Source organism: Adiantum capillus-veneris, chromosome 22, assembly GCF_014529385.1.
Source record: "Adiantum capillus-veneris isolate H3 chromosome 22, ASM1452938v2, whole genome shotgun sequence".
Classification (NCBI taxonomy): domain Eukaryota; kingdom Viridiplantae; phylum Streptophyta; class Polypodiopsida; order Polypodiales; family Pteridaceae; genus Adiantum; species Adiantum capillus-veneris.
Window position 1 is genome coordinate 117313654 of NC_140952.1, and position 72089 is coordinate 117385742.

A 72089-nucleotide genomic window follows, 5' to 3' on the forward strand; every position below is an offset into this window, starting at 1 on the left:
TTTTTCCCAAGAAACTCTTTCTAGCCATCCACGTCGGCGTGGATGGCTATAGACAGTTCTTAGAGAAGCTATGAAACTCTGCAAATATCAAGAGAGAGCGTATCTATAGCTAAATTCACACATTCAAAAATTCATTCTAGCCACCAACGCCGGCATGGATGGCTACAGGCAGTTCTAACAGAATTTATGAGACACGATCAATCACAAAAGCAATAGAGGGTATGCAATAGTTTTGTTTATCCAAGAGATTAGGCTAAGTATGCATCCCTCCTGTACTTTAGTTTAGCCTCCTGTAATGTGTAGAAAGCTTTACGACAGGTTTCTGTATTCTTTAAAACTGTCAATAATTTAAATTAAAACTAGTAGCCTTACAAAACCTTACAAAACTTCATCTTAAAGATTGGAAAAAAAAACTAGTTGTAGCCATCCACGCCGGCGTGGATGGCTACAGGTAGTTTACAAAGGTACCTGGCAGGAGGCTTTTGGGCCGAGGAAGACTCCCTTCTCCCCATGACGATTTCTATGCGAACTCCGAGCTTGACGATTTTTAGTCCTTAAGGCCGCGCATATGCTTTAGAGATTGAAGGTTGAAGACTCTTAAGGATTGCAAGATTGCTTTCTACAGAGAAGATTGCTTGAAGGTTGAAGATTGCTTGCTATAGAGAAGGATTGCATGGAGTATATGGCCTCAGAGGGCGTATGAGTAAGTAACTTGAGAGCAAGAGATAAGCGCATGAGATAGCTGAGGTTAGCGCAAGAGATGAGCCTGAGGTTAGCGCATGAGACCATGGGCAAGAGGTTAGTGGCAGGAGGTTTGAAGGCAAGACTAATTTGCAGGTCTACAAAGCAGAGAAAGGCTACTTTAAGATAAACTAATAATAAATACGAGCCAATGCATCTTGTACCCATTTTTGGAGAAGACTTCAGTAGGGTTGTACCCATTTTTTGGAATCGAACTAGATACCGTAAGGAGGCTAGGTGACCGGCATACAAGGAGAGTGCAAGCAGGTGTGTTTTTCTTCGAGAGAGGTGGCTTCAAGAGGTGTGGATGGCCATTGGCCTTACACAAGATGCTAACGCAGGGCTTGAATAACATTTTTTAATGTAAGAAAGCAATTGAAAAATCGCATTATATATAAAAAATCAAATCTTTCTGAAACACTTTCAATGCATTGTTCGGGGAAAGTGTCCGCTTAAAATAACTATTGTAAAATTTGGACAAATGCAACAAATAGACATAGCCTTGGTTTTACCTTGTTAATCCTCTAAGGCAATGTACTTTGTCCCATATATTATCTCAAATGAGTCCTGCTTTGTAGTATGCCTGATCCAAGAGTGGGGGAGACCCTTAGCTAGAGCTTTCCTTCGATTACACATACAGCTAATCTGGCCTTGTTTCATGGAACTTTAAACTAACCTGTGTTGTCGAAGGCACATGTACAACTATTTGCATCCCTCACCATATTACCTGTTTGGGGCATAGTCCCAATGCTGGTAGATTAGCTTAGTGCTCACATATCCAGGACTGTAGTGTAAATTGGGCTTGCAAATAAAATATTCCCAATCATAATACCATGGGACCTTGATTTTCAAGCTTAAAAATCTCAGGCTTAGTTTTCAGTTATTTTTGTCGACCATATCTGACGCTTGCCAGCTTTTCATCTGTGCATCGATCTTCATCTCTCTACCTGCTGTCGAAGGTGGAAGTTATGAGCTCTTTTCGGAGACTGCCAGGGCTTGGTTCTAACTAAGCCTCACGTGACCATGCCCGTAGCTCAGCAGTGTGCAAACACTCTAAAATTCGGTTGGAGAGGGTATTTGGGATTTGTGCATGGGATATTGAAGAGGGTAGGTGAAATTCGCTTGTCATTACTATGCTCAATTCATTGAAAATCTTAAAACTCAAAGTGAATTATTTTTATTATAATATATTTTATAAAGCTATGATTGTTGTTCTTGGGAACACGAACATGCAATTCTCTTGGCAGCTTGCGGTTATGAATAGGATTTTAAGCATATCAATCTATTATATTTACACCCGTTGTATCATTCAAAACCATGCCAATGCTTTCTAATATTTCTTACCTTGTGCTCTGCACACTATTAACCCATGGGGAGATGTATTACAGTTTTTGGTCCAAGGCGTGGACAGAAGCTAGTGCTTATGTTTCATACCAGAATTTATTCGTTGACAGTTGATTCTTTGCAATAACATTTTGAGCTTCGTGATGTTGATTTCTCGCTTCGTCCATTAACATTATCTGGACCGCAAGTCAAGGTAGAAGCTACTATATCATCAGATGGTGAACAAACTTTTATGCTTGATCATGAGCAGCACCAGTTCTACAAGGTGGATATGAGAAGTGAGGATCAGATTGATGCTGGCATTGGCAGAGTTTCTCAAGACAAGAAAGACAAGAAAATACCTCTCTCAGAGATCAATGCAAGTGTGATTGACATGATTAAGTGCATGCCATTGCAAAGCAATTTGTATATTGTGCTCCATCAAGCCAAGAAAGTGGTCTCTACTGATGAGCTCCCAGCTCATTATGATGGGTATATTGCTTTTGAATTATCGCCAGCTGATCATTGTTCAGGTATGAGTGGTATGGAGCAAAGACATGATAGTCACATGTGCACAGAGTATGTTACTTGTAGTAGTGATAGTTTCGATGGTGTTGTCAAATTTAGTAGATGCTCTAGGCATTTGCGTTGCATCAACATTGATTGTCCATTTTATTTCCGTTCAAATATGTCCAATGAGTCTCAATGGCGAGGTCGGCTTGTTAAATCTAGTCTTAAAGGATTGATCTCTTCTCAGTATGGCACACTGGTATGCACTCATTGTGGACAAATTCCCGAATGTGTTTCTACATGTCCTGTAGTTATTTACTATTATTTGCCTAGAGATAAGGATAATTGTACTAGGTGTGCTTTGCATCTTGGAGAACATATATAATCATCCATGTTCAGAAGGGAGGAGTCGGATGGTTGAAAGTCACATTGATGAAATGTTGCTTGATCGTGCGAGTCGAGATCCTTTGGTGACTGCAAAACAATTGGAACGGGCCACCACCCATGATCTTATCATGGAAAAGCTTATTGGAGCAGGTTCAATAGCAACTGCTATGATTGAAGATTTGGAATTTGTTGAATTCCTTGACAGTGTGACTCCCCTTTCAAATAAAAGAAGAGTGGAACGAAGCTTGGAGTCTGCAAAAAGATCAAAGAATATCACTTCAAAGGGTCTTGAGGCAGTGCTTGACTTGAAAAGCAAGTGCAGATATCCTTTCATCCATAGTATCCTTTTCCCAGGTCAATTGGGTGAAAAGGTACAACCTCATGTATTTAAAATGTCAATTAAGGGACCAGGCAGTGGAGTTGATTTGGTGAATCGGATGCGCCCTGGAGGTAATTTAGAGCAAATGTGGGTGCACTTTGATCATGTTCACCGTGTACGATGGCCGACTATGTCAGCGCATGTATATGACCCTTACGTGCGAGAGCTGCTCACCATTGCAACTGTTGAGTTTAGCGTGGAAAATAAATATGCTCAGATTGAATTTTGGAAGATGTTGAACAATGTGGTTAAGGAATAGGGTTTTGATAAGCCAGAGTTCAGGGGATTTATGGCACATGAATCCAGTGCCAATTGGATTGTTGTGCGTACTGTTTATTTTGGAGGAGCAAAAAGGTCTATTCCAAACAAAGAGAGATCATGTTTGTTTCATTGGGAGAAAAGTATGGTTCGACATACTGGCAAGTGCATCCGTCCCGCATTTCAAGAGGAGCACAAGATTTTGTGCCGCAAGTGAAGAACTGCACCTACCGAGAATGCGGCTGAGCATTGTAAGGGAGAGCTTAGAAGATTTTGGAAAACAGGAATGGCCATTGAAGGGGAGATTGCTTCGTTGGAGACATGGCTGGCTTGGTGGGATGTACGAGTGCCTCATTGGGGGGAAAGATTTGTATCACAAGATGCTGCAGGAATATTTGTCCCTAACACAAACTTGTCTAAGTCAAAACATGCTAGTATGCGTGTCTCTGTTGGTTATAAGGATCACATAAGTTTGTATGAGGCAGCATGTGCAGATATGGCTTTAGGTGTGCTTCAAAGTGTGAAATATAATGCCTATTTCAAAGGTGTTGGGAGCTCCACCGGTCCCGGCATTAAAGATTTGGTAGATCGCTTCATGAACCAACCTTCATCTGCTTCACTGGCAGGAGCAGCAGCAGGAAAGAAACTAGTTGACCTCACACATTCTTCAATGCATGAAATGGGTGTCAATAGTCCTGAAATGAATAGAAATATACTCCAAGAAAAGAGTATTAGAAAAAAGAGGCGAATTTTTGTTGATATGAATATTGTCTTGGAGGAGGATAGCCACAGGCCAGAGTATGTTACAATGAAAACTTCAATTGGTGGGCTTCAGCCCAAAAAAAAAATTCAAAGGGATGTCCCATATCCTGAAGTAAATATAAGCAAAGTCAGTTTGGGCAATAAGGAGAACAGAACCTGGGCAAAAGATGACTTGTTTTGGTGTGGTGTCAAAAGATGGAGATCGATGTGGGCGGTTCATTAATGATTGTTCAATGGATGCCAAAATAGGGGTGCCAGCTCCTTGTTTTTGGGGTCGCAGAAAATATCCTCCATCTGGTTCACAACAGGGAGGCCTTGTGGAAGGGTACATTTGGTTTTGTAACTCCAATAACATGCACACGTGGAAGGTTCACAGCATAGTTGAAGGGCCACCAGGTCCAGCTCCCAGTGTTTGGGTGGTTGTAGAGGGCACAAATTTGCAACCTCAAGAGGTAACGCAATTGCAAGCCAATGGTTTTTTTTGCAAGCAGGAGTGACATCAGCAACAAGAATGCATGAAACAATTCCATTGAACCAAAGAGTTGCTAGCAACATCCGTCCCAAATTTAGAGATGGAAAGATTGTGAAATGGAGATCACGATTAACAAAGGAGTTTCATGAAGTGGGTAGAACCATGGCAGCAGAGTTGGTGCGAGAGGTCATTGTGGTTTGCAATGAAACACATGTTTTCTATGTTAAGACTGTGGGGTCAAGTGCGAAGGGAGTGACATACTCTGTGACAATGTCCGATTTTCCTAGATGTACTTGCGAGGATTTTCAAAACCGAGAAAGCAAGCACCTTGTGTATATGCCATGTAAGCACATTTACTTCATATTTCTGCAAGTACTTGGCCTTGACCCTCATGCTCATGAGTTCATGCATCAGGCTGCTCTAACGAAATTGGAGTTAGTCCAAGCACTTGGAGGTTCATGGGTGCTGATGCAGCCTTAAAGGCTTGTGGACCTTGCAATGGTTTTGAGAAGTATTTTTTTGGGTGATATGTGCTTATCAGTATTAACTTTTGCCTCAAATATTCTCGTGCGGCAGTATTTTACTTGTTGCGCTCTCCATTTTGATTTGTAGATGCGATACACCTTTTTGCTTAATTTCAATGTTGATGGAAGGTTTTTGGCATGTGTTAGCGATAGAACAATTTAAAAATTATTTTTATATGTAAAGAAACTATGTAGGGAGTGTCTCTAACCAATAAAAGTCCAAGATATATGCAACTAATATATTGCACAAGGATATAAAAAAACATTGTAAGTTTTGCAAAGTTTATGGTTTGCTCAATTTTGTGTCAAAAAAATTATAAGTTTTGCTCGGTTTCCCCCTTGCTCGATTATATTTGCTTGGATTTTGGGATTCCCCGGCCCATATCTTGCCTCGTACCATGCCAACTTTCTTTTGAATTGATCTCTAGTTTGAGGGGTGAGATTTGGCAGCTTGGGAAATGTTGCCAAAGTGTTTGGTGGTGTACTTTGTCCCCAGTCCGCGATTCCAGTATACACTCCTCACTCGCCCAAATTTAGTAGAATATTTCTAGTGTGTAGATCATTGTGAATGCCAAGTTGTGACTATGCACAAATTTCATCATTTGCAGAAGAGTTTGTAGATCGGTAAAATGTTGTCTATGAACTATTGTACAGTTCCAGATGTGTGTTTAAACTCTTTGATTGCAGTCTTGCTTCCATCATCATGACATGAGTGAATTCACTGCTCAAGGTGACCTCCATTCCAAAGCTTGAAGATCCACATAGGCCTTTTGCTATAACAAACATGTGCACGGGGAAATATCATGCCACGATGTTGACAGTATTGCGGTTGCTTCCTCTAGCACAATTCTTAATGTCGGCTTGCTTCCTATCTGGTCCCTGGATATCTTTGCCACATAGATAGGATCTTTGAAGAGAGGATGGGCCACTAAAACTTGTTTCACATTTGAAAAACGTCCTTCCACCTAATTGGAGTGCTTTTGCAAGTGAAAGATAGAATGTTCCCCAAGTAAGTGCAGGACAAGAGGACATGTAGTATCATCTAGGTGTACAGCTAATGGATTAGCACTTGAAGGTGGAGGCACATCCTCTTCTGTCCTAGGATGTTTTGAAGAGCCTTTGACTTATCCTTGCTCTTCAATTTTGAATGTAGTTGTGACAAAGCTGCATTCTTTCGTTGATTCTAGGTTTGGCTTTGAATTTTGGATGAACCATAATCTCAAAGCTTCTAGTGACCTGGCGTAACAATTGCTTTACTGTGTTATGCATTACTCCATTAGTGCATAGAGCGCGGTCAAATGAAATAGGGAATGCACTGCATAGTTTCAGCCAACACTGTTCCACAAGTTCAATCACGAAATCATCGAACTTGTCATAGAGTGACATGGAAGTCAGCAGTTGTCACGGAGAAAGGATTAATAAAACATAACCCTCTATATAGTAGTTCGACACGATGGTCGCAATAGCTAGAGACGATGTCGTGCTGCTCCGATTCCACAATGGAAAAAAGAGTAAAGAGAAGCATAAAAAGTCTATTTGAAGCTCACACATTTATTGAGCAGTGACCAAGGCTCGAAAACAAGCAAGGAGATCCATAAAGTGTATACTTTATGTGGTTATGAAGGCCGAAGCGTAGAGATTTTATTCTTGAAGAAAAGGTTTTACATGTGAAAGGGCTATTAGAACATATTAGGCAACTTGGGTAGAGGAAGACATGTGGTCAGTGGTAAAAAGAAAAGTGTGTGAGAGACTTCACTTCTCTGCATGAGGGAGGCCAAAAAGTCCTATTCTGGAAATTTTTTGTAAAACAGGTTTTTGGACAAAACAAGCCGCTTAGAGAGAAGGAAAAGGGTGTTTTGCTTAGAGAGAAGAAAAAGGGTGTTTTGAACATTTTTGCATCTCATGCACAAAGGTTAATTCTTCACCGATTAGGAGATATTCAAGTTTCCGTACTTTGCTGTATTAGCAGGGAGGAATCCATAAGCTTTGAGCACTCTAATCCTAAGCCAAGCTTCCATAGCCACTCTAATCCAAGCTTCCCTAGCCCACTCTAATCCAAGCTTCCATAGCCAATCTAATCAAAGCCACCATAGCCCACTCTAATCCTACCATCTCTCTCTCTCTTGAAGCAGCACGAGAAGAACGAAGGAGAGGAATATTATCAAGGCAAGCTTGGCAGGCCAATTAAGGTAAAGGGGAAAGCATAACAACAATGCATCTTTTCAAGCTTTCCAAGCTGGGTAAAAAGCCAAGCGAACATTGGAAAACCAATGAAAAAACTATCCAACACCTAAAATGAAAGCAGTTAAATTAGAAGCTTACTGAAACCTGGTGCCAATCATGCAAACCCTGATGGAAAAAAGAATCCTCAGCAGGTAATTATTGGAGAACCAACATACATTGAGACCAAAACCTTGAGAGAGAAAAAAAACTTGGAAAATGATGGAACACAACCACCTAAACTCAAAGCTCCTGATAGTGAAGAAGGATGGAATGAGGTGCCAATAGTTGAGGCCGATTGGCCAAACTATTTGTGCAAATGAGTTAGGGTAGCAAAATATGGGATCTTGACTCTGAAATAAGCACCAATCAAAGAAGTTTTGTTTGATAGACCATCCATGAAACTAGATGGACATTCGTTGTTGGAGGTTGAGGATCGAAACAGTCAGACTCTACAAAACCTGAAACCTTGACAAAATTACCATCTTACTTAGGCAAGAATGAAGACAAATCAATGGTCTTCAAAACAACAAAATTAGAAAGGCCAAATAGACTTAGGATGTGGCTATTTACAATCCATTATGTCGCCACCAATTCAATGCACAATCACTTTGGGTGAGCTCTTGGAATTGAGGCCACATCAATGGAGAGATATACAAACCACCATGGGAAGGATGGGATTAAAAGAAGCATATCAAATGAACCTTGAAAAATTTGCAAAAGGAGAAGATACAGAATAGGTTTGTCAAAGTACCTATATGAATAAGGTCTAGGACTATTTTGAAAGGAATGAGGGAAACACAAGCCTTCCAATGCAATACAATGATGTAACGACTATGGCTATTTTAGACAGTGGAGCAAGCATAGCCATAGCAACCAAAGCTATCTGGGAAGCTTGGGAAAATCCAGCAATTAGGCAAACAAGAAAGAAACTCCAATTGGCAGATGGACACATAGAGAAAGCAATGGGCCTACTAGAGAATGTATAAGTCGCCTCTCGTGGGATTAAAAACTAGCACACTTTTGCCATTGTAGACATTGGGAAGAAACTCAATTATGAAATCATCTTGGGAAGACCGTTCATGAGACATATACAATTAATCCAAGATTGGGGCAATGATTATCTCTACCTAAAACAAGTAGGGGTAGTCACTGAAGTGAACTTGAAATACCATTCTTACAAGGATGTCCTAAGGACACCAATACAAGAATTGGAGTCTAAAACATGTGCAAAAATTGAACTGCCGTCATGGGTACATAAAAACACTCCAATTTGGATGTGTGGGGCTTCTCAATCGGGTAGTTTACAAAAAGGAGACTGCATTTTGGACAGAGACGTAAATGATGCAGATTACATACCAAAACCATTCCTTGAACATTTGTTCAACCCCTTTGAATGGACTCAGATCTTGGCCACCATGAATGTATGTGTTAATGAATCTACACCTACACACTTTTGTGACGAAGAGGGTTATGGTATAGTCCCAATGCAAATGGTATCTATTGAGATGCTCAAGAAGAAACAGGTCTTATCTGATCACTATTATGATGCTATGGACAAGTGGGAAGAAGAACCAATTACAACAGAGGGACCGGATTCTAAAAAGCAGGTAAGGGAAAACCTTCTACTCAGAGGAGGGGAAGAACGGTTTTTCAATAGCTTGTATATTGGGCCAAAAGGGGGTTGAGTTCCCTTTTGAAGCTCTATAGCACAATCACAGGGTCAATGCTAGTAAGAGGTCTGCATTCTTCTTCTCAAAAACATCATTGTAATCTTGATATTGATGTGGCAATGCCTCCATGATGTTTGTTGTTGACGTGCCGGCGGTCGGTGTTGCAAATATCAGGAAAGTTGAATACTTTTTTGCTGCATGCATGAAGACCTTGGCTCCAAGATATATAGGCCTATTATGTCTTTCCTTCTTCTTTTGGACTTTCTGTGGTTCAATTCTCCGAGCCCTCCAATCGATGTTAGGATTATGTAATTCAAGCCATGCTAGCCCAATAACAATTGGATTGCTTGGGCTTTGTATGATATTGAACGCTATTCTTGAAACATGCTCCTTCAATGTTACTTCTATGGGGCGAGTTTCATACCTGACATCCCCTGAAGCGAGGGGACGACCATCAATGACTTCTACAGTTGTTTGTTGGATTAGACGTCTCCATAAGTGGTATGACTTGCTCTTTTGCAAATTCTTTGTCCATGAAGCATGTTGTTGTGCTTGAATCTAGTAATGCTTCACAATCCGTGTGCCTACCCGGCATATGGATCTTGATTAGTAGCATAAAACTTGAAGTGGACTCGGCGGGAAGAAAGAGACCTTATTTTGCTTGACTTTTGTCCAAGCGGTTAGTCTCTATTGAGTTTGGACGTCCACATTTTCCAAACACGTTGAGGCCATTTCACCCTGATCCTTCATCCTTCTCTTCCTTGGACACTGTTGAACAACGTGCCCCGGCTCTCCACAATACATACATAAGCCATTATTGGATCGCCTTTGCTTCTCTTAGGCTGAGAGAGGTTGAAACCGTGCTCAATCAATTTGCATGGGCTCAATGCTTGATTCATGGCCCTGTTGAGGTGTGTAGTCATCATGTGTCACTTTTGTTTGGGATCGCAATGGTGACCTAAGATGCCTCTCTTGTCGTCTCTCAAATAGTCTATTATCACATTCTATTGCTTGAGAGATGAACTCACTTAGTGTATGAACCTTTGGCATAGTCAATAAAAGATCTTTTATGTCATCCTTTAATCCCCACCAAAATTGGCTAAGGAAATGTTCCTCATGCCAAGTTAAATCACAAGTGAGCTGTCAAAATTTGGATGCATAGATGAATGCAGGTCTTGATCCTTGGTGGAGATTTCTAAGTTTGGTTTCAACAACCCTTGCTCTATCAGTATCCCCAAAGATTGCAGAGAACTCCCACACAAAAGCTTCAAAGCCATGAAGGAGAGGAGATTCTTTTTCAAGTAAGGGAGCAAACCAAGAGAGAGACGTACCCAAGAGGAGGGTCCCAATAAGGCCTACTTGAGAGGAATCATCTGGATAACTCTCTTGTTGTATTCAAATGAAGAGACACACTTGTTGGAGAAAAGCTCTAAAATTTGATCTAGTCCCATCAAATTTTTCAAGCATGTTGACCTTCGGCTCCTTCTTATGTTGTTGAGAATAGTTGGATCTTGAAGCTTGTGCTTGATGTGTGCTTGTCTTTTGAAGCTCTTGAATTTGACATTGAAGATCTTGCAACGCCAATCCCAAGATTAGGGGTTGCCCTGCTTGAAGTTGAGTGTTACTTTCCCGAAGTTCTTGTAACTGAGCTTGGATGCTTTGCAATTCGTTGATGACACCTTCCATCGTCGGCTCCATGATGGCTTAGAATTCCATCAATAGCATCCATGGAAGCCCCAGTCAAGGAACATCACCACTCCTCGTGGAACTCGTCGCTAGAGGAGGGGGTAATGCAATGGATGCTTGAGAGTCATCCATCACTGATGTCATCGCCTGTGTCATCGCCTGCATCATCACCAAAGTCATCACCTGCATAATCACTGATTTCATCACCTATGTCATTGCCTGCATCATCAACTGCATCATTTGCTGATGTCATCAACTATGCCATTGCCTGCATCATCACCTATGTCATCACCCCACCCACATCATCACTAGAAGATTCTAAAATCTTGGAGGAGATTCTGGAAGAATCTAGAAGCTCTAGAAAGTGGAAGAAGGATCTAGAAGGTTCTAGAATAACTAGAAGGAACAAGAAGGTTCTAGAAAATTCTAACCTCCTCAAGAAGAACCTAGAAAGTTCTAACCTCCTCAAGCACTAGTATAAATAGGGGTCTTGGGCCACAAGCCCCTCAGTCTTGCCAACATTAGTTGTAAGGCTCCGAAGAGGAAATCCCTCTTCTCGTTCTTATGTTCAAGTCTTGTCCTTGCAATCAAACCTTGTCTTGTACTCAAGTCATGTAATCAAAGCCTTGTATCTAGCTCTCTTAATAAAGTATTAAGTCTTGTAATCAATACTAAGCCTATCATCAAGTCCAAGTTCTTGTACATTGTGAGCATCTCCTCTTGCTCTCTTCTAGCTCTATACTCGCTCACATTAGGAAAAATATGAACCCTCTAGGGGCCCTTTGGGATTAAGGTTAATTAGAGGCCAGCCAATGAGAAGAGGGTGGTGGACACACTCTATGCCCTCAAAAATGTAGGGGGACAAAGTAGTCTTACACTTTTTAAATGGGCTCTTACCTAGTGAGAAGGGGGGGGGGGGGTAGGCCATATGGAACCTCCAACTTCCCTCCTTTTTGATCCGGTTCTGAAAAAATCCCAAAAATTTGAAATTTTTCAAAAATTTCAAAACTCAAATTTCATCTTCTGAAAACCCCCCTAAACCTATTTTATGGTCAAAAAAGCATTTTTTGATCTCAAAAAGTCAAAACGTGCATCCAAAAACCCTAAAATTCAAAATTTTTAAAAAACTTTTAAAAAATCTTTTTTTGCTATCCAGAGCTCCCCCAAAAATTAGTTATTAGGCAAAAAGGGATTTTCTCTCTCTAGAACCCCTTTTCCAACCCCTCCTTGGTTGCAACCATCACACTCCCTCTACTCCAACACTCTCTCTCTTTACACCATCTCCATTGCTGCAGCAAGGAAGCTCCTCTCTCCTCCCCTACCACCTTCCATTGCCACACCAAGCAAGGCTTATCCACCTTCTCCTCCCAGTGCCACACCAAGCAAGGGTTGTCCACCTTCTCCTCCCATTGCCACAAGGGTTGACCATTTTCTCATATCACTTTATCACACCTACTGTAGCAACAAACAAGGTTCTTCTCCTCCTCCTAGTTTGCTTTGCTCAACCATGGCCAACTCTACTTCGCAAAGGCGACCAAAGGATGAGGTCACAGCACTTGCATGCCACAACACTAGAGGTGTAGATGATGAGTGGATGCCACAAGAGTTCACCAAAGGTGGTTGGGTATACATGCAACCATTTGCTGTTGGCCCTCATCGTGTGTGGAATCGTGCAAACTTGGATCTTCATTGGAAAGGAAAGCTCCTTGGCTTCAAGAACCGCAAAGACAAGGGGACCATAGCCATTGTGCAACATGTTTTCTCAATGTCAACCATGCACTTGCAACAACCACCTCGATTTCCAACACATTGTAAGTACATGTTTTGAGAATACAAAGGTAGGTGTGAAATCACAGTGTAATGTTATTATGGATTCATACTTAACATTTGTCATGTATTTATAATCATATTTCCATCCACGTTGGTGGAGGAGCAGCCACTACATAGTCTCTCCGGCACATTCAATGCTATACATGCGGATATTGGAGCAATAATGTTCCCGTATCTTTGCCCAACCAAACTGGTTCAAAGAAGGATTTTCTTCTATTCTCACTCCTATATTGTCCCTACTTCGACACAAGCATTTGGAACGCTTGAACCCATCAAAGTAACTTCCTTATTAAGTATGGAGTGGCCGGTCCCAGATTTGTGGTCGGTAGCATCTTTCAAGCAAAAGATGATAATGGATGTCCAAAACTCTTTGAAATACTCTAAAGCTTCTAGGTCTGTGGGCTTGAGCTGGTGTTTGCCTATTCATTGTTTTGTGCACATTTTTAAAGAGTTTGGATTTGTGGAGACTACCACAATGCAGCTTGTATGTAAAGATGCGCATTACGAGGAATTAGGAAGGCTTTTAAAAGAGGACTGGGGTTTTGTGGAGGGCATGCACAACGAGGACCGGTACCGTTGTAAGGTTGGAGCTTCAGGTATTGGAATGCGCTATTTGAAATCCCGCACCTCCTTGTACATACGATTTCACTATGATCGTTGGATGTGCAAGCTTGGAGTGTGGACTCCCTTACAGAGTGTAGACGGCGCTATTGCAAGCTTTGACATTGCAGTGAAGATGCCCAACGATGCTTTGGAGGAAGTCCAAGTGAACAAGCATTGGACTCTCAGTAATGTTCCAGAACATTTGGTTATTATGGGTTTTGAGGCCCTTCAACAAGCACAATTTCGTTTACAAGGTCACAAGGTGAGAATCCTTCCACCACATTTTCAATACATCATGGTTTGTCGATCATTAGATGCTTATTGTAATGAATGTCCGCAGATTGGGAAGAGAATGGAAGACAAATTGAAGGTCGAGGAGGACTGGGGGATAGATGGAACTATGCTATCGATCTTATAACTTTGTAACTCTTGCAATTTTCATATTGATCCACGTTGTAATCAACATGATTTGCTTCGGCAAATCATGCCTTTGAATATAATTTTTTGCATTGGGATGAGAAATCATTTTTTGGTGAAAGTGCCTTTTTTTTTTTAATGTCTTAAAAAAAGGGTACATTATAAAAGGGGGGCCACCTAACTCATTCACTATTTTCACTTTTGCAACTCCTGAGCTCCTCCACTCTCTATCCACACCCCAGGCTAAACATGGATGCTGCCACAGCCTCTGCATCTGTACCCACATCCACCCCTTTGTCACGCTTCATCCTCTTCCTCGAGGACACCAAATACAAAGGGAAGTTGGACCTCCACACCTTTTTTACTCGTCTCCCTGACCTTGACGCCACAGTTGCCCTTCACATGGATGCATTTGAGGAGATTTCTGCGTTCATGGAGGAGCACATCATAAAATATTATGTATCTATCCCCCCACATGCAAGGATCTGGGTGCCTTGCTATCTTTTGCGCTATATACACAAAGGTGATCGCCCATTCGCCAAGCGGTTGCAACGATTCCAAGAAATTGCAACCAATGCAGGCCATTACTTGGACGAGCAAGCCCCTGGGGTGTCAGCGCTCAAGAAGCGCAAGTTGGGGGTGGAGTACCTTTCTCGGCTCGCAACATTTATCTTCTTGGTGAGCGAGGAACCTGATTTGGAGGAGCTCCGCTTACCACACCTTCAAGTTGGGTCCTTTATCAAGGACACCAAGGAGCAGCAGGTTATCCCCATGAACCCTGCAGCGGAAGGAAAAGCACACCAGCTCGAGTACCCTAGGGGTCTTGAGGAAGTGGTTGAGAAATCCATAGTTGCGGCTGGCCCTAGTGACACTCCAGTGCCACTACCACTGACGGATGAGGCTATCCCAGAGGTAGAAATTAGCCGCTTCTCCTCAATGTTAGTGGATAAGGAGGAGTTTGTGTTCCTGCATGATTTGGAAAAAGCATTTGGCCTGCGCATGGATGAATGCTTGAGCGTGCTATGCAACAGCAGCAAATGTCCCTTAGACAATACGCCAGATGCCCTAGAAAGCAAGCTCTTGCCAGATGGGGACTCTGTTGCTGACACTATTGCAGTTGTATGTGCGGAGGTCCTGGCAGCAGAGCAGTTGCACGTGGCTGATAAAGATTTCCAAGCCACGCAAGCCAAGGTTGAGGCTGCTAGGATGCCTATGCCATTATGCAACCTCCCATCTGATGATCCAAAGCTTGTATCTGTGGTGCATGGGACCATTGACTTGGATGCAAAGGGCAACAGGGAGGAGGATGACAAGGAGCAGGAGGTAAACTGTGTCCTAATTTTCATGTTACTATTTTATCCTTCGTTGTCTTTTTTCTCAACCTTCATCGGTTTATGACAGGATGTTGTGGAGGTTGATGATTTTGCTGCAAGGACGGGTGGCAAGCGGACGGGCTTTGGACCTCAAGCTTCCCTTGCGCATTACCTCGAACAACTCCCCCCTGGCGATGTGGCCATTATCCATAATGAATTTACTCCCCAAGCCCATTTTATGACTTGGTCGTTAAAAGCTTTGAGCAAGTTTTTGTGTTTGAGGACCATTGCTCAAACTGTGCATCAAGTGTTCGTAGATCCCTTGTATGCACAGCGTTTGGCACTGGCTTTCGTGGTAAAGTGCTTGCCCAGATAGGGATACATGCTTCCATTGGCTCAACTGACCCAAATGCCATAGCGCAGTCCCTCTTGACTGGGGAGTTGCCTTACGCGCAAAATAAAAGCCAGGAAATGGTCAAAAAAATTCTGAACTCCTCAGATACATGATGTAAAATCACCGTGCTAGAAGGAATAAAAAATATTTGAAATTGTCTCTATATTGCAAATTCTTTTCAATCTGATTTGTCAATCTTGAAAATTGTTTCAATTGGTGATATGAATTGTTTTTTGACTTTGTTATTTCAAGGTATGTAATTGCAGTCAATTTGAGTATAATTGTGATTTTTAAGTACCCTAGGGGGTTAGATTAGCCTATAAGGGGCAAAAAATGCCTGGCCACAAGGGCGCGCAAATGGCCCATCCATCAGTTTTGGATGGGCCATTTGCGCGCCCTTGTGGCCAGGCATTTTTTTGCCCCTTATAGGCCAATCTACCCCCTAGGGTACTTAAAAAGCACAAATTTATTGCAATGGATTGGTTTTGCATCATTCATTTAAATGCAACCTTTTTATGGCAATTCCAGTATATGTTCACACTCAAGGACACTAGAAAAGCTCAAATCAATTATGAAATGAAGTTTCCAGCAAACTATCACTTGCTTTAGTTCTACCTACTACACCCTTGCACCAAAAAGTCAAATTACATTGGACACTTGGTTTCACAATATGTTATTAGTTTTGATATCCTATAAGGAATTCAAAGCTTGAAATGACCAAAAAAAGGTGTCCATAAGGATCCATATAAAATATTGATGCAAAACCAATAGGTTTTAGTAAATTTGGTTATTTTAAGTACCCTTGGGGGTAGATAAGCCTACAAGGGGCAGAAAAAGGCCTGGCCACAAGGGCGCGCAAATGGCCCATCCATCAGTCTTGGATGGGCCATTTGCGCGCCCTTGTGGCCAGGCATTTTTTTGCCCCTTATAGGCCAATCTACCCCCTAGGGTACTTACAAAGCACAAATTTATTGCAATGGATTGGTTTTGCATCATTCATTTAAATGCAACCTTTTTATGGCAATTCCAGTATATGTTCACAGTCAAGGACACTAGAAAAGCTCAAATCAATTATGAAATGAAGTTTCCAGCAAACTATCACTTGCTTTAGCTCTACCTACTACACCCTTGCACCAAAAAGTCAAATTACATTGGACACTTGGTTTCACAATATGTTATTAGTTTTGATATCCTATAAGGAATTCAAAGCTTGAAATGACCAAAAAAAGGTGTCCATAAGGATCCATATAAAATATTGATGCAAAACCAATAGGTTTTAGTAAATTTGGTTATTTTAAGTACCCTTGGGGGTAGATAAGCCTACAAGGGGCAGAAAAAGGCCTGGCCACAAGGGCGCGCAAATGGCCCATCCATCAGTTTTGGATGGGCCATTTGCGCGCCCTTGTGGCCAGGCCTTTTTCTGCCCCTTGTAGGCTTATCTACCCCTAAGGTTACTTAAAATGCACAAATTTACTGAAATTGACTACAATTACATACAGAACTTGAAATTACAAAGATAATAGACAGAGTAGACACAACTGTTGATCATATTGTCATTGGAAAGTCAAATCATTACAAAGATAAGGGTGTGCAATACAAAAAGAGGGGTAACTTCGGCTAATGCTCGAAGTCTCGTCGCAATCGTCGTGCAAGCTGCATATCTTTTGGCTGTATTGTCACTCGCTTTGCATGAATGGCACATAGGTTGGTATCTTCCAACACTGAAATGATGTGGGCCTCTGCAGCTTCTTGAATAGCCTCTAGCGCTATTGCTTGCATTCTATACTGATTTCCATAGCTTTGAAGCACTTCCTTCACAGTGCGAGCAAAGGGGGCGCGTCGAATCAAGAGCTCCGTCGTCTTCTGGTAGTGGCGGATTTCTGCAAATGCCCTTGCTATTTTTCGGCGCCGCTGCGGTTGTCTTGGAGGCACTTGCACATTTGCTGGCGGGCGGCGTGAAGGCTTCTTAAAAAACTTAGACTTGCGTCTGTTTACATGCTTAGGGGCTGGTTCTGCAGCCTGTTCTGATTCTTCCTCTTCCCTTGGTTGCCGATCTTGTCGTGTGGGGAGAGCTCCCTTGCCTTGAGGCAATGTCTTCCCCCCAACGGCCACCCGGTGTGTGCGTGGTATGTTTTCTCGCAGCCATGGTGGCTCACTCTCTGATTCGGTGTCTGTATTGACCACTCGAGTCCTGGATGGTCCTGCTTGTGATTGGGGGCGCGACGGCTGCTCCCTATCGGACTCTAATGTTTGCTGGCCCTCTGCTTCTCTCCAGCGCTGGGCACGTTGCTTCATTCTCTTTCTAGGTGTTATATCTTGAGGAGGTGGAGATTCAACAGTCCTTGATGACTCTCGTGCCCTGCCACCATGCCCACTACCAGAAGAGTTCCTGGAACGGCCAGGTGTTCGTGGCCGTTTTCTTGTGCCTTTAAGCCATGACGGCTTCTCACATCCTTGGAGGGTGTTTTTGTTGGCAGGCGGATGCTCTTTCGCGGTTTGTTTGGTGCGCGCCATTTCGTTGGTAAGAACTCACCTGTTCTTAAGAAATGAGTGATTTATGAGAGCATGCAATATTTATAAGGGCCCATTTAAAAAGGGCCCTGTTCACACTAATTTTTTTAAAAGAAGTATTATTTTTTAAATAAACATGTCGCTAAGAGTTGGACCCTGCGTTCACGTTTAGTGACTCGCGCAGTATCCACTTTGATCCTTGTCGCACTCTGCATCGCCGCCATGCAGCATGCTTGGTGGGACCTTGCGACATTTGCCACTTGTTGCTATGCTCTTGACGACTCCATTTGCGCACTTCAATAGCAATCTTGGATTGTCGCGCACGCTCCATTGTGAGCTTACGAGCAAATGTTATGCGAAAAAACCAGTTGAACATCTCCTCCAAATAATTGGATTGCACCATTCCACCACCATGTCGAGTATTTTTGAAGTACACTCCCCTTGCTCGATAATGGGACTTCTCCATGCCTTGAGTGCTAAAAATTTCAAGCGATCCATACTTGTGCATAAAAAATGCACCATGCGCAAACAAGATACGCTGTTCACATGAGCAAACGATCCACATTAGTAAATAAAAACAATCCCTTGTAATGAATACACCATGAATGACTTACCATGTAATGTGTGATGTTATTTTCACCCCAAGAAAGGGTGAAGACCTTGGTAAAATCCGCCAAAGCTTCTTGAAATGATTGCCGTTGTTCTTCTGTTGTGCTGTTAAGGCTCATAAGCTTGACCATTTTATCAAAATGGGCCCAAACTTGCTTGCGCTTGTTTGCAAGCTCTCCATTTGAATCATTGTCAGTAGTAGCTTTGCATAACTCCTTCCAAAGCTCCCAAAGGTTACCTGCCTGCTGGTTGGAGCTGCTTTGAGCATCATATCGACTTGGCTTTCCTTGAGAAACTTTCTTCAAAAAGTGTCTAGCTTTTTGTCCACTCATTGACACTTGTTGAGCAATTTCATGGGCCTCCCCTGTGTTCTTTGCAGCAACTATAGACACATTTCCACCATGACAGCCAATGGAATTCAAGAGTACCTCCACTCTTTCGATCGCTTCCTGGGACTTTTCCAACGGTTTCATTGTGAAAGCATAGTCAATGTGGAGCTTCAATAGCCTATCAAAAATACGCATGAATGCGTGTAATGTACAAAAATGTACATTCGATAGAGGAAATCGAAAGATTGGATTCCAAGTGTGGTCCTTTTAATCACGGTCTGGGGCATTGAGCATGGGACATCTCAGAATAGACGCTTCCTATTCTCTACCTTCATCTCCGACATCATGACAATCTAACCCTTGTTCTCCATGCCCTTGCCATGGAAGCATGTAACTGGCCTTTGCAGTGCTCTTATGTGATTTTTGTCCATTAGGTTTGTACCCTCGAGTGCAAAATGAACAAGGCATGAGAGAAGAAGCCCCTTGTTTGCAGCCAAGCAAACACTTTATGGTCTTCAAATCCCCACCTAAGTGCCACTCCACATCATAACTACCAAAGCCCTCAATCTCCAACTTCTGACCTGCAATTTGGGAGTGTATTACTTCTGTGATCCATGGAGTTCTCTCAAAAATCCACGAAAGTACTCCATTGGTCTCTTTGGGCACCTCAATAGCACCCAACCACCAAATGTCTTTCTCTGATTGCACGCTAAAAGATAGGGTGGGATATGGCTCGACTGAATCCCTTCGTTTGGTTTGCAGAAGGGCCTCGTTCATTAGAGTGACACTTAGCCTCTCTAACCTTCGGCCTTTCACTATTTGACACTCATCGAGTTTCAGCACAAAAGCGACTTTTGTGCCAAGCACTACAAAATAAATAGTGCTAAGACCTTAAACTTCAGCTTCTATGAAAAGAATAATACCAAAGAAAAAAGTAAAGTGTGTCACCTTCTTCAGGTAACTCATAAAATCTAAGCATGGCTTCTTGAAGCCTTCTAAGATCCACGAAAATATTGTTCCACATTGTGTAAGGAAAGCCCTTATTCGAAGGTCTTATGGATTGTTTCTTACCTTTTCCCCTTGTCTTTGTTGCGCACGAAGCATAAAGGGAAGTTGGCATTGTGTCCTCAATGTGTAGGTATGTCCCAATGCGGGAGAACACATCTTCGTTTGTGGCCTTCTTTGCGAGCTTGACCTTGTGAGGAACGGGAAATAGGTTTTCCACAATGCCATGTTCTTTGAGGGCATCCTTTAGGAGTTGAAAAATAGCCTGATAGGCTTTGGTGCTGATTCCAGCCTCATCACAAGCTTGTTGAACGTCATCATCATTAACCACATTTCTTAATTTACGCATAAGGTCCTTGGTGACTGCATCCTTAATGTGCTTACCTCCAGGTGATTGTAAGATAGAAATAACGTCCTCGGTATTGAGACAACTAGTGAGAAGGTTGACTCGATTATCTTGGCTTGTTCCACCGCATGCCTCCTGGATGAAGTTTCTAGCAACAAATAAACATAAATGTTAGAAAATAGTGTGAAGTAAGAATGCAGCATGCAAGTAAAGACCAAATCACCTTGTGGCTGTAACTCATCGTTTGCATGCTCCTCCGGAATGTGCAAGAGTTTCAATGGATGAATACGGGCGTTTGCATTCCCTTGCACCAAGGGGTGTTTCTTTCAAGTATGTGATGGTGTTGGTAAGCTTCTGGATGTGGGACTCCTTTTCTTGCATTTGTTGTTCAAGACTTTTAACTACCCTCTGCGAAGAGGCAACACTCTCTTGTAATGCCGTCGTCTTGAGGTGAAGAGCTTGACATTCGTGCATCCACATATGCAAAGAAGCACCTGCACCCATACACAGCCGCTTGCAATAGCCTAACAAGCCTGCTTCTCCCCTCCCAAGAAATTGAAGAAATGTGGAAAGGCTATTAAACGGTGGATGGAAGCGGCTTATAGGATCGTAAGGGTATAAATGGCCATCCACCCAAATGTCAACATTGGTCTCACAAGCGGTGCGACGTTCCTGTGATGACCTTTGATCACCTTCACTAGTGGTCTTCGGTGCAAATGCCGTGGGTAAGCGAATATGTATGCTTTTGGTGTGCGGAGTAGGTGGTGGTGGAAGCAAACCATTTGTGATGTCCGTGAGCACCATGGAAGCTGTTGCGTGAGGAAGCAAATGATGAAAAGATAGAGGGGGAAGGGTAGAGAGGCCGAGCAGGATGGGAGGAGAGAAGGAGGGAGGGAGGGCAGGGAGAGATTGGGGAGGAGGAGGAAGGTAGGGGCAGAGAGGGAGAGGAGAGGGAGAGGGAGAGAGGAGGGAGGAGGGAGGAGGGAGGAGGGAGGAGGGAGGAGGATGAGAGAACAAAATGTTTATTACTTTTTGGGGGAAAAGATTTTTGAAAAAATGGACTTTTTAAGCTTGTGGGTTAAAAAATGGATCAAAAAATGATTTTTGGATATGTATATATGTTGGGAGGGAGTTTTAAGTAAAAAACAAATAAAAATAAATTTTTTTAAAAAAAGTCAAATTTTGACTCTTTTTGACCCACGGAATTGCTGATGTGGACACACCCCTATGCTTCCTTCACTTTAAAAAAAGCTAGAGAGAGAAAGCAACCTTTTAGGTCCACATCCTACATTTGTCTAAAAAAGAGGCTAGAAAAGCCTACTCAAAACTACCTTCTTCAATGCCCTTGTCCCCTAAACCCCACACAACATTAGCCTTAATCCCTAAAAATTAGGATTCCTTACAAGGCCCATGCAAGGTTCATATTTCTCCTAATGATAACACCTCTTATGATAAAGATGGAGCAAAAAATAAAATATAAAGAACTAAAACAAACCTTGAAAGAAGTATGGACCACGAAAATGGGATCGGATAGTGAAAAATCGGAAAAAAGCAGTGTTCCAACTCATTACAAGAAATACACTTTACAAGATTGCAGGATTATTGTGAAGGAACCCTTGCGACAATCAATATAATCGGGGAAGTCCTATAAAGGGCCCGAGAACGCCAAATGAATCGACCTTGCAGGGCCTAGAGAAGAGCCAAAACCGGCATACATAGCCAAGGATCTATCACAAGAAGAAAATGAGATTCTCATAAGGACGTTAAAAGAATACATGGATGTTTTTGCATAGTCTTATAAAGATCTCAAAGGGGTGGATCCTGCCATATATCATCATAGTATCCCTATGAGAGATGATGATAAGCCAAGCAGACAGAGACCATACACCTATAATGAGATTTTTGCCAAGAAAATAAAGAAAGAGATAGAGAAACTCAAGGAGGCTGAGTTTATCTATGCAAATGAATACATTGATTGGGTATCACCAATTGCATTGGTGCCAAAAAAGAATGGAAAACTTAGAGTGTGTGTAAGTCTCAAAAAGGTAAACTTTGTTACCTTATGAGATAACTATCCTCTTCCCATCACCGATTGCGTACTAGAACGAGTAGGTGGCAAGGAAGCTAATATCTCTTTGGATGGATTCTCTGGGTACAACCAATTGACTATCAATCCCAAGGACCAACATAAAACGGCCTTCGCCACGGAGTGGAGAATTTTTGCTTATCGGATAAATGCCTTTCGGATTAACCAATGCACCGGCCAAATTCTAGAGGCTAAATGAGCCATGCCTTTAAGGAGTATCTTTTGAAATTTCTTGGAATTATACATGGATGATCTTTGTGTGCACTCCACAAAACAAGAAAGTCATTTCAAACATTTACGATGTGTCTTTGAGAAATTATGTCTATATAGGATTTTCTTAAATCCTAAAAAATGCAATTTTATTGTTAGACAAGGCAAAATTCTTGGACATGTCATGTCAAAAAATGGTACAGCGATAGACATGGAAAAGGTGGCAATGATCGTGAAAATGGCTATGCCAACAACAGTCAAAGAAGTGCAGGCATTTATGGGAAATTACGGTTAGTACCGTAGATTTATCTATATGTGTATGCAATAATTTCTTGGCCCTATATAGCCTTATCACTCACTTTGAATGGACTGATGAATGTGAGGAATCCTTCCAAAATCTTAAGCAAGCCTTGAGCTCATCACCAATACTGAGAGCTCTAGATTGAAACAAAGTGTTCCACGTACATGTTGATGCTTCAAGCTATGCCATTGGCTGCATCTTAGCCAGCCACCAAGAGAAGGAAAAATGGATTTTCCTATCTCCTATGCTAGTAGAAAATTAAACCTAGCATAAAAGAGCTGTACAACCATAGAAAGAGAAGATCTTGGTATGGTGTATTTAGTTAAGAAATTCTGACACTACTTGTTAGCTAACAAGTTTCTCTTTTTCTTAGACCATTAAGTCTTACTCTATTTGGTGAATTAGCCATGCAGTACAGGTAGGATAGTAAGATGATTTATCATCCTACTTTAATTTGACTTCACAGTTGTGGTAAAAAAAGACACTACTCACCAGTGGATAGATCACTTGTCAAGACTCACCATGGGAGAAGCACCTAAAGGGTTAGACAATGACTTACCCAATGCATCTCTCTTCTCTATGGAATGATTCGAAGATGGTTAAAAGATCTTGTATCTTTGATGACTATAGCACAAGTGGATTCTCAAATACCAATTCCTATTACACCACAATTGATTGAGCAATCATCCCTATTTAAATTTCTAGCTAGAAGAATGTATCGCAAAAACAAGGATGGAATCCTGCTCTTGTGCATTAATCCTAAGGAGCAAGAAGCCGATTTGAGTCAAGCTCATACCACAATCATAGCTCTAAATTTTGCACGAGAGAAGATTAATCTGGTTGGGTTTTTATTGGCCTACCATCAAGAGAGATGTTCATCATTATGTGAATGTTTGCTCTTAATGTAAAGAAAAAGCGGTCATACCCCATGCCACATTATTCCACATTTGAGTCACACCTGGCAATGGAGTAGATACCTAGTTGAGTATTTGACTAACAAAAGGTTCCCAGAAGACATGAGTAAAATACAAAAAAGAGCATTAGAAACTGAGGCAGCCAACTATAAAATGATTGGAAACCATCTCTATTGACGAGGGAAAGACCAACAGCTCAAACTATGTGTTAATGAACAGGAGTATCTTCCTATTTTGGAACAAGATCACGTAGGTCTAGCAGGGAGTCTCTTCTCTCACAAAACCACAGTATTTGCTGATGCAAAAGAATTTGTTTGACGATGCGAGACATGTCAACGAGCAAAGATGCCAACAAGAATGGATAACATGCCACTGCGACCTATGATGGGAGCACGCGCATTTGCTAAATGGGGTATAGACTTGATAGGCCCAGTACAACCACAACTTACAAAACACAGGCAAGTGGGCCGAGGCATGAGCCACCAGGAAGAACGATACTCAAACCACTGTTGCATTCTTGTACAAATGCATCTTTACTAGATACGGACTTCCTATTGAGCTTCTAGTGATCGCGGATCGCATCTCCTCAATGAGGTGATAGAATATCTACTAGGTGAGTTCATGGTAATCCATAACAAATTTACTATTCTCAAGCAAATGATCAAGCAGAACATACAAACAAAATTTTGAGCTCTATACTAACCAAAATTGTTCAAAACGGACTGGGAAATGCATCTTCACTCTGCCTTCTAGGCTTATCAAGTTTCCTTCAAAACGGCTTTCAACAAGACTCCTTTTAATTTGATATATGGCTTGATGCAATCTTGCCAATGGAATTCTTTTTACCCACACTCAGAGTCACAACTGAGTTGGAATGGAAAGAGCATGAGTTGTCAGAACGACTCGGGGACTTAGAACTCCTAGATGAACAATTTTTAGATTACATTGCCCACATATATACACAAAAACAAAAATACAAACAGTTCTTTGACTCACATTTGCTAACTAAAGTTTTTAAACCGGAGAATTTAGACTTAGTCTGCTCGCTGAAACAACATATACCCAAGCTCAAGAAAAAAGGACATGGTCCTTTTGTCATTGAAGATGTTTCACCAAGTGGGGTCTGTCAAGTTAGCCACTTTAGATGGAGAAATCATTTGAGGAGGCTCAAGAGGAAGCTCGCATTCGAGTTCTAAAAGAAAAAGCTACAAGACAACCTGTTCTTCAAGTCCACTCAGTACTCTCCATAGTCAACCCTTAGCCGAGGATGAGGTCAAGACTGAAGACGAGTGGATGGATGGTCTTGATATGCGAATCAATGTGAATTTGAATGAGGATTACAAACTCAAATCTTTAGCAAATACATGAGCCCGAGTCAATGCGGTCAACTATTCCACTTATTGCAAAGCAACTAGTCAACAATGTGAGTATTATCAAGCCACTATCAAGGGCTGCAAAAAGATCATCACTCCAACTTTAGGGAAGATCAACTTGAATATTATGAACCGATCTCAGTACATCTAGGTGCCCAAAAGATTGCTATACACCTCCAACAACCCTAAGGGAAACCCATCGTATCCAGCTTTTGAACAGCACCACCGCTACTAAAGATGAAATGGATATGGCAACCAAAAAAGAAATGTACAGCTCAGAGCAGAAGACCAACTGCCCAAATAAGACAAGCAAAACTATGGGTACCAAAGACCCCACCATAACTCAAGCCAACCTCCATCAGGTACAAGTGGATACCTAAAGTCAAATCACCCACCACCACCACGATTGAAACCACCGGATTCAGTCATCACACAGTAGACAGTGCATATCGCACCATAAAAGAACGTGCTCGATTGCTACAGGACTTACTCTTCAAGAGAGTTCAATCACAACATACCTTGCCATCGGAAACCCTTGAGCACAATACTCAAAACCCACCTCTTCAAGAACATAGCGTGTTCAATTGCGTTGACATCAATAGCATTATAGGACTAATTAGGGCCATGCATAGACACGACTTTATAACCTACGTTGTCCGAGAGGATTGAAGTAAGGAGGGGAGGAGACAATTTGAAAATGGACAAAGAATATGAATTTGGAAAAGATAAGGGCAATGTTTTGAAGTAATTGTATGTTAGCGTATGATCTTTCTTGAATAAATTAACTTATTGCCCTAATAACAAGATGATTGGGAGATACAATAGAATAACCCATCGGTGTGTGTATATATTGTACATTTTTTCGAAAAGCCATAAAATAGTACGGTTTTTACTCATATTGTGTGTTTTCTGGCCAATATCATTATGAAAATGGAGCAATCAACAAAACGATAGGCAAAACAAAAAAAAGTGTTTTAGTAGTTTTTAGGTATAGGATGGAATTTTTTGAGCATTCTGGTTCATTTTCTTTTTATTTTTGCTAATAAAAGTCAATAAAATCCAAATAAATAAAAAATAATAAGCAAGAATGTCAAAATTGGATTTTGATTCAAACTCCAAATCTCAAAGCTCAATGGGAAAACCACAAAATTTTTGGGGCAATTCCGATAAAAAAAACTCGATGGCTACTCCGACTCACTAATCACATGGAATAGATTGCAACAAAAAGGTCCATGGATGTCAGTTTTTAGAGTTTTTTGATCCGGGAGTACTAATTGTAAGGCCTAATAAGCTCATGGGTGGACACGAGGTGTCGAAAAAGTTCACGTATGTATAGTCTCTTGGGCCATTTAAGTTCCTAACTATGTCTAAAAGCATTTTGAATATCAAATTGTCAACCACACGAGTTGTAAGGGGCACATCAACACATGCCAGTCTGGGAACTTTTGGGATCATAACCACTGACACCGGCCACACCAGACATCCATATTGCACCAAAAGTGAACCAAGGACTCATCACTAGTACATGACACATTGCTAGAGTCAAAGATACAAAATGTGTCAAAAACATTGACCCAGTATCTTCCATGCGTGCCGAAGATAGAGGACCTAGATCTGGACCAAATTTCACAAATGTGTTAGGACTATCATGTTAGGGAACTCTGGAGAGTTAAAGGTGCGTTGGAGGCCCAGTCATCAATGAATGGCAAAAATGACCATATCCTTATAAGTGACATTTTTCACAACAATGCAAAATTTCCGTTTGACCTCAAACTCAGAGGGGGTACTCTATACCTTACATTGGAGTTTCATCAACCTTCAGTGGGTATATAACTAGTGATTAATGACTCCAAGTCAATCTCAGCTCAAAAATGATTTGTTAACCTAATCCAGCACACCAACAAGTGCAAGAAACACAACTAAGGGCTTCACCCTTCATAATTAACCTAGTAGAAGCTATATGGGGCAAGATTAGGACCTAAATTGCAATAATCTGTAAAAATTATCTTAGGCGTGCCGAAAATAATCTGCTAGGACGGAAGCATATTTTGCACACATTTTCACATTGGTATGATTCCCCTACCCCTCACAAAGCCCACATCACACTGGTGTACTCCTTTCATGCATAACTATTCTCAAACGCACTTTACTGCACCAAATAAACTCAAGTGCCCAAAACTGACTTTTAGCGAGTCAAATTAAAACCCGATCTTATAGGACATGAAGAATCAACTCTCCACCACCAATCAAGGTGCCAGAAGCACAAAATGGCCCCAAATCAATCATTCGTATCTTGGGCACACCTAAGATGAAAATGCTAAAGGAGGGATCTCACTTGCAACTTGAGGACATAGATGTGTCCACAATCGTCAAATAAAACACCTTGACAATTTTCATCAAGATTGGCACATTATAACTCTATCGATCACCAAAAGCTCACAACGAGGTAAAGCGGCCACAAATTTGTGCACAACTCTTATCACAAGTGTCCAAAAGCTATCAAACTTTTTGCATATCACCAACAACCCATATACTTTCTTTGCACTCACTCTGACACCAATTTTCATGCGCCTGCACACTAAAGGGGATCGGGGAGCACCACAGACGGAGAGTGAGAGAGAGAGAGAGAAGGAGACACACACGATGTGGGTGGGGAGACTCAAAGAGTGAGCAGCCCCCTATACACTTATGCTATGTATAAGGTATACAAGTCAGTGGGCACCCAGACTCTGGGCGGCCGGGCAAGGCACAGGCGCCTATACCCCAACAACCTCCCACTTAAAGGCGACTGTGCCTTTAAGCAAGGGAACCTAGTCTAAAGACTAAAAAAGGTGAGAGAAAACCGCTCTCAACCGATGCCCACTGGCTGGCTGTGATCGTGTGCATCCGGCTGTCCTGCTCCCGTGTAAGTCCATACACCACCAGACGTACCGCACACGTACTGCAAGTATGTACACAATACCTGCATATCTCCCTCGTGCACTATGCCATCATCAGTCAACAAACGACTGACAACCCCAACTACATATGCTCCCACTGTAGCTGCGATATCCGGTCTCAAGATCAGCATCTCATACATGAGACCACCGAATGCCGATGCAATGCTAGCGGGCCGTGCTAGCTCTACGGAGCATGCATCAACATATATGTCCCTGGAAATAGGCATCTCTGACTGACAAGGCGTGTCAGCCACATGCATCTCCTGACTGTCCGCAAAAGACGCATCAACCTGTCGTGCAACCTCAGAGCAAACCAGCTGCTCTAGGTGTCTGCTGGAAGACATATCCTGCACAACTATATCCCCATGCTCACTGTCGAGCATAGAAAGGAATGACTGCATAATCGCTGACATCTCAGCCTCCTCTGCAATCATCCACTGCAAACATGAACACTCAATCTGTTGTGACTCACTAGAGCTCTCATGCTCTAACTCCGTATGCATAGACTCTTGCACAACGTCCTCCTGTCGTGACTCACTAGAGCAATACCGCTCTACCTGTCTATCCTGCATAGAAGTATCTAGCACAACTGAGTCTCTGCTTTGCTCAGTCACTAGCAAAGCATGCATGTCTGACTCTGTCACCTCTCTGTGTGACTGCTCAAGTCGTGCCCCAACTGTGTGCACAACGAGCTCACTACTCTGCACTCCATGCAAAGCATCCTGCAACCCACAAGCAAAAGAGACTCGCCTGCTCTCTCGCTCTCTACCTGGCTGCATGATCACAGAGACAACACCGTCTCTCGCGTGATCCACATGCAATGGGTAACCTGTACCACTCCTGGCACCTCTCGCAATCACTAGCGAACCCAAATGCATCACAAAACCTCGCTCTCGTAGCGAAATCTGACATCCACAATCTCTAAGCTGACCAATCGAGATCAAACTCACTGTCAAATCTGGTACATAGCGCACATGTCGTAACAAGTAAGATGCACCACTCGGTAATGACAGTCTCACATCTCCTGCACCTGCTATCGCATGCACCGATCCATCGGTCAAACGTACACTGCCAAGCATCTCGCTAGAATAGCTACAAAACCATGCACGATGCGGCGTGACATGAAACATAGCATCTGCGTCTAGCAACCACTGCGAAGGGAGTGCACTATCCACATGTATAGCATCTCGTGCATAGCTCGAGGTAAAAGTGACATCCTCGTCACTAGTATACTCCGACACTACATGTGCCTCAACTGTCAAAGCAACTGAGTCCATGGCATCACTACATACATCTCTGAGACTGCCATGTCTCCTACGATGTCGCATACGATGAAAACAACGCCGTCTAACGTGTCCAGAATGACCACAATACCAACATGTCACCTGTCGGCGTGCTCGTGAATGTACATGTCTCACACAAGTCCGTGATGACTCAGATCTATCATACATATCATGTAATCTACGCCAAAGTGCTCTCGTAGTAGTCTCATACATAACAAGAGCATATACAGATTCTGCAAGGTGCAAAGAGAGCGTAGATAGTGCCATCTCCTCTAGCTCCTGCCACTGATCGTCAGACATGTTTGAAGGTCTACCTGCATCACCACTCAATGGTCGATGCAACCCTCGCTGTGTCAATGCATCAAGCATACACTCTCTCCATGCCGCAAAGTCTGACCCATCAAACATGCGCATCTGTGAGAGGTCACAATCTGATCGATCACCTGTCTCTGTCATGAGCACAATGTAGCAAACTAGAAAGCAAAACCACCTCACCAACAACACCTGGAAACTGTCTACCAATATGGCCAGAAACACAATGTAAAACCTGTGAGACACACTCCAAAATAGAGCTCCCGCAATGTCAACCAAATCAGCCCTAAACTGGCTCGAATCGCATCAAACAAAAGTCTGCAAATATGGCTGTAAGATATGGCTGCAAATCAGTCCCAAAACAGCCCCAAAATTCAGCTCTTAAACAGCTGCATAAACAAGTCACAAATGTGTCCCAGATCAGCCTACAACTGAGCCATACATGGACACCTGCAAAGAGGAAACAATGGCTGAAAATTCAGCGCCCAAATAAGCCCTCAAACCTGCCTGTAAACTTGTAAACCTGTAGCTGAAACCTACTGAAAAACCTCAAGCCATTAGTGCTCGAATCCGGCTACCTAGCTCGTAGCCACACAAGCATACATCACAATACTCACTCCTGTGAGTGTGCCAAGATAACTGTACGCCTGTCAAACCCGTGAGCTAATCACCAAGCCCACAATGTGCGGTATCGATGCATACACACGCACAAATCTCCCACCTGCAGAGAACACCGCACGCAAATGTTGAGTGCAACCCGCAATCTCTACCTAAATTGCATAAATGATGCGCATAAAACTCCTGGGAAAATTTCGCCAGAGTTTCGTCAGTAAAACGGCCACAAAACCAGTAACCAAACTGATTGCACGCTCAAAACCATGAGCAACCAAAGCGCGTCAAATCACACTCCAAATGCATGCACCAATCTCCACATTTTGCATACATCATTGCAAACACCTGCAAATCTAGTACACAAATATCTGCTCTACCTGTGACTGCCAAAAAACATGCTCGAGGCATACATTGCCGAGCTCAAAATGCAATCACATTAGTCTCCCTGAGCATCAAACCACATAAGGCATACATCGTATCCTCCCACCTGTGAGGAAACTTGCAGCAAATATCACTCTCACATCTGAGAGCAAACCATGTGTGGAATCCTCGACACACAATAAACAACTGCTGCTGCTACAGAAATTCAGCGTTCAGAATTTTAAAATTCTGATATGACGAGCGCGTCCGGAGCGTGCCAAAACCCCAAGGTAGACTCCTGGATCATATGTATCCGAGTCCGGGTGTGAAAGCTATGCCAAAAACAGTGTTTTTGGGACCCGAGAGTGCACAAATAAACTTGCTGCTGTACCTGCTGTAATTCAAAGCATAATTTCAGCAAATAGATATCACCATCGCGTCCGGAGCATGCCAAAACCCTGACCTAAACTCCTGGATCATGTAGATCTGACTCTGTATGACGGAGCTACGCAAAAAACTGCGTTTTAGAGCCCGAAAATGGCAAAAACGAGCTGCACACAGTCTTGAACCTGCTCCTGCTCCACTCTGCGTGATGCAATGCCCTCTCAATGCAAGCTCCAACACAAGAGCTCTGCCACAACAGCATCCAAGCACTCGAATGTCAAGCTCTCCTCCGCCGAGCACTTCTCTAACGAGCTCCACTGAGCTCAAAAGCTCCTCTCACCAAGGAAGCCGCAACCGCCTCCTCGACCAAGCTTGACCACACCAAGCTCCTAAGCTCCAAAGACAATGCTCCTCAAGCTAAAATCGCTCTCCGTGAAACTCCGCGATTGAACTCCACCGTCGAGAGCGAGCGAGCTATCGCCTCGAAGCTCTCAAAGCCGTCGTGCTCTCCGCGGTCACCATAGCTCTGATACCAATTGAAGGGGATCGGGGAGCACCACAGACGGAGAGTGAGAGAGAGAGAGAGAAGGAGACACACACGATGTGGGTGGGGAGACTCAAAGAGTGAGCAGCCCCCTATACACTTATGCTATGTATAAGGTATACAAGGAAAAATTTGTCAAGCTTCCACCATGCCAGTTAGAGAAAGACTCCATGAAGGAACAAAATGTCACCTAGTTGGTACTTTCCATGCTTATGGGACTAGGGGCTTGAGGAGTTTGAAGTAAACAAGGTCCTACAAAGAGGGGGACGAGCCTACAAGCTAGGGGTATGAGAAAGCGCACAGACACACACACTCACTCTGTTAGTCTCTGGGAACTACCGTGTCTGAATCCTCCACCCAACCTCCCTTTTATAGCCTCCTGGCCCTAGGATCCCTTCTCCACTGGGTAGCGGCAGGTCCTTGACCTCTAGCGTGGCCCTTGGCCTGACATTACTCCCCCCTTGGAGAAGCGTTTTCGTCCTCAAAAACACAAGTGGTAGTATCTTCATAATAACACTAATGTTTTCCACCTTGACATCCCTCATGGATCCAATGGTGCATTAGAGCGGAACCCGGTTCAGTAGGGGGTTAATGAAATCAAGAATAACATCTTGATTTTCCACATTGTCGTCCCTGTGCAATCGTCTTGGTTAACCGACTCATAACCAACATAGCGTGAGACTCCATGTAGAACTCACTTCAGAATGCTAAACGAGTTATCACAACTAAGAGGTGTCTAAATACAAACCTAGGTTTTAGACTTTCTGAAGATACTGTAACGTGCAATAAAACCTCTTCTCAACTTTCCATGAAAGTAATATGCTGACATACCCATCAGCGGTGGCAACCAAGTCCTTGGCTTGCTGTTGTTTCTTGCCAGTAGCCAACCTCATCAAAATTGATGATGAAGGTTGAGAACTTGAGAATAACATGCAGAGACTAAAACTAGTTGCAACATGCGTTTCATCATATGAAGCAAACTCCAAACCAAAAAGGTAACCGATCCACTTGTGTCGCTTCGTGCTAATGTATGCATTTAACATATCCTTTAGCGTGGTTAACTAGCATATGTGCTTAGCATATCTTTTAGTACCAAATAGAATTCTTGTAAATTGTCCATCCAACACGGGATGAATAGTAGAGAATAAGAGTGAGGCGCTTTTCCCAATCAATTAAAGACAGTCTTCCGTGACTTACGATAACCTACGACTAGCCAAGTGATTCCAGTCGTATACTTGATATGAATCTGACCTGAAGTAAACCCATAGAGTTTAAATCATCCAATCACAAACACCCATACTAAACCATTATTGTGTACGGCCGGGTGTGAACTCATATTTAATGTGCAAGAGAGATTGCACTTGTAGTGCAAAAGGGTGCAGAAAGAAGAAAGTCCAGGAATTTGCATGCCGCTCCAAATAAATCTATGTTAAACACTAGGGCCCATAACACCTAGTGTGCATGCATTTAACACAAACATATCCGAACCGCAATTCCATGACAAGACTTTTCACGATATGTACGTGAAAGCCTTGCAACAAAAGTTGGACCATAGCAGAATGTGAAAACTCAATCACACCTAGGTACCAACCATGAGACATTCTCATTAATATAGCACACTTGGCTATTTGTAGAAACAACCATCCGTTAAGGTGGTTTCACAGCGCTTGTAATCGCAGCAAGTCTGTACTTAGTACCCGACAATTTTTGGCCACTAAAATTGTGCCTGATACTATGTGCGACAAATAGTCTAATGAACAGATACGACCAGCACCTAGGGACTTCGTCGCGACACATCATTAGGAATTGGGCACCAGTGTCAGTCCCAGAGACTCATATTCGCCACATGTGGAATATGTCTCAAATAAGGATGTCAGGAAAAGTGACATTCATCAAGTACGAATTGTACTTGGGTATGGAGGTAACTGCAAACACTCCGCGACAAGAGTGAGAGGGACCCTCATTATCATTGCTGCACACTGGCTAAACCGAACTCCTTGAGTCCCTAGACCATGTTGTATCCCATGTGACAACATGTGCCAAATAAACCCTACAAGTGGGTCTACAACTGCATAATGCAGAAACTTATTTTGAACACTATAGCCCAAATGTCTTTGGTTCTTACATGACCTTGTCATCTCTGTGAAGAGAAAAAATGGATATGCATCCTACATAGAAAAAAAACCAAAAGAAACAAAACCAAAACAGATGCGTACCTGTAGCAGAGTGAAAAGTACCAACCCAAATTTCCTGCAAGCAAAGGCCTAGGAACACTAATTGAAAATTAGTGTAAGGCAAGTAGTATTGCACATGGAACCCTGGGTGTTGCCTTTGCAAACCAGATCCCTTGGTTAAAATCAGCATTGTCAAACCCCTTGGTTAAACGTTGCAGGAAAACTGTTGAACTAGCACCCGATAATATCTTAAGTCAACTCTGGAAGCTGAAATTAGCCACAAGACCTTGGCAGCTTATGTATTTTTTTCCTTGGAAGTGCAGGTGTGAAGATTCTGATAATTGACCATCACACTAATTAATTGATTTAATAATCATGAGCTGGGTCTTACCCCAAAACTGGAGTCAAACAGACACTCCTAGTGTTGTAGATAAAATAGAAGATCCACTCAAGTTGGAATCGTATTCACAACCGGATCTTGTCTAGACTCAAAATCCATAATCGAGGAGTTTTGTGAACAGCCTTGCTGTCTGTATTGCTTACTGCATCTATACACCTTGGTAGAGAGACACATTTTTGATTTTGAGACTTTCAAAAGCTCAACTTGATCTTCACACTCAAAGTGTGTAGTGCAAAAATAACATCAAAAAAATTAGTAATGGCAAGATGCTTGTTTGTCCATTGAAATCAATGGGTACTCAACTGAAGAGATTCATTCGATCTTGAAAGAAATCTCTGATGGATTGCAAACAGATGGTTCTTAGCCATTTCAAAATAGGTGGCTCTTAGCCCTTCAAAAACAGATGGCTCTTAGCCCTGCCTGTTACCATATCGACATAGAAAGATTGTAGAAAAGTCATGCCTAATTTCACCTTTCCCGCATATAGGTTGGAAAGAGAGAGAGAGAGAGAGAGAGAGAGAGAGAGAGAGAGAGAGAGAGAGAGAGAGAGAGAGAGAGAGAGAGAGAATGCTGGGTTGAGGAAAACCCCTTATTCAAATGTGTTGTATGCCCCGTGCATATGATCCCATGGAGACCATGTACAACAACAACACGCCCTCGTAGAGAGAGGCTGAGCTTATCCTATAAGCATACAATTGTGTACTTATACCACGCCCTCGTAGAGAGAGATACCATAAGTCACAACTTGTCTCACTAACCTTGTATGTGATCCTGACTGTATCAGGGTAACTTTAAATACGACACCTTGCGTATGAATAGCATAAGAGATGTTTTAAGATATCAGTGACGTACCTTGTTCTTGATAGAGTATTTAGTGTTATTGCGGAAGCGTATGTAATGATGGATATTTTACGACCATCGTACTACTATGCCATGCATACATAGCAAAATATAGAATAATAAGCCCTTGGATTCCATGATAGGTATACATGCCGTGCACGATTACACTAAAATGGATACATCACAATGCAGCATTGCCTATGAGCTTATATCCATGGAGTGGTAAAGATGTATGTCATTATCATTGATCTATAGTCAATCTATAGTCAATCGATAATACATGTCACAGAAGAGAAGTTGTGCTTCACATGAAGACAGGCAAAGCACTTTGCTGTGTACAGTGGCTTCGCATGGAGTCTACCCAAGCACTTTGCTTTGCACAGCAAAAGGGTTATTGTCCAAAATGAAAAGTAAAGCATAGACAAAAAACAAACATAAGTTGAAATTGACTAACCTTGTCGCTCGCTTGTGGGTAGGTTTTTGTGCGCTCGAATCCGGCTCATAGCCATATATGTGAATGACTTGAGAGCTATCGGATGCCCCGCACATGCCTTCTTGGATTGGTTTTATCCAATCGCGAGTGAGAAAACATGCAAAGACTCCCAAGTTCGTATGCTGATAACATATTCTGAACGTCGAAACTGCTATGCCATATGTCTGGTGATCGCATTAGATGCAGCTCATAGTTGTGGATATCAATGTTTTTACCACTGCTTTGTATACTTATGTTCCCTACTCCCGGGCAAGCTACAACACCGTGGAAGCGATTATATATCCAATGCACAGAGCCGTACTCCTGAAAGCCTTGCTTTGCCTCTTTTCTAGGTGACACGAGGTGTTGTCCTTGCCGGACCGCATTAATGGCAGACAGCTTACATAGGATCCATGCCCAAGAAAACTTTCTTGATAGCAACGAGCAATTAGAGCTAAGGGTTGGGCCTTGCCAAACAGATTTGTCTTACATGCCACGGGCCTTTCCTGGACTGATAGGCCACAGACCTGCCTAAACACCATGATAGTTATCCTTGACAAGTATCTCTTGGAACAAGCTCCCCTTCCCTCATAAAGCATAGTCGTGAAGCTTGCAAAATGTAGCAAAATTTAAAAAATGACAATCATTAATGTCCAGTTCATGGTACTTATCGGCCATCGAAGATGTCGATATTGAAAAATTCTGTCAGATATGAAGCAATTGTCTTGAAAGTCATAGCTTTACCTCGTTGTCAATGGCGGATAACCGGAAGCCTTGAATCCACTGTTAGATTGAAGCCAATAGATCGACAGCCGTGCCGTACTGGTTTGGTTCAAGTTGAGCACGTCTTGGATGCCTTTGTTAAATTCCTTGATGTTTCTCCTTGACAAACTGTCCTTGGAACAAGCTTCCTCTGTTCTATAAGAAATGGCCTTGAAGCTTGCCATAAAAAAAATAAACTTCTATATCGAAAACTCCATCAGAGGTGAAGCAACTGACTTGAAGATCATGGCGTCACATGGTAGACGATGACTAATAACAAGAAACCTTTTCTTTCTTTAGAAGATTTGTATGTTACCATTACTGGTCCTCGGTTGGCGTCATTTCTTGAAGTGTCTCCCTCCTTGAGAGCTTGACCACACATGGCGACACCTTCAGAACACGACTGCAATTCGTTGTCACCACAAGTGAAACCGAGACCAAGGCCATGCCATCTTATGGTCTCAAGTTATGTACAACATGTCGAAGCTCTGCAGATTTTGAGATTGCAGACTTTATTTAACAAATTCTGCACAGTACCACTTGCCGTATTCTGTACAGTACCGCTTGCCGTACCTTTTTCCCTTTCTTCGTGCTGAGGTAGGAAAAAGTTTTTTTTTTTTTTTTTTGGGGGGGGGGGGGGGGACCCGTGGGCACCCTCCCCATAACCTTTAAACCCTTTAGTTTTAGGTATTGGGCGCCTAAGATGGGAAACGAAAAAACCAAAACTTGTAGCATGCATGGCGGACATCGCCGAGGGGAAGAAGCCGGAGATGGTGCGCCCTACAGGAGGATTTGGGGCATCGCCTTATGAAAAAAAATGTTCTTCTTCACAGGGCGAACACAACAAGCCAGCTCCCTCGCGGTTTCGTGCAGATCGACAGCATGGCTCCATCCTTTGTAAGCGGGCCTACATACAGCTGCCTCCTCCCCGGTTTCTCATCCCTCCGAGGGATCTTGCCCACGACCCATATCCATGGAGCTCTGAGAGAGAGAGAGAGAGAGAGAGAGAGAGAGAGAGAGAGAGAGAGAGAGAGAGAGAGAGAGAGAGAGAGAGAGAGAGAGAGAGAGAGAGAGAGAGAGAGAGGAGAGAGAGAGAGAGAGAGAAAGAGAGAGAGAGAGAGAGAGAGAGAGAGATGTTGCCCTCATGGAGTGTCTGAATCCTATTGGCTAGGCTTAAAAAGGGATCCAATGAGCATTTAGTTTAATTAAACAATTGTCTAGGTATTATCAAGCCCTCTCTCTCAAAGGAGTAGGGAGGACACTTGTCCAAAGACTACCCATGTTGCTTGAAATACATTGTACATGTGATTGGCTAGCCTTAGAGGGTTCCAATGAGCTTCAAGCTTCAGCTACAAGGAGGGGTCGACCAAAGCAAGAAAGGGCGTGCTTAGGGGGTATACTCCCTCTCTCTCACACACACTTTCTCTATTCTCACTTTGTGAAAGTGCAAGAGTTCATCTCCTTCTCCAAGCTTGAGAAGTTGAGATCTTACACCAACACTCTTGGCTATGGAATTCAAATCCAACCAAGATTCATGATTCAATGTTATGCTAACCATCTTCTTCATCTTGATTACTATGCTACTATGCTATGCTAAGCTCTATGAGTAATGGTATGAGAGGACACTACTTCTTTCTCATATGCACCAACGAAGTCAAAAGGAATGCAACTCTTGTATTGTACCAAGTCTCTCTTCATGGGAGAACCTATAATACAAAATCCTTTTGGAGGGGAGACCCGCTCCAAATAAATCTGGTCCTCAACTGTTGTCGGTTTCTCTAATCCTTTATCTCTCTCTTTTCTTAGTATTGTTCATGCCAAGCTAATTAGGTGTAATGTTCATCTTGCTACCTTTAATCATTTACTCTTCTTATGCTCTTTAAGGATTCTCTTAAAGAAAATGCTCACTGTTGTTATTTCAATTTCCACTAAAGTTAATGTTATAGCCATATTCCATTACATTTGGTATCAGAGCTATTGTTTCTCTTTTCTTGATTAAGAAGAAAGTTGTTCATGAAAGGTTGGACTTTTTCATTGCAAGAAGGTAAGTGGGCCCAGGGATCTATTATCTTGGTTCGAGGTACACCATTGGGAACTATAGACTTAATAATGGAGTCTTTCCAGGCCTTGTTAACCATTATTGAGCTAGTAGCAAGCTCAACAGGAACCATACTCAACCGAGAAATGTTAGACCCTCTCCACTACTCTTTGCAATCAACAGTCTCTAAACCACGGGTGTGGATGCTTGAGAGCTAATTTTCAAAGGTAAAGAAGAGTAACAACTAAGGGTTTTGAGGGTACCAAAACACAAAGTAGCCGATAAATTAGTCTAGTTAGCATGGCTGACAATAATAAAGAGAGTAGAATGAATATTGACAACTTTGATTTTGCACATAAAGGTGCTACTAATGATGCCCCAATGTTTGTGAACTATCTTGTTATTAGGTTGCAACAAGCTATGGGCAACCCTGCCTTGCAAGAGGAAGTTACTCAACAACTTCGTGATTATGGGATTTCCCTACCTCTCTAAGAAGAGAGAGAGCTTAGAAGTTAGGAAGCCTCTTGTTGATACTTCCAAAAGAAGACCCTCCCCGATAAGAGAAGAGGAGGAATCCAATACATGAGAAAGAAGTGAATCTTTAAATTCCTCTGAATATGTGGCTCTACAAAAGATGGCGGTCTCCATGATCCCCAACTCCTCCCAAGAGGAAAAGATTGTCCTATAGTCCTTCTACTCGTCACTCCAAAAAGGAAGAGAGGAAAAAAAGTAGAGAAAGAGGTCACCCTCTTCTCCTTCTTCATCATCTTCCTCCTCTTCCGACGAAAGCAACAGCTATTCTCCTAGAGAATACAAGAGGAGAGGACATCATAATTCCTATGTTTCTTGGAAAAGGTCTTACAAGAAGCTAATAACCTCAAAGAGGGAGATACTCAAAGAAGAAGGAAAGAGTATCTCTTTTCTCACCTATGATGGCACCTTTGGTGCTACCGAAAATTTTTGGCCTTCATCTAGCAATTTGATGCGGCCTTTAGAGACGAGGCCTTCAGTGATTCCTCCAAGCTACGTCATGTCGCTATGCACTTTCAAATATCTTCTTGTCAAAGGTGGACTAGCCTTCGTGGCAACGGTGAAGCTCCAAAGACATGGAAAACTCTAAGAGTTTCTATCATGAAGCAATTCCTTGCAAGCGACGCCAAAGATAAAGTTCTCACCGAATGACGGAGTTTGAATCTACTCTCCAATGAGTCTATCCACAAATATGTAGACAAGTTTTGGGATTTACATCTCAAAGCTGCAATTTTTAGAAGATAGACTTCGCCGAGCAAAAGCAACAATTTTGTGCGAGGTTACCTGAAGAAAGGGCCGAATATATCAACTCACAACGGCCTAGTTCTATCACCAAATTCATCCATCACATTATGGTTGCTTCTCGTAATAATTTCCAACAAGGGGCTAAAAGGAATACCAAGCCCATGGGAAATAAAGATCGGAATGATTCAAGAGAGAAGAACAATACTCAAAGTTCTTTTGAAGGAAATTCCAACAACAAGACCAATAAAAAAGGAGTTTTCAAAGGTAAAAATAAACTCTCTCCTGAAGAGTTATAAGCCTATTGAAAATACCATAAGTGCTTCAAGTGTAGGGAGTAAGGGCATGGTTACCGTTCTTGTCCCAAAAGAAATGCACGCAATGAGACTCCTAGAGCTTCCACGAGGATGCTCATTGCAAAGAATCATCCCTTTCCTATGCTTGGGGAAAGGTGATGACTTCATCCTTTTTGACCCTGACTCTACTCACATCTTCATATCAAACGGAGTTGGCCACTAAGCTGGGCATTGAAGCTTTTGAGATGGGAGATACTATAACTGTTGATGGAGCTTTCAACAAAGCAAGCTTCCGTTACACCCTTGATTGGGAAGTTAAGGCTACGTTGACAAAGAAGACATTTTCATCTCTCCTCTCCAACATGAGAATGTTATTCCTAGGGGCACCATGGTTCAACCGCATGGTTGCCAACATGAAGTTCCCTCAAAGTAGAATTCATTTCACCTACAGGGAAAAGAACATGTATATACATGCTAATGAGTCAGGTTGTACTATACCTATTGTAAATTCACCTACTTTTGATAAGTCAATGAAAATCTAGATTTATATGTATATGATTTTTGTCAAACGATCTCTAAATGATGTTAATGTTTTACCAAAACAAAGTGGTAGGAATCAAGAATTGTCTAATTTTCTAGATAGATTCCAATATGTTTTGATCGATAACATCCTATGGAGTTACCTCCAAAACGAGGGGGATGATGACCATAGAATAGAGCTTCTACCTAGGAGCTCACCGCCTAATAAAACCTCTTTATAGAGTTTCTCAAGCTCAACAAGAGGATATTACGAGGAAAGTGCATGAAGTGGTAGATAAGGGGACAGTGAGGCCTAGTTCCTCTCCCTTTTGTTCACCAGTCCTTCTAGTGTAAAAGAAAGACAGCACATATAATATGTGTGTCGACTATAGAGCACTAAACCGGATCACTATCAAAAATATATTTCCCGTACCGCAGGTAGAAGATCTGTTTGATAAGCTACAAGGCTCTACCTACTTCAATAGGATTGACCTAAAAAGTTACTATCATCAAATAAGGATAGTGAATGAAGATATTGTAAAGACTGTTTTTCGCATTAGGAATATCTTGTCATGCATTTTGGCTTGACAAATGATCTGGCCACATTCAACCGCCTAATGGAGAAAACTTTTAGGCCCTACTGCAAGTTCACTAGGGAGTATTCTTTGATGATATCATTTTCTACTCCAATTCTATCGAGGAACATAAGCAACATCTCCATGTAATCTTTCAAGCTTTGAGGGAGAATCAACTTTTCATTAACCAAAAGACGAGTGAATTTTTCCTTTAAGAGATTCAGTACTTACGTCACATTATCTCTCAAGATGGAATCCGTATGGATCCACCAAAGTTAGGGGTACCAAAAGGATGGCCTAACCCAAGGAACCTACATGAGCAATTTTGGTATGATTGCTTCTTATCTAGTCTCTTTCAATATCTAACCATGTGTGGTTGAATGAACTTATTTAGGGCTATCCCCAAATATGTTGACTGAGCTAGCCAGGCTCCCAAGCTCCATATTACTCAAATCTCTCTCCCCACACACACACTAGCGATCTTAATTCACACGAGTTCACCCCGAGTTTACACCAAGTTGACACCACCAAAATGAAGTGCACATACCTTGCAAAGTTTACATATAGCTAACATGCAACTTCACAATGAGTTCACATTTTCTGGAGTTTACACTTAGTTTATGTCAAGTTCACATTGGAGATCAAGGGTTGTGATCTTCACCCGACACTCGGCGTTGATTTTCAACCATAGATCCCATCTAAAATTTGAGGTGTCATTTAGTGAAGAGTCCTTGAATGGGTCCTTTATTCAAAGAAATCGTTGAGTTAAATTCACGGAGTTCTAGAAAAAACTACCATTGAATTTGTCTTGGCTCTTTCCATGCTACATGGCCTATAGAAAGTGATCGAATTGAGAGTGAGCGTCGTCAAAAGCTGCTTTCATTTCCCTTCAGAAAGACCACCCTCGCTATACATGTCCGAACCATGTAGTAGCATCAACATTCACCGCCGCTCTAAAGACGAAGTTGCTAATGCCAATAGACCATACCTCTTATGTGATGAATACTCTAAAGAGCACAAAGAAAACCAGTGACATTACATACTTGGGCCCCATAAGTGCTAAAAAGAATAGTTTATCATGCAGTGGGAAAGAAAGAGAGCATCCAAGGGAAAGATGAAGGTAGGAGAATTTAGCTCTAAGAGACTAAAATTCCATTGCCTGTTATTATTGAAGAACTTTCATAGAGGACAACCATACTTGAACGGGAAAAGGGAGGCTTTGAAAGAGATCAAGGGCTTTAGGGCTACATTGGAAGACCATACACGGTGCAACATTGGAATATCTTTGCTTGACAACAGAGACTTCTACACTTTGGGCTGCAGCCACCGCTTCCACCTTTATTGCCTCATCCACAGCATGAGCGTGCATTTAAATTTCCGTATGTGCCACTGACAGATTATGGAACCTCACACTCAACTAGTGTGGTACTTAAGAGAGCTAGGATGATACCTCTGGACTCTCAACCCAATAGGTTAAGCTCTATTATTAGCCCAATAACCTAGAGCTCTGATACCATGTTAAAAATCTTGAATACAAGATCATAGACTAGATGCACTTCTCAATGAACATTCTACCAATGTGTAAGTACTACAAACTAGTACTTATAGTACTATGAGCTAGTGCTTGTAGTAGTTGTGCTAATTGTAGAAAAAATAAGAGTAATTGGGTTTACAAATGAAATAATTTAATGATGTAATCACACACATTAATCAAGAGAATAAGTACACAAGTTGATTTGATGAGAAAGTACCAATTATATTACTAATGGTGCAATTACATGAAGAGTAGGAGGCTGATTAGGGATACACTAATCAATGGAAGAGTCAAATCAACTCCCAATCATAAAGTACGGAAATAAGACTCTAATGTGGCCCTTAAACCTCTTTGATTACCCTCTTTCTCTTTCACATGAGCAGATATTACATAGCTCTCTATATAGAGCTCCATAGGTAGGTAGCTAGTAGGTGCCACTACATAATCATAGCACTGCAGGGCCTATTTGTAGAGATCATAACGTGAGGAACTTAGAACATCTGCCCATGATCTTTGGTATGCTCGTAGACCACATTATGATCTACCAATTTTCTTTTGGAAGCTCCTCCAAATTCGTCCTAGACAGAGAAATCAAATCTACAAAATTGCTTGCTGAGAAGGTTGTGGAGCTCCTAGACCAATTTTCTTGCCTTAATAATGGAAAAAGTGATGTTCCTCCCACCACTCATGGCATGAATGATTGGCTCACGACTAAGGGTGGTTGATTAAGGATGTTGTGACTTACAATGTTGATTCTAAACTATAATATGAAGTACATGCAACCTATCCTACGTATGCATGTGATGTTGATTCTTCAACAACTCAGAAGGTGGTGGTTCTATGGAACCAATTTCAAATGTGGCTGTAATGACCCTTAACATCCTAGGTGCTACGTTCCGACTTGTACCATGGGAGGAGGTGTGTTGTTTCATTAGCACCCCATGGCACCATTAAGAAGAATGTTTACTTTTCCTCCATCAAAATGGCCATGTGTTAATCTACATCATGGGTGGAGGAAGGGGTAGAGTAGTCAGCCTAGGACTACCATTAGTGCTAGGTATTGAGACTCTACAGCTCCACCTCGAGGAGCCAATTGCATTACAAGGTTGTTTGGTTTTGCACATCATATCAATCATGGTTGGTCATGGTTATGCAAATTAGTATTTTATCCACCATCATTTTCTTCTCACTCAAGGAACCTAGCACTGATCCATGGCATGTTCCATTAATGCTCTCTCATTTCTTGGTCATATTAATTTACATGCCAAATAGTTCTCTACATTTACTCATATCAATTTTGGTGTAATTGCTTTTTATCTAGTCTGTTTCAATATCTAACCATGTGTGTTTGAGTGAATTTATTTAGGGCTACTGAACAATACCTTGGTCGAGCTAGCTAGGCTCCCACCTTCCCAAGCTCTCTCTCTCTCTCTCTCTCTCTCTCTCTCTCTCTCTCTCTCTCTCTCTCTCTCCACACACACACACACATGTCACACATACCTAGACATAAGTCATCTAGCCCTGTAGAAAATTAGTAGCAAGTGTTGCTGTGAAACATGCAAACAGAGAGACGTTGTGCAAGAGATAGTTACACATAGAGACGCACTTGCATAGACTTATCGTTTCATTCGCAAGATCCTCATTAAATAGAGGCAAGATAAGAGGTTACAAGAGATGTGATTATGTGACAAAGCCTTGGGGCTTCTTTCCAACAGGCCCCAACTTAACTCTTAAGTTTATAGCAACTTATGTATCGTACTTTCTCATCTTGAAACTTCACCTTGTTTTAGAATGCCAGTGTGAGTGTGACCTTTCACCTTTGCATTGAATTTGTCCAGGCTCTTTCCATGCTACATGGCCTGTTGAAAGTGATCGAATTGAATGTGAGCGTCGTCAAAAGCTGTGAGAGCAGAGTGGCGAAGGTGGGTAGCGCGGATTCGAATGGGGGCCCCAGCCTCTTCCAGCATCAAGCATCTGATGGACTTCTCAATCTCATCGCGCTTCACTAGCACTGCGCCCTCGTCGATGTGTTGGCTGTAGCGCCTCCCATCTGAGACCATGTCTAACCCACACTTCCAGAACTGAACCACAAAGCGTTGGTTGGACATCCGCTCGCCAGTGTCCGCCCAACAGAGCATGGGCACGCCCATGGCCACACTCTCCATCACGGAATTCCAGCCACAGTGAGTGACAAAGCCGCCCACTGCAGGGTGGGCGAGCACGTCCAACTGGGGCGCCCATGGGACAATCAACCCATTTCCTGCACGATGTTGCCTCCCAGACTCGGGTGTGAAACCAGCTGAAATGTCCGGCTTGCGCACCCAAAGAAACGGACAGCCACTCGCTTCTACAGCGTGGGCGAGCTCTTCCAGCTGCTCGTCTGTGCGAGCAGAGATGCTGCCGAAGGAGATGAAGAGCACCGACGATGGGGCCTGCTTGTCAAGCCACTGCAAGCAGCTTCTATCCTCTCTGAACAAACTGGCCCTACACAGTACGCCGTCGTCCTCCTTGCAGCCTACCGGCGCTGTGTCCGGACGACGGACTATGTAGCGTGAGGGAAGCAGTGGCCCTACTCCAAGGGTGACGTAGCCCTTGGAAATCATCGCCTGTACCACTTGGCCCTCTACCTCAGCGAACGTGTTGAGGAGCAGAAAACGCGCTTTCTGCGCGTCGTGAAAATACTTGAGAAACTCGTAATGTAGATTTCCCGTATCATCCCACCCCTTGGGTACGTCATGAAGGCGCGTTGGAGGCAGCCCAGGAATGCCGTCGATTGTAGGCACCTCGGCATCTTGCTTGTCTGCCAAGAATGGTAACTGAGTGAGAGAGAGAGAGAGAGAGAGAGAGAGAGAGAGAGAGAGAGAGGGGCGTCTCCCATACGTGTTACATGTGCATACATGATAAGAGGAGCAAGTACGAAAATTACCTGCTATGGGCACCCTCTTCCCCTGCTGGCCAAGGTCAGCCAAGTGAATTAGTGCTGAGCACGTCGCTGCTGAAGCTGCCCAGAAGCCAACCCAAGGCAGCCCAAACTTGCTCGCAGTGGCATCGCTCCAGCCTAGCAATATGTCTGTCAAAATAAACGCCACTGGCTGCTCTTCCATGATGTTGGAGATGAGTTGCTCCACTGCCTCCTTCATGGTTTGGGCTGCCTTGAATCCCTCCACAGCAGTCGACAAGCGGGCATGTTCTTCTGGTGCGCATCCGCCTTCGACATGCACCATGTGGATGGCATGCCGTCCCTTCTGTTTCTGATGTCCTTGTGTATCCAAGTGTTTTGCTTCACGATATAGTGTGCCATCGTCATGGCGTCCCCCAAGGTGATGTGTATTGATGGCGTGGGCATGGCCATTGGCCTGTGGAGAACCCATGGCTTCATCATTGGCTGCATGTGCCTCTGTAAACATAAGCTGCTGCTTCCTTGTGCTGTCATCTTCTTGAACAGGGCAAACATGGTCATTTATAACAGGTAAATGGGTGTTGACTTCATCATTAATGTGGGAAAGGCAGTTGGCATGTTGAGAATCATGTGCATCTGCATCTTGATTGGCACTATGAAGTCGTTGATGAATATGATGGGTGTTGACAAAGGTGAAGGTGAAGCCATGGGGCACAAGCTGGTTGCAGAGTTGAAGCAAGGGATTGATGTGGCCCTGAGCAGGGTAAGGGATGGCTACAACATGCTTCGCTACCTTGGGCTGTTCGATTGTCATAATATTGAGAGGGAAAACAAGCGATGCGAAGTGCGAGAAGGCCAAGGTGAAGCTAGCTGGGATGTGAACTGCTGAGTGTGTGTGGATGGTTATGTATTTGTTGTCCACAAGGGACAGCGTGAAGGCGCCTTCTCCTCCAAGCAAACTTGGAAGCCTTGACGTCACTGACTCCGGATGCATGATATGAGTTTCGCGACTCGCGAGGTACCGTTTCAAAGTTGAACATGTAAAAACTCTAAACCTTGAAAGAAAAAGTCGCTTCGCAAATAAAAGGTGCTCGAGGCACCCCCAGCTAAAAACCAGTGGCTTTATCATTTATGTGACACTAGTGTGGCCGGCTTGGCCGCCTCTCTCTCTCTAGTTGCATACGCACTGTTCTCACTGTTGTCAGAGATGCAGGGCCACATTGTCGGATGAAGCAAATTGCACCACGTTGGCCCTCTGAATGTCTCTATGTTTAATATATAGAATAGACTAGTGTGGCCGGCGGCCAAGGCCGTCTCTCTCTCTCTCTCTCTCTCTCTCTCTCTCTCTCTAGTTGCACACGCACTGTTCTCATTATTGCCGGAGATGCGGGGCCACACTGTCGGATGAAGCAAATTGCACCACGTGGCCCCTTGAATGTCTCTATGCTTAATATATAGAATAGATGTCCAACCCAAAGAGCAATGGTCAAAGAGTGGCAATGGCTATGTGACATATCTGAACTTTGAAGGAAAAAGGCAAACACCCGCTAGCATATGAGGTCTCTTTAAGAGCTGAGTTGCGCCAAGTGGCGGTGGATAGAGAGACTAAGGTGGTGGCACTCGTTGGGAGAGAAGGCATGTTTGCATGATAGTTGCTAAAAAGCCTCGAAGGTGATTGGCTCTTTACCTCCATGCATTGATTAGAGCCGAGTCCTGCACTGTATTTGTGGAATTAGTAGCTTTAATAAATTTTTGAAGTAAATTCATGAAAGGAGGAGACTTTATTCAAAATAACTAAAATTGAATGAATATACAATGTGCAGGTGCTCTGGAAAAAAATTGAGGAATTTTTCATTTGTTATCTCCTCCTCAATCCTTGTAATACAAGAGGAAAAGTGTGTATTTGCAAAACTACAACTATTCAAGAACGTGTTCCCTTCACGTTATTAAAACTAGCTCACGCGACCCGCCTACCGGCAAGTCTCGCTCGCTCTTACTATGACACACACACGATCAACACGATCACCAATAATCTACGGATATTTTTTTACCCATTGTTCAAATGCAAGTTTTTGTCTCACTCTGTCTTTGGCCCCTTAAGACTACTCCTGCTACATTTAACCTTTTTGCATCTTTCTCTTCTCCTTCCCCCTTTTGCGCGCGCGTGCGCACACACACACACACAGGGAGGGAGAGAGGGAGAGAGAGATATATATACATACACAAACACACATAGAGAGACAAACAGATGAAAATGAATTGAAGTTGAAGGGTACTTACACACATACACACACACACATAGAGAATGCTTAAAGTCCAAAGAGAATAAATAAAATGGGGGGAGAGAGAAAGAGAGAGAGATGACAATGAAATCTAATGTTATGGTAATGTGCTCAAAAGAGTACATCCATGTGACCACGTTCACACACACACTGTTACCATATACATGTGGTAGTGATGTGTGTGAACACACTAGGACCGCCGGGGCATTTTTTCCCTCTTTAGGAGGTTTTTTCCCCCGAGCATTGTATATACGCCCATCACTCTAGGGCTATCTATCTTTCCATTGCACACTAAGTAACACACTCTCTATTGTGTGCCTTGAGCTTCCTTCGTCTTCTCCAAGCTGTGTGTGTTTCTCTGCAACCCTAATTCCAACAATTGGTATCAGAGCAGGTCACGTCCTCCCCGGCTTAGTCGCCAGCTGCTCCAGCACACGCCTGCTTACTTTCTCCGATTTCAGTGAGCTTTGGCGAGCATTCGCAGGTCGACAAAAATTTTGGGACGACTCGAAGAGCTCGGTCTGCTCAGAATTTTGATTAGGGCTCATTTCGGCCTCCGTTTCCACTATAGGTAGTACTGCACAGGCTATTTCGTCATTTTGTGTAAAATTTTTGTCAGTGCCGTTTTCTACATAACAGGTGCCTTATAGTCTTCTACGGTTTGTGTTATATAGCACAGGTTGTTCCCGATCCATTTCTCCTATCTTCGCGCAGTTTTCACATCAGGTGCAGCATTTACCATGGCTGACAACAACAACACAGATGTGTTCAAGATGTTTGTTGCTGAGGACAGGTTGGATGGGGACAACTACCCTATGTGGGCTTATATGATGCAACATGTTCTTGTGTCAAAGGGTGTCTGGAACATTGTGCAGGGCATTGATGTACGTCCTGCTTCTGAGGATGTAGGCGATGTTGAGGATGTTGCAGGTCTTGCTGCAAGAATTGCAGCTGTTAGAGTTGTTTTGCCTACGACAGAACAAGCTCGTTGGGATGTTAAGGATGCGCAGGCTCATGCATTGATTGCATTGTCTGTGAAGCGCACCATTGTTCCTCACATCCGTTCAGCAAAATCTGCAAAACAGGTTTGGGATATTTTAGCAGGTCTTTATGCAAGCCGCAATGAGGCTAAAATTGCTTTGCTGCGTAAAGAGCTGGAGTCGAAGATTATGCATGAGGAAGATGATATGGACACTTTCCTTGCTAGTGTCAAGGATATCAATGAGCAGCTTATTTCTGCAGGTGAAGTCATTTCAGACAGTTCCCTTGTGCAGACTGTTCTTAATGCCTTACCAGACTCCTACCAGACTTTTGCTAGTACTTGGAGACTTATGACCCAAGGAAATCCAGAAGTTGTCAAGTTTGATGCATTATGCACATTGCTGTTGCAAGAGTCACTGTCCAGAAAAAACAGGACTAGACAGCGTGCAGTTGAACAGGCTTTTATTGCTTCTCAAAGAAAGAGTGGTAACAGTTATGCAGCCACTTCTTATGGTTCTGCTGCGAGTGGCAAAAATTCTGTTCCTAATGCTTCTGCTAGTAGTACTTCATCTGGCACTTCTGGTGATAAGGGCAAAAAGAAGATGCGTTGCCATTATTGTAAAGCCAATGATCACTTGATCAAGTCGTGTCCTAAGTTGAAGGCCAAAGAGGCCAAGAAGAAAGAGGGTGGTTCCACTGCAAATGCTGGTTCCATTACAAATGCAGTCATTGTTGAGTCTTCTCTGAAAGGAGACTGTGTTGCTGATGTTGATGCAGAATGGGCTTTTAGCGCAAAGTGCACTTACAATCCTGCTCTCCATGATGCATGCTTGTCAGTTGCTGCAGATTCACATGTGTGGTATTTCGACAGTGGTGCTACAAAGCACATTACCTCACATCGTGAATTGTTTACCTCTCTTGAGTTTGTCCCTCATGGCAATTCAGTCACTTGTGCCAACAACGCCTCTTATCCAGTTCAGGGAGTTGGAAAGATTGTGCTTACTGCTGCTAATGGCAGTTCTTTCACACTTGCTGATGCACTTTATGTACCTGGGATCAAGAAGAATCTCTTGTCTGTATCTGCACTTGCTAGACTTGGACTTGTAGTCAAATTTGTGGATGACAGATGTACAGTTCATGATCTCAGTTTTGGTGATGAAATTGTTGCATCTGGGCTTTTGTGCCGTGGGCTGTATAAGCTCACTTTGTATGACAAGTGTGGAAAAAATTTTGCAAATGTTGTTGCAGATTCAAGGGCTATTTCAGATGCAAAACTTTGGCATGCACGTTTTGGTCATCTGAATTTTGCCAGTTTGCTGCGTTTGCAGAAATCTGATATGGTTGCTTCTTTGCCACCTCTTGAAGCACCTGTCAAACATGTTTGTGAAGGCTGTATTTTGGGTAAGATGCAGCATTCTAAGTTTCCAAAGGATGGTTCAGTTCGGGCCACATGCAGGTTGCAGCTTGTGCATAGTGATGTTTGTGGGCCCATGCAAACTCCGTCCTTGGGCAATTACCTGTACTTCGTGAATTTCATTGATGATTACTCCAGGCATGCATGGGTATTTCCGCTTAAAGCGAAGTCCGAAGTTTTTATGTGCTTCAAACAATTTCTGGCTATGGCTGAAAATGTCTCGAAATGTACTATGGGCACCCTCCGTTCCGATCGAGGGGGGGAGTATATGTCTCATGATTTAATGCATTTCTGGCTAGTCGTGGGATAAAACACCAATGTACAGTGCCTTATACGCCTCAGCAAAATGGTGTTGCTGAGAGGAAAAACAGGTCACTGACGGAAATGGCACGATGTATGGTCAAAAGTCAAGCTTTGCCGCATTCTTTTTGGCTTGAGGCCATCATGTGTGCCACTTATGTACTAAACAGGTGTCCTACAAAAGCTTTGGAGTCTATTACTCCATATGAAGCATGGCATGATAGAAAGCCTTCTATTGAGCACATGCGTGTTTTTGGTTGTTTGGCATATGCTTTGGTGCCACAAGTGCAACGCAGAAAATTGGATGATAAGGCTGTCAAATGTATTTTTGTTGGTTATAGTGCTGAAAGCAAAGGTTATAGGTTGTATCATCCGCAAACAAAACGTATTTTGGTTTCTCGGGATGTAGTGTTTGTGGAAGATTCTGTTCAGCCCTTGCTGTCATGTACTAGAGACAGTAATGTAAGCTCACAGGACATTTATGACACTTTGTTGCCTCTTTTCAGTGGAGGAAATATGAATGTAAGACGTTCCAATGAGGCAAATGTACAGCCTATGGGGGTTTCTGAAAATGTTCTAGATCATCCTATTACTGATGGAGATGTACATGATGTACTTGATGAGGAAAGGGCTGAAAATGAGCAGGCTAGAGGTATGCCAAAATGGCTGGTGCACACTTTGCGTGACAGTAAATTGGATGCACCTTTGTCTAGTCGTACTCGTTCAGGCTCTCACCATGCATCTTACGCATCAGATTGTCATGCTTTGGCTGTGTCTAGCTTACATGATGTTGAGGAGCCTCTGTCTTTTGATGAAGCACAAAATTCAAAAAATTGGATGGATGCCATGCAATCAGAATATGATGCACTTATAGAAAATGACACATGGACTTTATGTGATTTGCCTCCTGGCAAAAAGGCCATTGGTACGAAGTGGGTTTACAAGTTGAAACGCAAGCCGGATGGTGAGATCGATTGCCATAAGGCTCGACTTGTTGCAAAGGGTTATGCACAGCAAAAAGGCATAGATTATGAAGAGACTTTTGATCCCACTTGTCGTATGACTACTGTGCGTTTTCTATGTGCATTGGCAGCTCATTTTGGTTGGGATGTACATCAATCAGACATTGTTACCGCTTTCTTGAATGGTGACATATTTGAGGAAGTTTATGTAACGCAGCCTCGCGGTTTTGTCATAAAAGGACAAGAGGACAAAGTGTGCAAATGTAACAAGGCTTTGTATGGGTTGAAGCAATCTCCTCGTGCTTGGTATGAGAAAGCCGACACTCATTTGGTTAAACGAGGCTTTCGTAACAGTCCAACAGAAAGCACATTGTATGTAAAGCGTGAGGGTGATGTACTTCTCATTGTGGTTCTTTATGTTGATGATTTGCTGATCACTGGACCAAATGAGAGACATATTGCTGAATTTAAGGCTGATTTGAATGCTACTTTCAAGATGAAAGCTTTGGGGCTGTTGCATCATTATTTGGGTATACAGTTTAAGCAGTGTGATGGTGGTATTGCCTTGTGTCAGAAAAGTTACATAGAGACATTGCTATGTAAGTTGGACTTGAGGATTGCAAACCTATTGCCACTCCCATGGAAACAGGTTTGAAGTTGAGTCTACATGATGCTGGTGATCCTGCTGATGTCACTCTTTACCAAACTGCTGTTGGCTGCCTCATTTATGTATGCAACACGAGGCCGGATATTCAGTTTGCAGTCTCACAGGTCAGCAGATTTATGCATAGCCCAAGGTCTAAGCATTGGGAGGCTGTCAAGAGGATTTTTCGCTACCTTAGTGGCACTTTACATCTTGGCTTGTTTTATCCCAAGGGGAGATCATTGCCGCCAAACTTACATGCTTTTTCGGACTCAGATTGGGCTGGTTGTTTTGACAGGCGAGTGTCCACAAGTGGTTTTTGTTTCATGCTTGGCAATTCATGTATATCATGGTTGAGCAAGAAGCAACCTATTGTGGCCACTTCGAGTTGTGAGGCTGAGTATAGGGCAGTATTCATAGCTACGGTTGAGTGTGTATGGCTCAGACGCCTTATGGCTGATTTGGGTGTTGGACAGGACACTGCCAACACTATCTACACTGACAGTCAGAGTGCATTGGCAGTTGCGAGGAACCCAGTTTTTCATGCTCGCACAAAGCACATTGAGGTGCATTACCACTATGTCAGGGAGAGGCTCTCAGCAGGAGAAATCAGCTTGGCTTATGTGCCAACACAAGACAACCTTGCAGATCTTTTCACAAAGGAATTGTCTCGTGAGAAGCTTGAAGCTTTCCGCAAAGCTTTGGGCTTACTCCCCTTTGTGGACTGATCTTGTCCTCAGGGCATGGCACTTCCCTTTACTCATGTGCCAGCTCTCGTTCACCGCATCACTCCAGGGGGGATTTGTTACCATATACATGTGGTAGTGACGTGTGTGAACACACTAGGACCGCCGGGGGCATTTTTTCCCTCTTTAGGAGGTTTTTTCCCCCGAGGATTGTATATACGCCCATCACTCTAGGGCTATTTATCTTTCCATTGCACACTAAGTAACACGCTCTCTATTGTGTGCCTTGAGCTTCCTTCGTCTTCTCCAAGCTGTGTGTGTTTCTCTGCAACCCTAATTTCAACACACACAGGGGTCCAAAGAGAGAGAGAGAGAGAGAGAGAGAGAGAGAATTGACCGTGTGTGTGTGTGTGTGTGTGTGTGAGAGAGAGAGAGAGAGAGAGAGAGAGAGAGAACATGTATGGACAAAATCTTCTATTCTCATAAGCCATTTCACTATTTTGAGAAAGTTAATACCATTTCAATTCACTTTCATCTGTGTGTGTGTGTGAGAGAGAGAGAAAACATGTATGGACGCAATCTTCTATTCCCATAAGCCATTCACTATTTTGAGAAAGTTAGTACCATTTCAATTCACTTTCATCTCTCTCTCTCTCTCTCTCTCTTCTAGTCTCTTAGGCCATTTGACCCTTTTGAGGGAGTTAACATACCATTTGAATATACCCCCTCTCTCTCTCGTCTCTATTTTTTATCTTAAGTCACTCACATTGAACTCTCTCTCTCTCACATGGATGTACTCTTTTGAGCACATTACTATAGCAACTCATTTCATTGTTATCTCTCTCTTTTTCTCTCTCTTCCCCCAATTTTTTGGCCTGTCCAAAGGGCAAAGGCTATAGTGTTGCCTTCTCTTTTTGCTGACTAAAATAAAAAAAAAGTTAAGTTTATTTTTAAGCATTTTTTGATAGAGCAAAAATGTTGATTGGTTGAAATAAGATAGTGGGCACTCATTGAAATGTAGTATGTAAATGCAATTATGGACATGTCTTGAGTTTTGAAATAGAAAAAAAGTTAAGTTTATTTTTAAGCATTTTTTGATAGAGCAAAAATGTTGATTGGTTGAAATAAGATAGTGGGCATTGAAATGTAGTATGTAAATGCAATTATGGACATGTCTTGAGTTTTGAAATATGAAATGAACGCTCATATATCAAGGAAAAGATTTTGGGTTGTCCAATGACTTTGAAAGCATGAAACTTTGACAGCCTTACATGTTAAATGATAAAGCCTTAGAGGCTCCACAAATCCCAAGAGTCACATTTTCTTTTACCCACCTTTTCATTTTGAAATTTGAGAAGTTCTTTTACTCACCTTTTCACTTGAGGTAATAGACTAAAGTTGTCATTTTTGTTGGTTAAAACTTTATGAAAGGAATTTATCATTTAGAGCTTTAATCTTTAAAGATTTTATATTTTTATTTTTAGAGATTTTAAAGCTAAGTTTACAACTTAAAGATGTAGAACTTTTAAAGTAAGGTCTCCAATGATTCAACGAGGACATATATTAAAAGGTAAAACTTTGAATTAAAAAAAGTGAAAATATTACATGGATCCATAGGTAGGGGAAGCGTCACCCCGAGACACTAAAGTTTTAGGACTTAGAACTTTAAAGCTTTTAGAGTGGGATTTACAACTTAGGGATCTACAATTTTAAATTTGTAAAAAGGGCTCTGGAGCTTAAAAATGTAGAATTTTTAAAGTGGGATGTAGAGCATAGGGATCTAAAGCTTAGGGTGTAGAGCTTAAGGGTGTTGTTTTAATTCGATTCTTTGTGCTTATGTTTTTTTTTTTTTTTAAGGTTAGAGATGTAGAGATTGTAAAGTGGCATCTAGCCTCAGAATCGGGGTGAGGGCAAGGCCTAAAATTGACGCCTTTTTTTTTGTCAAGGGCTATTTTGCCTATCAAAACAAGTGCTTTAAAAAAAATTCATGTCATTTGACATGCTAGAATCTCAAAATTGCCTGTCATTTTCTATATTTATATCTTTAAGTTTACGTTATATATGGAAATGATATAAGTTGATTGCATTACACAAAGCATATGAAAGGGGGCTTGAAAAATTGTATGTCAAAATGAAATTTTTATCATGCCTGGCAGGCCTGGTGATTTTATCACTTGTTTATTCTCTTCGGTCTTTTTCTTCTCTCTCTTTCTCTCTCTCCCTCTCTCTCTCTCTCTCATATTTTTATGAATTTGGTTAATTCTCTTTGGTCTTTTTCTTCTCTCTCTTTCTCTCTCTCTCTCTCTCTCTCTCTCTCATATTTTTATGAATTTGGTTAATGTAATGGTCTTTTTCTTCTCTTTCTCTCTCTCCCTCTCTCTCTCTCTCTCTCTCTCTCTCTCTCTCTCTCTCTTCGTTGCATGCATGAGCTCCAGAACGCATGAGAGAGAGAGAGAGAGTGCGGGGTGCGCGAGAGCGTTTTGCTGCCCTTGCATTGTTTTCGTTACTTTTTTGCTCTCGGGCACCAACTGCAAGTTTTATGTATATGATCATTTTGAGCCTCCATTGAGAGGCAAGATTCTACCGTTGTGGGTGCACAACAAACATGCCTCTCCTCCCCTCGCCACCCTTTTGTCTGTTGTCGGGCACTATCAATTTTTGCCTTTGTAAAGGGGAAGGTTAGGATTTTGTTGTTGGGTAGCATCAAGAGAACCCATTACCTTCCTCCCAAGAACTTGGAGTTAGGTGAGGCTTCTATTGCTTCTCTCTATGATGGCGATCAAGGAGGCCTCAACTTTTGAAGTGCTCAAGAGCGCCTCCCCAACTTTAGATACAGAGCCTACAGAAGTGCATGAACTTGCTCTGGATGACATCCTCATTGATAGAAAATTTATTGAAAGATTACTTAAAACCTCAACTTACAAAGGTATGGTTTCCAAGATAATGACCTAGATTTGTGGAATGCTCATGTCTCTCATCCATATGGGCTTGTAAGTATCGTTCATTAGAGAGTGAGAAAGAGAGAGGGTGCGCGAGAGTGTTTTGCTGCTCATGTGTTCTGGAGCTCATGCATGCAACGGGGAGAGAGAAGACGTATGCAATGGAGTAGGGAAGACGATAACTGATTCAATTGCTGAGGTGAGTAGAAACTGTCGGAGCTCAAACTCACACAAAAATAGCATGAGCTATCCTGCTCCACACACACACACACACACACACACACACACACACACACACATGTGCAGAATCTGCAGAATCGTGCCTGCTCCACACACACAGACACACACACGCATGCGCGCGCGCGCACACACACACACACACACACACACACACACACACACACACACACACACACACACACTTACACGTGTCAAGGGCCTCCATTTTCCATCCCTTGACCAACCCGCCTGTAATCATTATTTACCCCTTCAACAATAGCTTTATCACGTGCTTAATGTTGATGCCTTAATCATCACTTGTTTCATAGTCTCCATTACTGTTGGTCTCTTGCCCCATACACGCAGAGAGAGAGAGAGAGAGAGAGAGAGAGAGAGAGAGAGAGAGAGAGAGCATGCTTTTCAATACCTTCGTCTAGTGAAACTTTGCCCTAACTATGGGTTGCTGCTTCTCTGCTCACCCACCCCCCCCCCCCCCCCCCCCCCCCCCCCGTAGTCAACCACTATTTTCTCAATCAGGGGTTGCAACTTCTTAAGGGCGGAAAATTTTTTCTTGAAAATTATGTCGGGAGCTCATACTCACATGCTCAAACAGCTGCGGCTTGCAAGGAGTCCGGAGATCATGACCGGTTGCATTAGAGGGCGAGATGGAGGAGAGGGTCAGAAGCTGCAATTTTTCGCTCGGGAGACTGTCTTCTTGAATGTGTGTGAAGGAGTGCTGCATAGAGTCGGAGCTTCCATTGATGGAGCTCCGAAATCTATGGTCTGATAGAGGTTGTGTTGCATTGACAAAGGTGACCTTGCAGCGAGGGTATAAGCGATGGCGGCAAGCTGGGAAGCTAAGTTGAGCATGGGGTTAATGTGGCCCTACTCTACGAAGGGCGAGAACAGAAAGTGAGGGCCATGGCCATTTTCGGCTGACAAAAATTTCCTTATTTCCAATGAGCATTTGTGGAGTTATGGATAAACGCGTATTAGCACCCTTGGTTTCATATACTGTCATCTCTAAATGCGCACGTCATTGCACGCGCTACGTTCACCATCACGTGCTTAATGTTGTAGCTTTGCCGTAACTATGGGCTACTGCTTCTGTGCTAGCCCCCCCTCTTCCATGAAGAGAGATCGCCCCAAGGATAGACCCTCCCCTCTCAAGATCTCAATACCCTATGATTCTTAGACCTGCCGCACCCGCCACAGCAGCAGCACTCGCACCCCGCCATCGCCGACACAACAGAAACACCCGTACCCTGCCCTCAAACCTGCCCACCTTGGCCACCATCGCCAGCATGTAATCATCCATACATACTCCCCCGAGGTCATCCAAATCGACTCCGACAACTTCCATCAACTCATTCAACGCCTCACAGGTCCTAGCAGTCATACCCCCCCCACACACACACACACACACGCCTATTGTTTCTACACAGTAGTCGATGTTTCTTCAAGGTGCTTGGAGGCGGGTTTCTTCTATTCATGCACTCTCTCTCTCTATCTCTCTCTGCAACACACACACACACACACACACACACACGTTGTTTTGCAGTGACCTTTGAAATACCTTGCAGCTGTTGTCGCACCTTGCTATTCTCTCTCTCTCTCTCTCTCTCTCTCTGTTGTACTTCACATAGCAGGTATGAGGGCGGCGGGCTGTTGCTATGGGCACGTCTGAGGGCGTGTGAGGGCCGGTTGAAGATGCTACCATCAACAACATGCAATGCAACTAATCGAGGGTAGGGTGTGCAGAGCCGACCTACTATGTGTGTGCATGAAAAGCAGAAGTACAACGTGGTTGTGTCCCTTCTGATGAGCAGAAAATGCATAGACAACCAACGGTAGCTACACTCGAGCAAAAGCAGTCTGAGCTCGCAACAACCCTACTTGAGCTGTCAAGCATATGACGGGTAGGGCAGCTTGGGTCTAGCACGGTAGCTTGAGGGAGATATGACAGGTTGCGAGTAATGATGGGTTACAGGTACAATAGGGCAGCTTGGGTCAACCAGGGTAGCTTGAGAGCAATTAGGGCTCATGTGAGGAACACCTTGTGTGCAAGTGAGTGTCTGCTCCACGTGCGCACACACATACACACACTAAAACGTCCGCAGTACCAAGGGAGAACGCCATTTTTGTGGCATGCCTGCTTGACACAAACACACACACAACCCCCCCACACACACACACACACACACACACACACACGCACGCACGCACACGCAGCAGTATCAAGGGAGCAAGCAATACCTTGCTTTGACGTCGACGTGCTACATGCGTCGTGCATTTTTGCTTCTTTCTCTCTCACTATCTCTCTCGTGGGTCTACTTTGCTGAGCAGTGGGAGGAGTGAATATGAGCGAGCAAGGAATTCGGCCATCACCAAGCAAATAAATGAGGTTGAAAGCATAGCATAGTGAAGTTGAAAGCCTCGCAGAGCCGCCACAAAGCTGGAAAGAACTGTTATGCAGGCGTCGTTAATGTGAGCATGTGCTCTTGCTTTTTCTTCTTTTTTTTTCCTCTAGCCTTCAGGTCGCAGCTTTAGACACGTGGCTAATGGCTTCCAAGCGCCATATTATGTTAGTAGATGGAAGAAGGGTTGTGTGACTACTATTTAAAATGATTGCCTCCATCCCACTAATTTCCTTAGTACCTAGGAAGACCCGGCTCTTATCAGCTGAGAAATAGTGTAATCTTTCAAAAAACCAAGAGGATAGTGGACTGATAGGAGGGATACTAGAAGGTAGGAAGAGGACTATTTGTGGAAGATTCCATGGTCACTTAGCCCTGCTAACCTTTGGTGCAACCGAGCTCTAAGTCTTCCCATTTAGAGTTGAGTCCCACTCTCTCTAAAAGGATTAATTGTATTTAACGTATATTGTGGTCACACACAAATATTATTTTTGTTTAGTGAACTTTTTGGATTTTGTTACTCGCAAAGTAGAAAGAGGGATCCCCTACAAAGAAGGTGAACCAAGCCTGAGCTCTTAATAATCTTAATACACCTTTTTGTGATAATTTAAAAAATTGTGAGTATTTAGGGAAAGTGGAAGGCAAGTTGCAAATCTTTCTTAGTTTAGAAATTTCTATACTACTGGGGCCACGTCAAAGCCTCGTCTGGATAGAAATGGCTAGGAAAGTGAATAATAAGGGTCTAATTCGGTTTGAGCACTTTTGGGACGAAAACAGTAAGTGTTGAAAAACCATTACCTCTCTAGCAATTCATTATCATTTTAATGGGTTTGAGATATTGCTTGTTAACAGAGTGATAAAGGAACTTGATAATGTGGTTATGCCAATCTTTGAATCCAAGTTTGAGTGGAATGCTTGGAGATGGCTCGATAGTAGCCTGTTTTGGAAACCCCAAGCTAAAGGCATCTACCATGCACTTATTTATGGGGAAAATTGGTTTAGCCTCCTAAATAAAGTATGGAAGAGACAATGGTCGGAAGATCGGTGGAAGGTAATTATAGAGACATCTGGAAGCCAAAATGGCCCCTGTTCATGAAGATCTTCTTGTGGAAGGTGTTGTGGGGTGCGTTGCCGACAGGCGTAAAGATTAAAGAAAGAGGAATCGGGTTGTAGGATAGCTAGTGAAGATTTGATCCACCTATTCACGGAATGCCAGGCAATCAGAGGATTATCAGGGAAAATCTGCAAGTGGATCCAAAGGACATGGCAAATTAGGTTCCTTCTTTCTACTTTGCGAGTAACAAAATCCAAAAAGTTCACTAAACAAAAATAATATTTGTGTGTGACCACAATATACGTTAAATACAATAATATTTGTGTGTGACCACAATATACCTCGTCTGATTTGTTCCTTGGTGACAAGAGGTTGGGAAGTCCTAGTCTTCTTGTATGCACTCAAATAGTCAGGTACTGCTTCTTCCATCAGTTATGGCAGGCGAGGAACCGTCGGGTGTTTGAAGGAGAAATGGCTGTAGCAAGCTTTTCGGAGATTATACAAGAGAGCAAAGTAATGGTGCATGATTGGATGCAAACAAGACTTGAGTGATTGGTTTAGGACTATCAAAGTCATGTTGGCACCGATAAGGTAAAGCCTAGAAGGTTAGCTCAATATGTTGTAAAGGCGTCCAGTTTGTTATCTTCCAAACTTCAAGGCTCGGTTTGAGCTTGAGGCCATTCTGTATTTCTTTCGATGGTTATATTACAATTCACTCACAATTGTGAGTTTTGTAAAAATAAAAGTAAAAATCTAGAATACCACTAATCATACTAATGTATAGTAAAGACCAGGCTTCTATACTATATGTCAAGCAGCTTAAAATTTGCAAGGAAGGAGAGGGCCTCCACGTGTCACTCCCTGGTTCACTTCAAAAAAACCTTACAAAACATGTAAAGTGAAAGGTCAGATTGTAAAAAAAGACAGTCTTTTGTAGAATGTAAGAAATGACAAACCTTTTTAAATGTAAAGTCAAAGACTTTCTATTCTACATAGAAACCAAAAAGGGATAACTTTGGTTGAGGTTTTGTTACCTTGATAGAAATTTTTGAAGATATAACACAAAACGAGAAATTTTAGTGATTTTTTATTTATTTAATGAAAATGTAATTTTTGAAGATATATTTTGCTTTATCTTTTCAAGTGGCTCTTTTCAATACCAATATTGATATTTTTTTTGAAAAAATGAAAGTGTGTATTTCTTTAAAGAGCTTAAGGAAAAAGAAAAAGGTCACCTCATGTTGACTTGGGAGTGTCTCGCTTGAAGGACATGTATGGCATGCAAATGCAAGGGTTGCTATCCATGTAATTGACACACACACACACATATAGATAGAGAGAGAGAGAGAGAGAGAGAGAGAGAGAGAGAGAGAGAGCATTGCCTATGTGTGCGTACATGTGCACATGCATGAGAGAGAGAGAGAGAGAGAAGGAAAGATTTATCGTTGAGCTCATGCACCCTTCAAATTTTCACAATATTATTTTTCTGGCATTAGTGTATTTTCAAGGGGCTTTTCTCAAGATCAATATTGACATTTTTAAAAAATTTAAGTGTGTATTTTTTTTAAAGAGCTTGAGAAAAAGAAGAGGCTCCCCTAATGTCGGCTTAGGGTTGTCTCGCTTTGAGGACATGCATGACATGGTCGTTATCCATGTTATTGACCAAATGTGTGTGTGTGTGTGTGTGTGTGTGTGTGTGTGTGTGTGTGTGAGAGAGAGAGAGAGAGAGAGAGAGAGAGAGAGATTTCACCGTTGAGTTCACCCACCCTTCAAATTTTCAAGATATTATTTTTTGGCATTAATGTACTTTTAAAAGGGTAGCTAGAGTTTTTCACCAATAGAAAATGGATTAAATGCCCGATAAAGACCAACCCTCATTGCCCCATTTGATGGACCTTTTACCAATTCTTGGATATTTGGTTCTTTTGAGAGTTAAACTGTGGGCCATCTTAAAATCTATAAATTCTTTAAATTTTGGTAGACAAGGGTACCAATCAAAAATCAACTATAGAGAGAGAGAGAGAGAGAGAGAGGGAAATCTTTTATGGCCCAAGAAATGACGCAGAAGGAGAGAGAAAGAGAGAAAAAAATGTTCATGGATGTAGGAACAATCTAAATAGACATTAAAAGTTACAAGACAAGCCTTCAACAAAAGTGAATATCTATGGGGAGAGAGAGAGAGAGAGAGAGAGAGAGAGAGAGGGAGAGGGAATTATTTAATACCATCGGTACAATCCTAAAAGATATATTTGACAATAGCTCACACACACACACACATGCATACACACACATACGTCTTGATAAAAGGAGAATTTGAAATGTTATAGGAAAATCCAATGAGATCTCAAAGATCTATCTAATGGTAGAGAGAGAGAGAGAGAGAGAGAGAGAGAGAGAGAGAGAGAGAGAGAGAGAGAGAGACCAATCATAGCCATCTATACTTTTTTTTTTTTTTTTAATGAGAAAAAAAGGAGTTGGGATCATCACTTCAACTAGAGGGTTGGGGTGGGGGGGGGGGGGGGGGGGCGGGGGCGGATGGGAGAGCATAAAACTTTTGAATGTCATAGTTACTGTAGGCTATTGGAACATTAGCAAGATGTCTCAAGACCTACGTGACAAATCTTCGCTTCATATATAGACACACAATACACCCCCATATATATGTGTTTGTGTGTTTATGTATTTATATATACACACACGCATAATACATAAATAAATAAATATATGTATATCTATATATCATTGTGTGTGTGTGTATATATATATGTGTGTGTGTGTGTGTATGTATATGTGTGTGTGTGTATATATATATATATATACACACATACAATGATATATATATATATATATATATAGAGAGAGAGAGAGAGAGAGAGAGAGAGAGAGAGAGAGAGAGACTTTTTCTATGATTTCATAATATGCTATAAGTTATTTATGGACATGAAAAGTTTTCTAAACTCTTAAATTCTCCACACGTAATCGCCCCCTCTACCCTTGCATACTGTTGACGAGAGAAGATGCTTGCAGCCTAGTGTATCAACAAATAGCAATGGCCCCATGTGTGTCTCCCTTGACTAGGCAATGTGCCCCACCCCTCCCTCTCTTTCCCTTCTTCCCTCAAGCCCTTGAGAACCTTTTGGCACCTTCCCTTTTGTAGCCGAAATGGACTTTTTTTTTTTTTGAGAATTACCTACAACTTTGAAATTACAACACGCACACACCCAACCCCCGTAGGTGGAGGCAACCCGACTCTTAAGGCGAGTCTTCCCGGCCGGGTAAGGAGGCCATCCCATCATATGGACTTTATTTTGTTGATGTATCTACAATGCACATCTCCTTTCCATTAAGATGCACACCAGAAGTACTAATAATCTCTAAAATTTACAATTTTCATTACACGGTTTGACACCGGTTAATCTAAACTCTCAACCCCTAAGCTTAGGCAAACCTTCCACATGAAGGGGATCGGGGAGCACCTCAGACGGAGAGTGAGCGAGAGAAGGAGACACACGCACACAGATGTGGGTGGGGAGACTCAAAGAGTGGCAGCTCCCCCTATACAGTATACTCACTATAAGTATAGGGTAACAGTGGACGGGCGCCCATGACCTGGGCGACCGGTCAAGGCACATAGGCCTTAACCCCAACAACCTCCCACTTAAAGGCCAATGTGCCTTTAAGCAAGATCTACTAGTGTACAACTAATAGAAGGTGAGATATTCTCTCAACCTATGCCCACTGACTCTCGATGAGCTAGTGCATCCGGCTCTACTGATAGACAAACATCCCGCTCTGCGGAAGCCACACAGAGCTAGCTCCAAGCTCTGCAAAGACTCTACAAGAGATCATGCACTCTTGCAAGTATCGGTCCAATACCTGCAAACCTCCCCTATGCTCTATGTCGAGATCAATCATCGAACAACTAATCAACCCTGCTGCAAATGCTCCCACTGCAGCTGCTATGTCGGGCCTCGAGATCAACATCTCGTACATGAGGACACCGAACATTGATGCAACCCTAGCAACCTCTGCCACCTCCAACTCAGAACTCAACTCATGGCAATCCTGTCCCATATCATAGAGACCATGGCACTCTGACTCCGAGCTCTGGAGTGACTCCTCGTGCCCACCACATATCACATGTGTACCAAGAGTATCCATCTGTCCTGAATCTGCATCAAGCTATGGCATAAGCATATCAAGAAATGACTCCACAATAGCCGACATCTCAGCATCCATGTGAGTCATCTCTGTCATCACCTCTGATGACTCATCTTGCTGTGACTCACTAGAGCTGTCCCGCACTACCTGTGTATCCGTAGACGCAACCTGCACAACAAGGTCACTGCTCTGCACTCCATGCAAAGCATCCTACAACCCACAAGCAAAAGAGACTCGCCTGCTCTCTCGCTCTCTACCTGGCTGCATGATCACAGAGACAACACTGTCTCTCCCGTGATCCACATGCAATGGGTAACCTGTACCACTCCTGGCACCTCTCGCAATCACTAGCGAACCCAAATGCATCACAAAATCTCGCTCTCGTAGCGAAATCTGACATCCACTATCCCGTAACTGTCTGACTGAGATCAAATCCCGTCTCAGATCTGGCACATAACGCACATGACGCAGGGTAAATCTCATACCATTGGGCAAGGACAAACATACGTCTCCTGCACCCTCAATGTCATACACAACACCATCAGCCATGTGCACACAACCAAGTCTCCCACTAGAAAACGTGCTAAACCACTCACGATGCGACGTGACATGGAAAGTAGCATCTGAATCTAGTAACCAATGTGAAGACAATGTGCAATCCGTAGACATAAGATCGTCTGAAGACAAGCTAGATGTAAATGTGACATCGCCGTCACAAGCATTTTCAGTAACCACCGTACTGATCTCACTAGCATCTGTCATGCCCAAATTTGCATCACACATCTGTCGCCTCCGTTGTCTCAAACGCCTGAAACATCGGCGCCTAATGTGCCCTCTATGTCCACAATGCCAACATGTCAAGTCTCTATGCCATCGAGACTTGGGTGTGGGACCAATCTCTCCCATGGACATAGAAGTGGGACTAGACTTCCCTGTAGACATGGATGTCACGTACATAGCATGTAAACTCTGCCATAAAGCATGAGTTGTAGTCTCCCTCGAGACCTGCCACTAAACAGACTCAACCAGATGCAAGTGAATCGTAGACATTGCTAACTCATCAAGATCCTGCCAATCATCATCACGCATAGACTTGGGCTTCACTGATCAACCACGCAAGGGTTTATCCTGCCCCAAATCCACCAATGCAACAAGCATATGCTCCTTCCAAGCAACAAAATCTGCACCATCAAACTGTGTCAGACCATAACGTTGGAAGTCAAATGAAAAATCATCCATAATGCTCGCAAAAGAGCAACCAACAATGAGTAGCAAATGTCAACCAAATCAGCCCTAAACTGGCTCGAATCACAAATATCTGCTCTACCTGTGACTGTCAAAAAACATGCTCGAGGCATACATTTCCGGGCTCAAAATGCAATCACATTAGTCTCCCTGAGCATCAAACCACATAAGGCATACATCGTATCCTCCCACCTGTGAGGAAACTTGCAGCAAATATCACTCTCACATTTGAGAGCAAACCATGTGTGGAATCCTCGACACACAATAAACAACTGCTGCTGCAAAAAATTCAGCGTTCATAATTTTAAAATTATGATATGACGAACGCGTCCGGAGCGTGCCAAAACCCCAAGGTAGACTCTTGGATCACATGTATTCGAGTTCGGGTGTGAAAGCTATGCCAAAAAACCTCCGTTTCGGTCCAAAAACGCAACATAAACTGCTAAAAGAGGGCTGAAAATGCAGCTCCTCAACCGTAGCTCGAATGAAGTTTCTGATAGCTCGAATGGTTTTGAAAGGGGGATAAAACGCTCTCGGAAATCTGCATTTGCCAATGCCGAAGTCGAAACCCTGTTTGCACTCTTGAAAGTACGCGCGCGCGGAAGCGATTTCGGGAATGAAACTGGCTCTTCGCTGTTGTCGTGACTGTGCACACACGCGCTCCCTCCGCACCTACACTCTGATACCAATTGAAGGGGATCGGGGAGCACCTCAGACGGAGAGTGAGCGAGAGAAGGAGACACACGACACACAGATATGGGTGGGAAGACTCAAAGAGTGGCAGCTCCCCCTATACAATATACTCACTATAAGTATAGGGTAACAGTGGGCGGGCGCCCATGACCTGGGCAACCGGTCAAGGCACATAGGCCTTAACCCCAACACCACAAACACTGCTTGCAGGAATCCGTCATGTTGCATAGCTTAAATAAGACACACACGTGGACGTGTGCACACACGATTTTTCACATCATCAAAATGAATAATCGAGTGACAAATACTATCAAATGAGTTTTGAGAGGGAGAGAGATGACAGGGAGAAAGAGAGAGAGGAGGAAGAAGAAGAATGAGAAGACAAGAAACCTAAAAAAATATATCCAAAGAGTCTTGATTCTTGAACGCAAGTGCTTACATACTCGCACACTTTCTCAAGAAGGGAGCGGGGGTGGAATTTTTAATATCATAGAAACAATCACAATGACCTCAAAATTCGAGAGAGAGAGAGAGAGAGAGAGAGAGAGAGAGAGAGAGAGAGAGTATAATTGTCCTTAAACGTTATGTATGTACACATTTATATATATGTGTGTGTGCGTGTGTGTGTGTCTGTGTGTGTAAGTAAGTGAGTAAGTATGTATACATACACACACACACACACATATACACACACACACATATATATGTGTGTGTGTGTATATATATATATATATACATACAAATAGAGAGAGAGAGCGTGCTTAACTTATGTGATATCATTCGAATTTTATTAGATACTTCAAATCATTGAATAAGTTGAGATTTTTCTATGATGTTAGAATATTCGATAACTTCTTTATTAGAATAAAATTTTCCTAAACTTTTGACTTCTCCACACGTAACCCTCTCCTTCTACCCTTGCATAGTGTCAATCAGAGAGAAGATGCTCGCAAACCAGTGTATCAAGAAAGCGGTGGCCACATGTGTGTCTCTCTTGACTAGGCAACATGCCTCCCTCTCCCTCTCTCTCCCTCTCTCTCTCTCTCTCTCTCAAGCCCTCAAGAACCATTTGGCACCTCTCCATTTGTAGCCAAAATGGTCTTCACTTTATTTATGTATCTATAATGCACATCTCCTTTCCATTAACATGCACATCAAAAGTACTAATAATCTCATTTTTTTACTATCATTACTCGCTTTACTTCCTATTAACGTGGTTTCAGACTCGTTAATTTAGACTCTCAACGACTAAGATTAGGCAAACCTTCTCCAAACATTGGTGACAAGGTGTCATTCTGTTGCATAGCTTAAATAAGACACATACGCGCGTGCACACATAACACACACAAAATGTTTAGCATCACCAAAATACATGATTGAGTGACAAATACAATCAAATAATTTTTGTGTGTGTGTGTGTGTGTGTGTGTGTGTGTGTGTGTGAGAGAGAGAGAGAGAGAGAGAGAGAGAGAGAGAGAAAGAGAGAGAGAGAGGAGGAGGAGGAGGAGGAGGAGGAGGATAAGAAGAAGGAGGAAAGAGGCCTATATAGTTAACGAGTTTCAATTCTTGAATGCAAGTGCTTACACGATTTCATACTTTCTCAAGGAGGGAGAGGGGGTGAGATGACCTCAAAGTTTGAGAGAGAGAGAGAGAGAGAGAGTCTCATTGTCCTTAAACATTAGATCGACCTATGGGACCAAAGGCCGTGATCTAGGGTAAAATGTGAGACAATAAATTTCATGTGATCAAAAGCTAAGCTCTCACTCTCAAATTTTCAAGGGACATAATGTGTATACCAGAAGAGGCTCTCCTACTGCGTCAATGTCTGGTCTCACATTTAAGGTAGCAAGAGCTAAGCCAAATGTTTGGTATGACATAGATTGTGCATAAGGGAATAGGCTCAAGCATGTAAATAGTTGAATTACAATCTTCTCTCTCAACAAAGAACATGATTTTCTAAATTGAGGAGAGAGGGAGATAGAGATCAATGACATGCATGATTTTAGGCCATAACCGCAATTTTGCACCACCTCCTTCAATTTAACATAATGGCCAAAACTCTTCCAAAAACAAACAATTGGGTTACCTTATTTTGCTTTCATTTCTATCACATTTTAAGGTGCAAATGACATAAAAGTGTACATGAACAAATAGTGTGCACCTTTTTATACTAAGCTACTTATGCATTATTGTATTGGGTGATGGCGTAAAACAGTACTATTCTTGTGCAGAAAACATAACTAGAGAAAACTAGAGATGCAAGCAAGGCATCTAGAGAGCAACATAAATGGAAGGGTCAATCACACTCTTAATATTAAAATAATTCCAACTGATCTCTTTGAAAGTGGAAGCTTTCTTGGTACATTGGAAAGTATGAGCCATAATCTTTTTATAACTCTACTCTTAAATATGAAAAGTTTTATAATTACACAATGCTGTAGCAATTCTGGGTCTTCATCTTTAAAAGCTTGCTAGCTTACCCAGTTTGTACTTCTCGACTTGGTAGCACTTTTGTCAACCCTAAGTAGTTATGATGTGCAGTACTACTATGTCTTGCTCATAATAAAGATGCAAGGATAGAAGCAAGTAAGAGAGTGAAGCAGAGACATTGAATCCAATTTGTGCTACTATCATTGAAACCAATTCTAGAACCCACTTCACATAAAAAGAAAAAAATTATTATTACATTGACTTCTCTTAGCTTTCATTTCTTCACACCAAAAGGAGGAATCTCTCTCTCTCTCTCTCTCTCTCTCTATATATATATATATATATATATATATATATATATATATACATACACACACACACACACACACACACACACACACACACACACATCCCCACACCCCAATAGAATTAGAGCACTCCTAAGTTTGTTGAACAAGGACTAGCACCTCATGAAAAATAATGTCTATGAGAAGCTCCCAATATTGGTATAAAAAATGCTTTGCAGCATCTATTAAGAGGTCGTGTCATGCATCATTTTTAGAAATGAGATAGACTATACATGTAGGAAGAGAGTATTGATAGTGTCCCACTTGGAAGAGGAGATAGCCCTATGAGAATAGAGGCGATGTTTCCTTGGCCGCAACAACGCGCGTATCACGTACTAGTTTAGTTATAAAGGGAACAAGTGTGCTTGTGTGCATCCATCTTTTAGAGCTAGGTTTCACTATGCCTCTGTTGCACTATGTAAAACAAGTGAAAGGGTCACGGTGGCTTTCTAAAATAACAAGAAAATGATTAAATCATTAAGTTGAGTTTAGCTAGAAGTATATAAGGTAAAGCATTGTTCAAGAATATCTCTTTTCTTAAGGGACTGAGTTTCCTCCTTGCAAAGAAGCAAACCGGAAATAATAGTCGAATTTTTGAATTTTGCAAGATTTTTGAACTAAGTTCTCACATATTTTTTCCCTTTACTATGGTTTGCTCTCATATATATATATATATATATATATATGTGTGTGTGTGTGTGTGTGTGTGTGTATGTGTATGTGTATGTATATATATAGAATCTACTAGAATTATGCAATGTGAAGCTTCACTTTAGCATTCTAAAAGAATAGAATACAACTGAAGTCAAGCCCTGCAAGGATGTGAAATGAAAGGTGAAATAGAAAGATTCATTTAACACTAGGTTGGTAATGGGACACTTTTATGTCCTGTTAAGTGACCATTTTCCTTGAATTATGTCAAGAGTTTCAAAATGGATTTTGAGGTGCTATCTATCTAGAAAGTTGTCTCATGAGCTGAAAAAAACTCGACATTTTTTTGGAACATCAATTCCATCTTTAACATTGTCCTTGCACAACATTTCACAACCTAAACTGTGTGAAAAAACGGGTCCTGTTTTTGGCTTTTTTCAACTTTTTGCAACTATACCACTGTAGAATTCATGTTTGTGAGGTCTATAATGCTAGAGAACTATCTTTAGTAGTCCTCAACATGCCCTGATGCTTCTAGGGAGAAATAAATATTAAAGTTGTAAGCTATGACCAAATGCATTTTTTATTTTCTATGTCGCATATTGTAACATAAAGCTAACATTCCTTGAGTTTTGGGGCACCTAATACCCTATTTTGCATAGTACACAACGATGGTTGGTTTTTTCAATTATAGAAGAAAACAAAACATTCTAGTATATCAAGTATAGCTTTTTCAATATTGTTAGTTTCTTGTGACAACTACATGCATTTTGTAGGTAATAACCATATATAGTCATAAGGATCAAATTTGGCTAGATATTGAATAGTTTCTATGGGATTCTACAACTCATATTGTTGAACCCAGTTTTTTTAGGTTTGCTGTATTTAACACTTCATCTTTGTCCCCAAGATTCCCCTTGGTAAGAGAAGTATTATTCTTTTGACATGGTCCATGGCTCCTTATGAACATAAAGGACAATAGGGAACTAAGAAAACATGCATATATTATTTGTATTGAGCATGGCTATAGAAACTTTGATGATAGGTTTGCAGAATGGTAAAAATTCAACTTTTTTGTACCTATTTATTTTGGCAAAACAAAAAATAGTGAGTGAGAAGCAATCATATATTCTGATCACCAACCCATTGAAGTTAACTAGGGAATTTATCTCAAGTCCTACAAAAATCCCTAATCTTATTTTTCTGCAACAAAACGTAAGAAATGACTGTTTTTATGAAAATTCACTGGTCCATCAACTTTGGAGGCTTGGTGTGACCAAAAGATGAGAAATTTTACAAGTTTTTTATTTTTTCCATGTTTAGTAGGCCTTGAACTATAACCTCATGAAAGGATTTTACAAAACGAGTGGATCTACTATGGTTTTGGAGGTTTTTTTAAAAACCCTGAAAGGACACTTTTATGTCCTGTTAGGTTACCAACCTAGTGTTAAATATTATAAAATCTATACTAATACATAAAAGGAGAGAAAATTCCGGTTCCCCCCCTGACACGTGTCAACAACAGATTAATCCGACAGTGTCGCCTGCAACGTTCAGGAAACACAGTGATGTAGAGAGAGAGAGAGAGAGAGAGAGAGAGAGAGGCGGCAAAGCCACCGGCTATACTAGTAGAAATAACATTTAAGGTAAGTCCACCGTCTCAATGAAAACAATGAAAGTATGCCTACCCCAACTCAACACTAGGGCTTCTTTTAGAAAGCCAAAAAATGTAATCCCACTATGGAACGAAAAGAGAGGATTTAAAAGTGACCCCACTAAAATTAAATGAAAATAGATTGTGCAAGCTTATCTAGAACGCACATTGAATTTTGAGTAATTAGTGTTCTTATAAGTTTTTTAATCCTTGATTCAAGCTTACTCTACTAAAAATGGCTCTATCTACATTTTTCCAGTGCTAATCTTCTAAGATCCCCTTGAGGACTCTCACCTTGACGGCGTTCCCATGCACACATACCCAACTTGCCCTATCATCGCATAGTCCTCCCCCGTTGCCTTCCCTTGCTACACACGCTTCTCCCCCCTTGCACCTTCTCTTTGCTGCTTGAAAGGAGTCCAATCCCCCCCTTGCTTTGCATGCTCCTCTCCGCCTTCGCCTTCACTTGCTGCAAGCTCGAAAGGAGCTCAATTCCCTTTGCCTCGCCATCTTTGTCGCCTCTCCCAGCTCTGCACCCAGATAGTTCCATGCCTATGTAAGAGAGAGAGAGAGAGAGAGAGAGAGAGAGAGAGGTACCCGGAGTGGCATGTCCTCTGTGGTGTCTTGCTCCTCCCATCTATCTTCCTGTCTCCAAGTCTCTCTCTTCCAAGCACGTCAGTGACGCCACTTTCTTCTTGTCGGTTCTTTCCCTGTAGCACCATTTGATTGAGCATGCAATCATCGTAGCACATCGCATCTCCTCAAAGCGAACCGCGTGTGTGAGACACATGCACGTGCGCACGTGCGCACGTGCACACACATAGAGACAGAGAGAATCCGCCGTCTCCCCACCACGTTTCTATGCGTCCCTGCTCCCCCACCCTATCTTGACTTACGACCTTCGACCAGGAGCCTACATAGATGTTCATCTTTAAAAATTGCCAAAACCCTCCAATATTTTGTCGTAAATTCCCAAAAAACCCTTCAAGTTTTTGAAAATTCCCAAAGTACCCTAGTTGTGATAGTAAATCTCTTCAAAAATAATTATTTTTGTAGCTTTTCATAAGAAGGCTGATTGTATATCATACGAGATGCAACAACTAGAATCTGAGTTGGTTAATTGTAAGCTGTGGAGGTAATTAGCTTCTACTTAAGAAAAACAAGAAGAGAGTTTTAATGTCGCAGGAAACTAATCCCAAGAGACCTTAATAAACATCTGGAGGTACTACACGTGGAAAGCAAGAAGTTTTTTTTAATAGAAAATCAAGAAAAGAGTATTAACGTCGCAGGAAACTAATCCCAAGAGACCTTAATTAACATCTGAAGGTACTACACGTGGAAAGCAAGAAGTTTTTTTTTTTTCCTTGGCCTTACCTTTTCCTCTTGAGCCCCAAGCCAAGAGAGCTTCGAGACACTTTGGCTAGGTCAATTCCACACTAAACGCATTAATTTCATGGATTCGATTCCAAAAAGAATCTTCTAAGTTGAAGGAAAACCCATTGGGGTGGATTCTTGCTAATGTACTCGGCAACACCGCAACCCTCTGTAGCGCCGCACAAATCCCTCCCCCCCGATGTGATCCATCTCCACCATCGCTCCCACTTCATGCTCTGGCTGAGT

General features: G+C 42.4%; 1 protein-coding gene and 1 pseudogene across 1 annotated transcript; both read right to left on the reverse strand.

Moving 5' to 3' along the window:
• The window catches only part of LOC147430092 (uncharacterized), a 5069-nt pseudogene extending 2817 nt beyond the window's left edge, over window positions 1-2252 (reverse strand).
• A 41846-nt stretch (window positions 2253-44098) lies between these two features.
• Window positions 44099-46535, reverse strand: LOC147430093 (linamarin synthase 1-like). Its single transcript, XM_086496265.1, has 2 exons — window positions 45419-46535; window positions 44099-45292 (listed from the first exon to the last, which is right to left on the reverse strand). The coding sequence occupies exons 1-2, from the start codon at window positions 46518-46520 to the stop codon at window positions 44343-44345; spliced, it is 2052 nt and encodes a 683-aa protein (XP_086352391.1). The 5' UTR covers window positions 46521-46535; the 3' UTR covers window positions 44099-44342.
• Window positions 46536-72089: the final 25554 nt, after the last annotated feature.

What these genes read in the sequence shown, in the direction of transcription:
- LOC147430093 (XM_086496265.1), bottom strand. Translation starts at nt 46,520, where the DNA reads ATGATAAAGCCACTGGTTTTTAGCTGGGGGTGCCTCGAGCACCTTTTA. An exon ending in GAAGAGGGTGCCCATAGCAG is followed by an intron (nt 45,293 to 45,418) that starts GTAATTTTCGTA and finishes CATTCTTGGCAG; the next exon opens with ACAAGCAAGATGCCGAGGTG.